At 33.1% G+C, this 72,089-nt stretch overlaps 1 pseudogene; it reads left to right on the forward strand.

Annotated features, from left to right (window-relative positions):
• The first annotated feature begins 4,223 nt into the window (after window positions 1–4,223).
• Window positions 4,224–18,936, forward strand: LOC149545685 (disease resistance protein Roq1-like; annotated as a pseudogene).
• The last annotated feature ends 53,153 nt before the right edge of the window (window positions 18,937–72,089 follow it).

Genomic DNA, 72,089 nt, shown 5'->3' on the forward strand with positions numbered 1-72,089 from the left:
GGTGGTTCTGATGATCACAAATCATAGGCCATGAGTGGCAAAGTTGGAGCTTGAGAAACAGAAAGAGATCCTTGATCTCTTTCATTTATTTTAGTTAATACATTATAAACTATGTTGGTGTTTTGCAAGAAACATTTCAACTCCCTATGTGGATTTTCTTTTGGTTGGAATTCAAAAAGCTCGAAGTGGCTATATGTGTAATATTTTAATCAATCTTAAGGGTCGGCTCTCTAGATTTTTAGATAGAGTTCTTGGTTAAGTATAGTTAGCTACTTTTATGTTTTATGAACAACAAGTTAATGATAATAGATACTAATTGTTTGGTTATTTTGATGGTGTCTATCTAATAATTATGTGGTTATTTTATTGGTTTATGGAGTTCATGTGAGGTTCATGCCATATAGATGCTATTTCATTGATTTTGTTGTTATTATTTTTCCCTTTGGTTCATTCTAGTGAGCTTGATCAAATTTGTGATTCCAAACAGTGTGTCGTATGGCATATTTTTTATTACTATTTTCAGATCTGCAATGCTCTTTTATGGTTATAAAAGGATGTTTATATCTTTCCTTAAGTTCTTTCTTGTTAAAAGAATAACAATAATGATTCATTTGTATAAAGAGTTATATTACAAATCATTTTAGAAGGAATTTGTGACTTTGAAACATAGTCTTTTCAATTATAAAGACTCAGTTGTTGTAAATTTTTGTTTTTCTTGCAAATAAAGCATAAGTAACTGGGAGGAAATACCATTCACTAATAATGGGAATGGCTTCCATCTATTGAATTTGAGGGATTCAAAGATAGGGTATGTCCATCAACTTTTGTAGTGTGAAGGGGACTTGCCTTTGATATATTGTGTTACTTGTATGGTTGTCCCTGTGCATAGGCTAAGGGATGTTTGTGGAAACGTTGTTTCTAGTAAGGTTTATTTGAGAAAGTTCTATGCACAGTACTTGTAGGACTTTTTTTTTAGTGAAAATTCTTCATATGGTGAACTAGAAGATCAAAATTGTTTGCTGTGTTTTTTAGTGTTTGCATTTTTCAGTTTAAGGGATAGTGAATCATGCTTCATTCTTGAATGATTAAAATAATCATTCTTATATTGTGCTTGAGTGTTTGTTTTGATTTTGAAGCTTAGATTTGAAATAGTGCCTCAAAGAACTGAGATAAGGAAAATAGATAAGATGGCCACTATAATGCTAGGGGAGTAATATATTAGACAAAAAGGAAGAAGAAACCCTACCTTTTAAATTGGAAGAAACAATATTATATTCAACAATTCTCGTACTGGAAAAGGCAAAGTGGTGCGATGGACAAATCATGCACCAATATTTTGTCAATTTGATGCTCATTCATGTTCTTCTCAATGATATTTGCTTGATTTATTCTACACCACTAGGTGAAGGCTGAAAACATGTTCAAGTTTTGTAAAGAGAAAAGATAAGAATGAAGCTTTTGCAAGAGGATGTTTAGGGATAGTTTCACTCCAAGAAACCCTACACACACAAGAACATGCTAGTCAAAGTTAGGGAAACTTTCACAATAGTTATCTAACTATAGTTAGGACCAGTTAGGATGATGCAATTTAGACTCAGCATGCGATTGATAGTTGCTATGGGTAAGGACTAGGATGTCATAAAAGATGATATCAAGAAAAGCACGGGTGTCAAATTAGAGCATCTAACACCTTGTGACTATTGGTGTTGTGTTATGGGGACTTATGAATGGTATGTAACACTTAGGCATGGAGGATTTTGTTGGAGGACATCGAGAGGCATTTGGAGTTTGCATTAGTTTGAAAAAACAATAGTATAAGTCCATCCAAATTTGTACACATGGGACATGTATGATATGTTAGAGATATACATCATATCCATTATGTTTTGAGTAATTGGATGCATCCCTCTCTTCATCAAATTTGATTATCAGGTTAAATATATATTTTATCTCTTTAGAAATAGATACATTTAATATTGTTTTGAGCTATTTCATATCTATGTTGAAAATACTTCTAGTTGAAGTCTCTTATTATTAATCTATCCATCCTTTTGTTATATACCTCATTAAAGAGCTTCAATAGGTTGGTTTTACAATTCTTCCTCATTCCATAAATGTAAGGTGGTGATGAATTTTTTACCATGTCCAAATGTTTTAATTTATCTTGTAACATTTTTTATTTATATATAAGTATGGATTTCTTAAACATGAATTGTTTCCTATTAAAATAACTATTATATACTTACAATTTGTCATATAATTTTTTCTTAATTATTTTTGTTTGGAATCAAAGTGGTCATTTTTTAGAACCTTATACCAATAAATTTGTATTTAGGGCTCGTTTGCATGCAAACATAAGAATGGCTATTCCAATAACAAGTATTTTTTGGAATGGGTATAAGCTCATTTTAGAGGCAAAATGAGAATATGTATTCCTATTCCCTATTCCAATTGATGAACCAAATGGAAAATAGAAAACATATTTGAAATTTTATATTCCTATTCAAGCAACCAAATGGGCCCAATATTGATTTATAAGAGAAAGTTTAACAATTGAACCTAAACAATAACAAATAGGTTTTTACCTTTATTGGTATTCATCAATTTTGTGTCTTTTAATTTAATTTAATTATGTTTACATAAAAAAATTTCTATATTTTTAAAGTTAAGACATAAGACATAAATACACCAACATCTAGTTGATTCAATTTGTACTTGATTCTCTAAATACCAATGCCAACTTTCTTAAAACATTGCTTTTTTAAAATAAAGGATTTGGGTTTTTTCTATCAATATAAACAAACAATGACTCATTGGATACAAACACAAATTTCATCAACCAATGGAAATCATTTTACAAGTGGTGTGCAATGGTTTAAATTTTAGTATCAATAAAAAAATGTAGATGGACTTTGAACTTCCACAAAATAAAGATTTCATTGCATAGTTAGATACTTTATTTAAGAAGATTTATAACTTTAATATTGCTAAATATATTTGAAAAAGAAAAATAGACCAACAGGCTTAAGTTTCTTATTGTTGCATTGTCCTTTGGAAAATAACCAGCAATAGACAAAAGAATGGTTTGATTATTCTTAAGGAAGAAAAGGATGCAAAAGATGCAAAAAAAGTTGTCATGATAACTTTAACAACTTAGCAATGTTGCATTGACAACATTTTGCATGACTATGCATTTTTGTGCCTAATCAAATAATGGGAACACATGGTCAATTAAAAAAATAGTATGGGCATATTAAAGACCTTTCAAATCATTGTGTAAAGGGTGGAAGGCATTTTAATCTTTTGGCACTATAATTTGAGTGAATTTTCTCGTGAATCCTGCATAGTCACCTTGCAACATAACTAACTCACATGTTATTGATTGAATACAGTAGACCTTTTACTTTCTCTATGCGCTTTGGTGCTAGATTTTGTAAAAAATTTCTTTGTCAAATAAAATCAAAACCTTATACTATTTTTCACTACCAATCCTAGGGTTTTGAGAGAAAGAATGCCTCCAATTTGAAACTTTCGGGACTTTCATGGTCATTGAAGGTTTTTTTGTTGAGGCAACATACATTCTTTTCCATTTGGTTTTAGGCCAGGAAACTCAACCATTGAATATTAAGACCATGTCGTAGATTAGCTCTGTGGCAGCCCAACTAGGAATTTAGTTAGTATTAATAGAAAAGTAATATTTTTTATGCAAGAACTTCAAAAATGTGTATTTAAACACTTTTAAAAATAATATAATAATATATCTTAAAAACAAAAAAGTAACATTAAAATATATATACCATAGTAATTTTAAAATAACAAGTAGATTATTTACATTACTTTATTAAACAATAAAATAATTTTTAATATTAATATGTCGATACAATTACTTAAAAGAATTCATAAATTGTAAAAGTGAGTTAATTTATTTTTTTCATTATTTATACATTTTTATTTCTAAAAAGCGAGTCTTCTTTCTTCCTCCTTTGGAAGAAAGACTGGCTTAAATCTCTCTTGCTTTGTGGAAAAATAATTTGTATCTACTTGTATCCATTCTAGGAAAATATAGGCAGCGGCATTCATCACTTTCCTTGAAAAAGGGTTTAGGGGCATCTATTTACACGGAGGCCCTGATTACCCCCATTCATTCCATTCTTCCTCATAACGTATCCATCGCTTCCCAGATTTGCTTAGATTTTCCTGTTTCATCCCATCCTTAGACAGTTATGGCTTCTACAAGCTCATCTCATAAACAAAATGCTTCCTTTGGATTTGAACCTCCTCTCAAAAAAAGGAGAAAAGTAGAAGAATCTTACAGAGTGTATGATGTATTCATCAACCACAAATGCCCTGATGTCAAACAAAGTCTGGCTACTGATCTCTACAACTCTCTTAAGGAACAGGACATAAGGGCATTTCTCAATTCTAAGGAGAGAGAACTTGGAACATCCTTTCCTTCTACTATTAAGACTACCATCCGCTCTGCTAAGGTGCACATTGCCACCTTTTCTAAAGGATATGCAGAGTCACCTTGGTGTTTGGCTGAGTTGCATCTCATGTTACAAAGTAAGGCTAAGATTATTCCTATTTTTTATCAAGTGGAACCATGGGCAGTGAAGCCCAGTGACCTCCGCCATATTCAAATAGGGGTATATAAAGATGCATTTCTTAAATACGAAATGAAGGGAAGATATACGAAGAAGATCAAAGAGTGGAAGGAGGCCCTTAAATCAATTTCATTTACGGTCGGCTACGAATTTTCAGCGTAAATTTTCTGCCTATCTATAATTTACATGGAAAATCTATTTGAATAGTTTTTATCTTGCAAAACTGGTTGACTAAAAAAATTCTCATAAAATTCCCTCTTCTCTTACAGTTCCAGTGACTACAAAGAAATAGTGTTCGTTGTGGAAAAGGAAGTAGAACGTAGAATACATTTATTTTTCCCCAAACATCCAATGGGAATTCATAAGCTTGTAAAAGATTTTTAGAGGAAGTGTCTTGTTGATCTTTTTGAAGATTTTGATAACCAATGCTGAATGAACAGAGCAGGAAAAGAATAGGCTAATACATGTTCAGTATGGGTGGGGTTCGAAAGACAACTCTCACCAAAGAGTTGTTTAACCAAAAGGGATTGCAATACTCAAAAGCAAGTTTTCTGTTTAATGTTCGTGAAGTCCCTAATAGGTCTGAACTACTTGATCTGCAAAGCAAACTCCTCCATGATCTCTTCGATGAAAAGGAACAAAAATTTCAAAGTGTGCAGGAAGGGACAAGCTGTCTGAGGAATCATTTGGAAAGGAGCAGCTCTCTGAGTTCTCTAATTATTTTAGATGACATTGATCATGTAGAATAGTTAGATGCTCTGTTACCGATGGATATGTTAAATGGGGATGGTAATAATATGGTAATTGTTACAACCCGTACTGTAGGGGTCCTTGTAACTGTAGGAATCAAGATTGCTTATCATCTGAAAGGATTAGATAGAGAAGATGGGAAAGAGTTATTTTTTTGGTATGCTTTTGGCCAACCTGATCCATGTAGCAGATTTGAAGATTTGGTCAAGGAATTTGTAAAAGCGTGTGGAGGCCTACCCTTGTCTCTTCAAGTTGTAGGCCAGCATGTTAGTAAAAGAGATCTGCAATATTGGAGAGAAGAATTGGAAAAAGCCTGAAAGACACTACCTGAAGATATAAAGAAGAGACTAAAGATAAGCATTGATTCATTAGACAATGAAGAGAAATAGGTTTTCATGGATGTGGCTTGCTTTTTCATTGGTAGGAGAAAGACTATGGCCGTGACTGTATGGGAAGGGTCTGGATGGGGGTCTTGTTGTCACTTAGGTTTGCACCCTTGTCCAAAGCCTATGCGTGAGGACAACCTAGTGAAACATGGAAACAACCTCCAAGCTGTGGGACTTGAACTATGAGGTTGAGTCTGTAGAGAAGGTTGGCTTCCTCTTACTATTAGGATGCACCTAACTACTCTTAGAGGGGAAAAGGGAGAAGGAGAGCATGAAAGAAAATCTACCTAATCTAATCTAAAGAGGTGATACACCACAATAGTGTGTTCAGACCAAACTCTACCCATATATGCACTATTGAACTAGAATGAAACTAAGGATATTACACATTTAGACTTATTTCAATTAGATAATTACATGCAGATCAGAAGACCAAGATGAATAACACAAGGAAAGGGATATTCACTTATATTATCATTCATGGATCCAAGGAGATACAATCATGCAGATTACTGGTTTCTACAAAACATCAGTGAGAGGCAAGGATTCTTCCACTTTCACACAAATGGCTAAAGGAGATAAGGTGGAATTCATGTAGTTTAGAGGCAAGGGGAATTTCACACTAGAGTTATAGAACAATAGCAGAGAACAACAGAGAATGTTCTGACCGTAACAAAATCTACAAAATTTTCCTTTATAGTGCAGGCATAACTAAGATTTTCCCTCCAAAACTATCCTGCAACCACCGCCATCAAATCCTATAGAGAACAATCATGGGGATCCCAAGAAAATATGTTCTTTGTTTGCTAAAAATTTCCTTGAGGGGATAAAAATGATGCCATAATTGTGCTTTGATCAAGTAGATGGATTAGATTAGGGTAGTAGAGTGTTCCTCCGCATTTAGAATTCACTTCTGGTGGTTGGAAACAATCGCAGAGATCAAATCGCATGACAAAACCTAATCTCCTTCGGTTTCTAGTTTGTGAATCAGCATGATTAGTAGGTCAAAATAACCCTAGCACCAGGATGATCCATGTGGACCAACCAGCTTATTTATTTTTGCCAACTCGCAAGTCTTCACGCGGTTGACCATGCCCATTCTTTACTAACCACGCCAACCTCTTAACCCCTGACCATGATGGTCACATTAACTGCCAGCTGCTAACTATTACTACCTTAACTGTCAATACTACCCGAGTTGTCGAGACATGTGTCCTCAAATTTCTACCTCGCTGTGTATATCTCCTAAGCATCTTTCTATAGTGACATAATGATGGTCATTGATCTACCATCATCTAACAGCCAGAAGATACACCCAAAATCTATCAACCAGCTCGCAAGGAAACAGGGCCCACAATCCAAAAGTCGCTAGGTTATTAACTCACTATACCTAAACCACATGCATCTTCCCATGGCGAGTTAACAAGGACCATAGATCCATGCTGATCTGACAACAAAGGAAGATGTACTGAAGGGACTGGCCCACCTTTTGCACTGTCATCACCCCAGCCAATGAGAAATCAACCAACTGCCAACGTGTCATTAATCTCTACACTCATTCTTGATGCATCATTAGTTCTGGCCCCACAAGACACGTGGCAACGAATCATTATCTCACTTACCTATCTTTCAAGCAACTTTCGATAGCGAGCTAACGAGAGCCATAGATTTGAGGTCAATCCAAGGGTGAAGAAACTGCAACAAGCATTCTAAAGATTGGTGGATCACATACTAGCTAAGTCGCTATGCATAAACAACTTACAACTTTCCATAGTGAGTCAGTAAGGATCATTGATTTTTCTTTGATCCAGAGGTCAGAACCCCTCCTGTGCACTGTTACCCTTCCACGTCACATGAGGTCCCACCAACACTTATTTCATTATGCCTTTCTATGTCACTAACAGCGAGATGCTTGAGTTTTCTAATAGCAAGGTAGCGAGCGTCGGTGACCTTATCCAAACTTGACACCAGAGAATCAAATCACCTCTACCAAACTGGGCCCACTGAGACATGTGGAAAACACTTGCTAAGTCACTATGCATATCCATCGAATAGTTTTCCTTGGCGACATAGCGAGGTTTGTAGATTCTGAGGAGATCCAACAACGAGGAACTTGCAGGGCGGTGGAAAACGAAACAAGAAATATCATAAGGTTTTTATCACTTTACTTTTTTGATATTTCTAGGGTATTAAAATAATATAAGGTCGAGGAGTGACCATTGGTGGGCGAACATTTAAAATTTGAATATTGGCGGGGTGCAAAAAATGGTAACATTTTTGGCGACTCACAGGGGATGCGAGCCTGCTACACATAAGACTAGTGGCCTAAAGCATCCATTGGGCTACAAAGTTGTAAAATACGTAGATTCTAAGCACTGTCAAACCCTAACCTTACCTTTGAGATAACAAAACATTGAAAAAAGACTTGTCTCTACAACTGGAACTAGAGACCAAAACCTTCATCTACAACCTTCAAAATTTCAAAACATGTTGTGTTACAGAGACAACCATGCCCGTGCACTTCTTGGAAAAGTAGAGAAAAAATAGGAAAACAAAAGAAAACTAACTATATACATGGAATCTCAAACCTTGTCGGAAACATGGCTTAAGATAAATCCCATTGACTGGGATGGGCAGAATTTCACCACCAAGCTTGCTTAACTAGAAGCCATTTGCCTGTTTCCAACTTTCAATCAGGTATGGACCACTCCACGGTGTGTCAAATTTCAAGTGTCTTACTAGTTTTTCCCCATCTGCATCCCATTTCAGAACCAAATCTCCCTCCCTGAAGATTTTGACCCTAGCCTTTTTGTCAAAACTCCTTTTGACCTATTGCTGGTGTGTATCTAGGGTCTGCATAGCTTTATTTCTCTTCTCTTCTAGCTCCATCAATTCTGCCATTCTCACTATCATGGCATCATCTTCAATCAATTCCAACTGATGAGCTAACTCTAGGGCTAGGAACTCCAATGAAATTGGAAGCCTTTCTTCTCTACCATATACCAGCACAAATGGTGAATTCCCTATTGATCTTTTAGGCATTATTCTGTCAGCCCATAGTGTAGTCTTTAACCTTTTATGCCAACACCTCTAGTTATCCTCTATTTTCCTTTTAATAATTTTGATTAGGTTCTTGTTAGATGATTTAGCCAAGCCATTACCTTGAGGATAGTAATTTGAGGATGTGCTCAAATAGATATTATGATCTACTGCCCATGCACAAATTCGAGCTCCAACAAAGGATTTTGCATTATTTGAAATAATCGTTGAAGGGGCACCAAACTTGGTCAAAATTCCATCAAGGAACTCAACAACTAAATATTTAGTGGCATCCTTCAATGCAACTACCTCTGTCCATTTGGTGAAGTAGTATGTAGCAGCTAAAATCCACTTCTGACCAAAACTAGAAGGAGGGTTGATAGGACCTATGAAATCCAATCCCCATTGAGGTTGATCCACCTAGATAGGATGAAGGGGAAGAGTTGCAAGTCTTTGTTTGCTAGAGAAGAAGGCACATTTTTCACATTTCCTTACATACTTGTGACAATCATGGAACAAGGATGGCGAAAAGTAACCAGCCCTCATGATCTTCATTGCAGTTGTCCTTGCTGAGAAATGACCGCCATTAAGTTATTTGATCATTCTTTTAGCCTAGTCTATATCAAGGCATCTTAATAGGGTTCTATTAAAATCTTTTCTAAAGAGGACACCATCAACTATGACATAAGGAATTGACTGCAATCTATACTGTCTCCTTTCAGTTCTATCTAATCCTTGAGGGTATCCATTGCCTAGCAAGAAACTCTTCATGTCATCCATCCAACTCATTGGGTCACTGTTTCTCACCTCTTGTTGCTCTATTAATACCATGGCAACCTCCTCATTAGGTTCCTAAGATGATAGCATATATTTACGCAACCCCCTCCCTCTTACCAGCTTGGTAATCTAAATTTCAACATCATATTCCATTACCTTAGTAATCCAGCCATCTCTTTTCTTACTAATATCTATGTTCAAAAGGAAATCCTTCACACTGGCAATGGGGTACTAACAAATGAATCTTGTTATGGGACAGGAGGTGACTGAATTTCTTCAAAGCTCTAATGACTGCAAGGGCTTGCTTCTCAACATAACTATACTTATCTTCATATTCTTTAAGCCCTTCACTAAAGAAAGCTATGGGTTGTTTGGCATTCTTGTCATTTGTTTGAGTCAAGACAGTAGAGACACTTGACTCACTACCTAAGGTATAAAGAATGAAATCCTTCTCAAAATTTGGATTCGTGAGAGTAGGGGCTGAGGCTATGGCTGCCTTGATCTCTTCAAAACTTTCCTTCCCTTCCTTGGTCCATGCAAAGACTATACCTTTCTTGAGCATAGTTGTAAGAGGTTTCACCATGGTAGCAAGATTAGGGATAAATCTTCTCACAAAATTTATCCTACCAAGAAAAATTTGTAGCCCCTTCTTGTGTTTAGGAAGAGGGAGGGAAAGTATTGCTTTTTTTCTCTCTGGATCAATGGTTAAGCCATTCTTAGATACAACGTGTCCTAATAATTTTCCTTGGTTAGTAGTAAAGTCACACTTGCTTGTTTAAGAGACACCCCAAACTCTCTACATCTTAAGAATACCCATCTTAGATGATCAAAATGATCTTCTACATCCTTTGAATACATAGTAATATCATCAAGGTAAACTAAGACAAACTTGTCAATCAATCTTTTGAAAGCCATCTCCATTGCCTTTTGAAATGTAGCACCTGCATTGGTTAGCCCAAATGGAATCTTACAATAAGAATAGGCACCCCATTTAGTGGTAAATGCAATCTTGTATCTATCAGACTCCTTAACCAGCACTTGATTGTAGCCAAAAAATCCATCAAGAAATGAAAATCTCTTTGAACCGCTAACCTTGGACAAAGTCTACTCCATATAAGGGAGAGGATGGTGATCTTTAAGGGAAGCTTGGTTAAGGTCCCTAAAGTCCACACACAATCTAATTTCTCTGTTCTTCTTCCTAATAGGGACAAGGTTTGCTACCCATGATGAGTGCTTGATAGGGAAAATTATGTGGGCCTCAATCAATTTGGATAGCTCCTTTCTCATTAAGGGTTCAATCTTGGGATTCACTGGCCTCTATTTTTGTCTTACTGGTTTTACATTATCAACTAGATCTATGGTATGCTGAAATAACCTTGGATCAAAAGCCTTTAAATCATCATATTTCCAAGAAAATATATCATTAAATTCTTGACATAGATGAATAAAATTTTCTTGTTCAATTTCATAACATACCTTACCCATGTTCAGGGATTTTCCATCAGCAACCATGACTGGGGTATGATCATCTTCATCATTAGCTAGATTCATGGCCCTGCCTCTTGCTTGGTCATTAGGATTGAAAATACTTTCTAAGGTAATGAGACCTTTAGGCAACTTATTAGAACTGAGATGGATGATTTGGTCACCATACTAATCCTGCAGTCTTGACTGATTTCTCTCTAAAAAATCTGCCTCATTCTGCAAGAAGCTCACAATTTTCTCATCAAACTCAAACACTTGCCAATGGGTGTTATTATCAGGGATAGTAAGCCTTACTACCACTCTGATTTGTTGCTTCTTCTCTTCCTCAAGATTTCCTGGCACATTATAAGATGCACCTATTGTTGCAAGTCTATCAACATGTCTGTTTTCTTTTCTAGGGATGCTTTGAATATTAAATGCATTAAAACCTTCAAGCAAATCCCACACTCTATGTTTATAAGACTTGAGAAAACCATTCTTGGTGATATTCTAATTTCTCACTTGATTAACCACCAACTCACTATCTCCATATGCCCTTAAGGCTTCGATTCCTCTTTTTTGAGCAAGTAGGAGGCCTTGAATCAAGGATTCATACTCGGCTACATTACTAGTGCAACTGAATTGGAGCCTAAATGAGAAGTAATACCTTACTTGTGCAGGAGAAATCAACATCACACCGTCTCCTGATCCATTCTTATTTCTTGAGCCATCAAAGTACATACTCCATATCCCACTCATATCTTCTTTAGTTTCCACAAGATTGGGAACTAGAGCATCTTTTTCCACTATACAATATGTATTGAGGCCTATCTCAAAGGTTTTCGGCATAGGGTCAAATTGATATACATCAGCCCATTCGTCCAAGAAAAAATCAGGTATCTCTACTAGGAAAGTAGTGGGCTCACTCACTATGTCGTTACCATCCATCTCTAGGATAGGAGAATTCATGTTGATGGAATTAGGGGTGTAGGATTCACTATGATGGAGGGCTTGAGGTTCTACTCTAATTGAAGCATTTGCTCCATATCTCGTTTTAAAAGACATATATGACCAATCAAAAGATATGAAACCACCTATTTGGGTAGTAAAGTATCTTGACAAACAAATGGCAAAATATGGCTTGACCTTAGCAACAATGATATCTTGGATTACAATACAACCAGGGCATGCATGTAAGGCCATCTCCACATTCCTAAGGATCCCTACAGTCTTGATAGTACTACCATCCAACTATAATACATCCTGAACAATGGGCTTATATTTCATTCCTAAAGCATCAGCAACACACCTAGGCATCACTAAACTGCTAGCCCCTAAATCAATCATGCAATTATGGACTAGTTTGCCCCCTATAATTAAAGAAACATAGAATGGAGGAGGTCTAAAATTTTTGCTTCTTTCTACCCCCTTTGATGGTTGTACTAGACTTGTGGCACTTTCCATGCTGAGTATTTGGTCCTTTGGTTCAATTCTTTCCAATTCTCGCTGCAGTAGCCTCTTTTCCATGTGTATAGTAGCAACAACATCCCACATAGAGATATTCACATTTGTCTTCTTCATTTGCTCTACCACACAGAATGACATAGAAGGTGCTTTGGTAGAAACTTTGGTAGCTAAAATTGTATGAGGTTGAGGTGGGATCACCTGGGGATCACTTGTATCTTTTTTGCCATGATTTTGCCTTTGCTGCTGAAAGGTACTTGATTAGTTATTTGTTGCTTGCTCATGAGGTATTCCACTTGAAGTTGAGGCCTGATTAGGGGGAGGAGGGACAAAATCTTCCATAGCTCTTCTTTTACTTCTAGTGTTATGAGCAATGGAATCCTAGTTTACATTACAATGCTCCTCCATTTGATGATTCATAAAAGAGTAATCACCTTGTCTTTGCATATCTAAGGAATTTTTAAATTGGTCCTCTTTGGATGACTATTTTGCTACAGGTTCTTGGACTGTGAAGGCCATAGAAGATTCAACCTTCTGACACATGCAATAGGCATAGAAGTAGTTGCAAGATGGACAAACATCCTGATCTTGAGCCATATTGTTTTGAGGGACTATGGCCCTACTTTGGTTTACATTTGAGGTTGAAGCATAACTGCCCTACCTACTCTGATCAAAAGAATTTTTCCAATGATTAAGATTTGGAGGCCTACCACCGCTTGGAGTCTGATATTGCAATTCATGAGGTTTACTACCTTGAGCTTGCTATCTTTCTAAAGTCACCACCTTGTTGCTCACTTTTTGCATCATAGAGAAATTATCCTCCAACCTCTTTCCTTGATCTTTTAACTCCTTCCCATGATATTGCAATTTTTTCTCTAGGTTCTTTTCTTTTTTATCCATGTTCTGCATCAGAGATTGCATCATCTCTTTGATTTCATCTATCCCATTTGGGGATGTGGAAGCTTGAGGGACTAGGACAAGGGATTGAGATGTAGAAGTTGTGGGAAGGGGAGCCACTACTGGTTGATGATTTGGAACATCAGGAAAGAAGGGCATAGGAGGCTTTGGAGCTAACTGACCTCCTTGTATTAGGATGTTCTCTAATTTTATCGCTATTTCATAAGCATTAGGTAAGGTATCTCCTCCCATAGTTTGGATTGTAGTGGCAATATCACTATTAAAAGCTCTAAGGTAATCCAAGAAGGCATTACCAGGGGTAGGCTTCCCTGAAGTAGGTATTCTATCCCATGTCTTTTGAAATATATAATTAAAATTAGTCATACATTCATGAGGGGCTCTTTTTATAGTAGTCAACTGCTCTAAAAGTGACAAGTAGTCACTTTTATCTTCAAAATGTTTGCACAATCCTGCTCCTAATCCATCCCAATATATTATAGAACCATGAGCTAAGCCTCTATACCATTGTAGTTCTTTTCCTTTCAAGGATGAGGCTAGGAGCCTAACTGCAACATCATCCTCTGTAATACCATGGATATTACAAACATTTGCAACTTCTTGAATATGTTATGAGGGAGATATAGAAGTTTCACTAGTAAACTCTGGTAGACCTTTGAGGGTAGCTACTGGTATGTCATGTCTTTGGGCTAATAAGAGAGGGCTCCCACCATTAAAGGTGGCAATAGTATGAGCTCTAGGGAACGCCATATAGATAAGTGATCTATTGTATATATTGATGGCAGTTTAGGCTGAGATCTAATAGCAGGAGGAGTAGAGATAGATCTTGTAGGGGTATTTGTTACTGCTACACTCCTAAATAGTGATAAAGATATCTAGTCTTTTTTCTTCTAGGGTTTGAAAGAAAAAGCTCTTGATAATGAAATTTACCTCTAGAAGATGCCCTTGTTTCACCTTTGGGAATGAATCATTGCAACTTTGGCCTAGAACAAAATATGTATTGAAGCTTAGAGTTGCCAAGTACTTTGAAGAATGAGCCTCTTGAAGGCTTGAACACTAAAGCCAGTACTATCTCCTCGGTATTGGTCTTCAAATCCTGCCTTTTGAGACCAGTAGGCTTAAAATTTTAAGATTTGTTATTCCACCGGACGTGCCAAAAATTATTGGTGTGACCGATGGAGGTTCTGAAATTGATTTGAATCTTTGATTTTTTGTCCCACCGAGCATGCCAAAAATTGTTGTCACTTAGGTTTGCACCCTTGTCCAAAGCCTATGCATGAGGACAACATAGTGAAACATGGAAATAACCTCCAAGCTATGGGACTTGAACTGTGAGGTTGAGTCTCTGGAGAAGGCCGGCTTCCTCTTACTATCAAGATGCATCTAACTACTCTTAGAGGGGAAAAGGGAGAAGGAGAGTATGAAAGCAAATCTACCTAATCTAATCTAAAGAGGTGATGCACCAAAATAGCATGTTCAGACCAAGCTCTACCCATATATGCACTACTGAACCAGAATGAAACTAAGGATATTACACATTCAGACTTATTTCAATCAGATAATTACATGCAGATCAGAAGACCAAGATGAATAACACAAGGAAAGGGATATTCACTTATATTATCATTCATGGATCCAAGGAGATACAGTCATGTAGATTACTGATTTCCACAAAACATCAGTGAGAGGCAAGGATTCTTGCACTTTCATACCAATGGTTGAAGGACATAAGGCAGAATTCATGCAGTTCAAAGGCAAGGGGAATTTTACATTGGAGTTGCAGAACAACAGCAGAGAATAATAGAGAATGTTTCGACCGTAACAAAATTTACAAAATTTTCCTTTATAGTGCAAGCATAACTGAGATTTTCCCTCAAAAACTATCCTGCAACCACCACCATCAAGTCCTGTAGGGAACATTCATGGGGATCCCAAGAAAATATGATCTTTGTTTGCAAAAAGGTGCCTTGAGGGGATCAAAATGATGCCATAATTGTGCTCTGATCAGGTAGATGGATTAGATCGGGGTAGTAGAGTGTTCCTCCACATTCAACATTCACTTCTAGTGGTTGGAAACGATCGCAGAGATCAAATCGCACAGCAAAACCTAATCTCCTCTTGTTTCTAGTTCATGAATCAACATGATCAGTAGGTCAAAATAACCCTGGCACCAGGATGAGCCATGTGGACCAACCAGCTTATTTATTTTTGCCAACTTACAAGCCTTCACGCGGTTGACCATGCCCATTCTTTACTAACCGCGCCAACCTCTTAACCCCTGACCATGATGGTCACATTAACTGCCAACTACTAACTATTACTACCTTAACTGTTGATGCTACCCGAGTTATCGGGACACGTGTCCTCAAATTTCTACCTTGCCATGTATATCTCTTGAGCATCTTTCTATAGTGACATAACGAGGGTCGTTGATCTACCATCATCTGATGGCCAGAAGATACACCCAAAATCTGTCAAGCAGCTTGCACGAAAACAGGGCCCACAATCCACATGTCGCCAAGTCATTAACTTGCTATACCTAAACCACGTGCATCTTCCCATGGCGAGTTAACGAGGACCATAGATCCATGCTGATCTGATGATAGAGGAAGATGTACTAAAGGGACTGGCCCACCTTTTGCACTATCATCACCCTAGCCAATGAGAAATCAACCAACTGCCAACGTGTCATTAATCTGTACACTCATTCTTGAAGCATAATTAGTTATAGCCCCACAAGACACGCAGAAACGAATCGTTATCTCGCTATACATATCTTTCAAGCAACTTCCCATAGTGAGCTAACAAGAGCCATAGATCTGAGGTCAATCCAAGGGTGAAGAAACTGCAATAGGCATTCTAAAGATTGGTGGGTCCCATACTCGCTAAGTCACTATGCATAAATAACTTACAACTTTCCATAGCAAGTCAACGAGGATCGTTGATTTTTCTTTGATTCGACAGTCAAAATCCCTCCTGTGCACTGTTACCCTTCCATGTCATATGAGGTCCCACCAACACTTATTTCACAATGCCTTGCTATGTCGCTAACGGCGAGATGCTTGAGTTTTTCGATAGCAAGGTAGCGAGTGCCAGTGACCTTATCAAAACTCAGTGTCAGAGAATCAAATCACCTCTGCAAAACTGGGCCCGCTGAGACACATGGAAAACACTCGCTAAGTCACTATGCATAACCATTGAGCAGCTTTTCTTGGCGATGTAGCGAGGGTCATAGATCTTGAGGGATCCAACGATGAGGAACTTGCAAGCCGGTGGAAAACAAAACAAGAAATATCATAAGGTTTTTATCACTTTATTTTTTCAATATTTCTAAGGCATTAAAATAATATAAGGCCGGGGAGTGACTATTGGTGGGCAGGCATTTGAAATTTGAATATTGGTGGGGCGCAAAAAATGGTAACATCTCACCATGCCCTGGAAACACTTAAAGGTAAATGTCTTTTGGAGGAAGCTGAACTATGGCAATGGCCTTCAGAGGAAGTTGAAATATGGAATCGATCTTTGAAGGAAGTTCCAATATTGGAAAGAGCTGCGTGGAACAGACCTTTACTAAGAATGCATGACCACCTTAGGGACTTGGGAAGAGAAATGGCAAATGAGTTGAGCCATCCTCGCCGTCTGTGGCATCCCCAACATCTTAAATCTCTGGTATTCTCGCCCTCCTCCAATTCTCTTAATGATATCTAAATTTCAAAATTTTTGCCGCCACACAAATGTAAGTTAAATTCTATGAATGCAAGAATTAAAGGGATTCCAAACAATCCTATTTGAAACTAGAGATACTAGGTGTCTCCATGCAATTCGAGATGAATCCATGAGTTGTGAAATTACATACTTTATAGGGGAGCTGAAAGATTTCACTGATACTTCTTTGCTATGGCTTCAGCTTGACTACCAGGAACGGTCCACACTTGACTTAAATTTAGATGTAAACTGAAGCATTCCTTCATGGATTCCTATTCAAAACTTGCAGTGTTTAAGAATCATCAGTGGGTGTTTCCAAAGGTTGTGGCAGAGAAATATGCAGGTAATTTTTTTCAATAATTAATTTTGTATTAAGGGAATACTTAGATGTGCATTAGGTTATTATTATTTGTTGGCTATTGTGTAAGACGAAATTTAAAAATAAATTTATTTTTATCACCAGGCACTCTCCCGTCTGAAAGAGCTCTACATTCGTGAAACCTTTCTGGAAGAGTTTCCAGATTTCTTAGGGAAGTCAAATGATATGAAAGAGATAGTTTTATATGCAAAGGAATTCCAGATGAACCATTTCTCCTTATTAGGATCTCTACGAATCAATCTCAGATATTTAGATGTGGATGACTCAAAATTAACCGGGGACCTCGCTTCTTATGATACTGCATATTGGAAGATTTTTAAGCCCTTAGTTATCTATGATTTTAAACTACCTGGGGAGGGGGAACTGGCTTTTAATAATGAGGGACCGTCTAGAACAATAATGAGGGGCCTCGAAAATTCAAAGATTGAAGGCCGTAATCTTGTAAAAAAAAATTTAATTACTGGCCATTGTTGTCAAAGCCTTCAATCTCTCAAAATTTGGCAAATGGAAAATCTTGTTGAAATAGATTTGGCAAGGAAAATCTTGATGTACTTAACTATCTTGTTGAAAAGATTTGGCAAGGATAAAGACACTGAATTTCGTTGAGATCATTGACTGCAAAAAATTGAAAAGAATGTTCTTTAGTATCTGATCTTTTGAAGCTTGTAGAGTTGAACATTGATAAGTGTCCTAAACTTCAGGAGTTACCTTTTGTCCATTTGAGTTCCCTGGAAAGAATTTCAATTAAGAGTTGTAAAAAATTGAAAAGATTGTCACTAGCATCTGATCTTGTAGAGTCGAAGATTGATGAGTGTCTTGAACTTCAGGAGTTACCTTTTGTCCATTTGAGTTCTCTGGAAAGAATTTCAATTAAGAGTTGTAAAAAAATTTAAAACATCTCAGAAATATGTAATGTTACAAAGCTTCTAGAGTTCAACATAAGTGAAATAGATGAGCCTCAGGAGCTCTGTTTTGTGGCTCTAAGCTGTCTTAAAAGGATTAAAATTGAGAAATGCTCAAATTTGAAGAGATTGTCAGGGATCCTAGATCATATAAACCTGACAAAATTGAACCTAGATCATATAGAGATTCTCGAGCTTGAGAAGTTGTCGAGTTTTAGCAGACCGAGCAGCTTGGAGAAAATTAAGATTGTCTCTTGTGCTAAGCTGCAGAATATTATACCTCCAACAACACTCATCTCTCTATCTATACAAAGGTGCAGAGATTTGGAGAGAGTTGCAGCAGCTAGTGATGTTACAGAGCTTATAGAGTTGAATATTGAAGAGTGCCCTGAGCTGGTGGATTTGCCAAGTCTTTGCAGAGCAATTAGCTGCTTGAAAAATCTTGAGATCTACTCTTGTGACAAGTTGAAGAACATTAGCCTACCTATAACACTCAAAAATTTGTCTATACGGACCTGTAGGGATTTGAAGAGAGTTGCTGCAGCTGGTGATCTTACAGAGCTTATATCATGGTTGAATATTGATGAGTGCCCTGAGCTTGAGAATAGTGCCTTGAGCTTGGAAACTTGTCTAATTAATGGGTGTGAGAAGCTGCAAAGTATAGCAGGTATCGAAGAGTTGCATGCATCACACTATATGCAACTTTGTTATTGCAGCAATGCATTAACAAAGAATTTGATCTATAAGTTGAAGGTAAAGATTTCAACCCTTCTTTCAAATATCATTTCTATTATCAATCTCTAAATGTAGTACGAAATTATTATTTCAGTCTTTTATCTTCAATAATTAACTACTATTCTACATATAAATTTTTGATTTATAACTCTATTTTTTTATTACGAAACTCTGTCTCGTCATTAATTTTTCAATTTATATTTGCAGACTGATTTAAGACTTCTACTATTACCTATATTATACTAAGATGTTTTGAACATGTCTGTGAAAGAAGAAAAATGTAAGATGGATAAACTTAGAACTACGAATGTTTTGTTTTTTTATTTCAGGGTGAGCTAAGTACAGTGGTTATGACTGGAAGAGCAATGGATGGAGCAGAATCAATTTTAAACCAAAATATGTTTATAGAGGCTAATATTGGCATCGATAGAGTCACTAAAATTGGCAATGTCTACATTAATCTCAGAGGGTCAGAAGATTTGAGCACAGTTATTAAATGCTTTCTAGTAGCTGGTGACAGCTTTGATCCCGCAGAGGATATAATTGAATCATTTGTTTCGTCTTCCTGTGACTATGTCTCTGGCCATTTCTCTGAAATGTGTCAAGGAGAACAGATAATTACAACACTCAAACCAGAATGGATGGAAGAAGAAGAAAGAAAGTTGATGGAAGAAGAAATGTCGCCGAAAATATTAATGTATGATAGAAGATCGAAGAAGGGATTTTGGATAGAGATAAATATGGGCGAAAAGGGCAGAATTATTGATGTGCTACGCACAATTGTTGATAGGTTGCATCATTCCTAAATTGTTTCTATGTGAAAATTTAATGAATTTTTATTGATTATTGTATATTTTTCAAGTTGTTTTATAGGCCTTAGAATTTTAATTATTAGTTCCTGCTGAGGCAGGACAATTAATGGATTTTTTTAGAGTCTTATTAATAGTTGATTCAACCAATCAGGCTTGAAAATTTTTTACATCTCTTTTTATTGTTTAGAAATATTTTCATATTTTGAAAATCTAGAAATAGTTAATTTAGTGTATATTTATTGGTTGTTAATTAAAAAGATAAAAAGAATATTTGAATTTATTAGAAAAAAATGAAAAATTATAATGAAAATCATATAGCAAGTAGCTTTTACTCTTAACATTTTAGAAATCTTTTTCAATAGTGCTTTTGGCTTTGCCCATTCCTTTCCTCAAATCTCCCATTTTCATGTTTTCAACAAAATTTGGGGCTTTTACAAAAGGATTTTAGTTTGTCAAACATCAGTATAGATGTGCTCAACAACTTTTAGATATCAGGGATACCATGGGCTGCTCTTTACTAGGAGAACTATAGGTTAGCATTAATATTTTTTTGAAAATTTCTTTAAGATTTTATGTTCTAATTTTAGTTGAAGGGCTTCTTATGCTCTAATTTTATGATAATGATTGCCTCAAATTTGAAAATGTGTAGTGTTTCTTTCTCTTAGAAGTTCCTATATTTTGAAACCTCATTTGGGATCTCGGTTTTATTTTAAGATTACTTGTAGAAATCTTTCTACGTTAAAGTCTACTTTTGATATATTTGGTAGTTACCCATGGCTTTACCACCATACATGTTGGAACCCAAACAACTACAACAAAAATAAAGACAATAAACCAATACCAATAGACATCCAAAAGGATCAAAACTCTGATGAAATGTTGTTTCAAATCAAAGTGCTTGGTCATGCTATGATGAACTAGATTCTTGGCCAATTTAATGGCACTAATGTTGTCACAAAAAATCATACTAGGTTGAATTTGTACATCTCCTATTTTTTCAAGAAGCTTTCTGAACCATAAAGCTTGTATGTGTGCTGAAGTAATTGCAACATATTTCGCTTCTATCGAAGAAAGAGCAAGCATGCTTTTCTTTTTTCAACTCCATGTGATTAAACCAGAATCCAAGGAAAAATAATTACCAAATGTAGATTTATGGACATCCAGACTACCTCCCCAATCTAAATCATTGAAGCCAACAAGCTCAAACTTATTAGAAGAATAGTGCATATTAATATCTAGAGTGCTTTTCACATACGTCAAAATTCTCTTAGTTTCTTTCATATGTTCCTCTAATGGATTTGACATGTACCTTGAAACCAATGAAACTGAATAGCCAATATCAAGTCTTGTGTGAGTTAAAAACATCAAATTCCCAACAATGCTTCTATATGATGTCCCATCAATAATATCAATACCATCATCTCTACATAGTACAATTGTTTGAGCTATTGGAGTGGAAAGAGGTTTACAATCAACCATTTCAAAAAAATTCAACATATTCTTTGCATACTTGGTTTGACAAATATTAAATCTCATCTTTACCTTGATAAACCTCCATACTAAGAAAATACTTCATGACCTAAAACTTTCATCTCAAACTCATTCATCATAGAAAACTTAAATTCATCTTTCATTTTAGCACAACTACCCATACATGGGTAAGTGCACCAAGTTGTGGTGCCAAAAGGGGGGTATAAGTGGACATTTTTCTCTGAAGTCAGCAATTTCTGAACTTCAACAAGAATTAGAAGATAGTTATGCTCAAAATTTTAAGCTATGACAAAATTAAAAGTAGCAGTCCTTTGAATCTAGTTTCTAAACTACTAATTTTTTTTGCAAAATTGTTTAATTTTAGGTCCTCAAAAAAGGAAGCCATAGAAAGTGGTACTGTTTATTCAAAAAAAAAAACATAGTAAAAAGTGAGGTCCCCCAAAAATTTTAGCCTTTTTTTTTTCGAAATTCTATAATCGCTCTAGTCAAAAGTTACCTAACACTATGTAGTTTATCCTAAATTTTTTCGGTAATTTTATAATATGTATATTTTTTTTAATGAATTTTTTAATTGGACACATCCGAAAAATATGAAATATCTACGTGATCTCCCTAGAAATGATTGAAAACTAATCTAAAATCAAAACTTCTTTTTTACAAAGTGTGTAGAATGGAGTCTAGTTTCTAAAAAACTAAGTTGCTGTGAAATTTGATAAACGAGCTAAAATCTATAGCACAATTAGTACATATTGGTTTTTGACAAAAAAATGGACATACATTCAAAATAAATTATAGTTGAAAGGCTTGAAATAGTTCAAATAAAAAATAAATTATATGGTTATATAACTAACATAGAGATCTACAATGTCATGTAACCTGATTTTATCGATGCTCAACCATGAGAAAACTTGAAGGAGAACACACAAGAAAAATCAATTATTTTTTTTATGTTTGCAATGAAACACATCTCAGACTAGTTTAGAGACTCCAAACCTTTGGGTTGGATCCCCAAGGAAAAACTAAGCCTTAGGCTTGGTAGAATGCAAAGCTTTGAAAAGTGTGTGCATGCTATTTAAAGATTTTTTAAATTTGGGTCTCAATAGTGCATACGCGCTTTAGTGTGCATGCACTATTAGGACTTAAATTTTAATAGGGAGGGAAGGAGAGAGGCAGAGAGGATAGAAAATGAGACAGATTAGAAGAAGGGAAGAGAGTAGGAAGTAGTATAGGGAGAGAGGGAGGAAGGGAGAAATAGAGAGAGAGTAGGGGATCAGAGAAGGTGGGATAGGGAGAGAGAGAGAGAGAGAGAGAGAGAGAGAGAGAGAGAGAGAGAGAGAGAGAGAGAGAAGGGGATGGGAGAGAAAGAGAGAGTAAGGAGATATAGAGAGAGGGGGATGAGAGAGAGTGTGTGTGTGTGTGAGAGAGAGAGAGAGAGAGAGAGAGAGAGAGAGAGAAGGGGATGGGAGAGAAAGAGAGAGTAAGGAGATATAGAGAGAGGGGGATGAGAGAGAGAGAGTGCGTGTGTGTGTGTGAGAGAGAGAGAGAGATATAGAGAGTAGGGGGCAGCAGAGAGAGTAGGATGAGAGAGTGTGTGAGAGAGAGAGAGAGTAGGGGGCGGCAGAGAGAGTAGGGGATGGAAAAAAGAGAGTAGGGGGTGACAGAGAGAGTAGGGGATGGGAGAGAGAGGGAGGGAGGGAGGGAGACAGAGAGAGAGAGAGAGAGAGAGAGTAGGGGATGGGGGGGAGAGAGAGAGATAGAGATAGAGAGATTAGGAGAGAGAGAGAGTGATAGAGAAAAAGTAGGGGATGTGAGAGAGAGTAGGTAGTAGCAGAGGGAGAATGAGAGAGAGGGTATGGGAGAGAGAGTGAGAGTGAGAGAGAGTAGGGGTGGGGGGGGGGGAGAGAGAGAGAGAGAGAGAGTAGGGAGTGGGAGAATGTGAGAGAGAGAGTAGGGGATGGGAGATAGAATAAGAGAGAGAGAGTAGGCAGTGGGAGAGGGAGAGCAAGAGAGAGTAGGGGATTAGAGAGAGATAGAGAGAGTAGGTAGTGGGAGTGGGAGAGAGAGAGAGAGAGAGAGAGAGAGAGTAGGGGATGGGAGAGACAAAGGAGGTGGTGGGAGAGAAAGATAGATAGAGAAAGTAGCCCGAGAGAGAGAGAGAGAGAGAGAGTAGGGAATGAGAGAGGAGAGAGAGCGAAAGAGTAGGGGATGGGAGAGGAGAGAGAGTGAGAGAGAGTAGGGAGAGAGAGAGTAGGGGATGGGAAATGGTGGGATAGGGAGAGATTATTTTTCACATAGTGCATACACACTATATGAAAACATCAAAAAATGGTTATAACAAAAGTTTGGGTCCCTACTAGTCCATATTCTACTTGTTGTCTATTGTATATTCTATTGTTCTAACAAAAAACATAGGTTTCATGCTGTTGGATGTTAGCAAACACTATTTGAAGTCTTTTTGAACATTCTTTCATTGTATTTGAAGCTAGTGAATACTAAATTCAATGATTGGATACACTATTTGAAGGCTTTTTGAATATTTATTCTATAGAAAAGGTTAGTGTAGTCCTTTTTAAATATTATTTCTTATTCTATAGAGACAAATTTGATTATAGTTTGACATGTTGTTTACTATATAGTGAATTTATTGCAATTTGTATGTTTGAATGAATTCTTATTTGAAAATGGTTCAAAATTTGACAAGTTGTTTAATATATATTGTGTATTCATTGAAATAATTATAATTTGTATATGTATTTGAATTATATTTAATTTAAAAATTGTAAATAATTCAAATGTTTGAATAATTTGACACATAGAAATCATCATCATGCCAAGGAAGAAACCAAAAACATAAATAACAGAGGAGAGGGAGAGAGATTTGGCAATTAAAAGAGATAAAATGAAACTACTACATAAATAAAGAAAATTGCAAAGCAATAATAAAGAATTATCTTTCAAAGAGGAACAAGAACTATAGATACAAAGAAACAAAGACGAAGAATTGAAAAGACAAAGAGAACGAATGAGACTATTACGCTCAAGAAGACAATTGAATTGTAAAGCTACACCATCTTTCAATGTTTGAGTCATATCATCATCTTATGTTGTAGAAACACTAATTTGTAGATTCAATGATGTACACACTCCATCATGTCATGTTGAAGGCACAACATCAAAATATCAAGTAGGTGCTATTCCATTTTTGCATCTCATTGCCAAGGCACATTATCTTCAATTCAAGGTACACAAAGCACTCAACCTTATGTTGATGTTCAAAATGTTGAGGGAATGGAAGAGATTATAACACCTTCTAAAATTCATTTTAGAAGACCAAAATATTTGATTGATATTGATACTAACATTTTGAAATCAATGCCTGACAAGATTAGCAAGATACCTGTCAAAGAAAAGTTAATTGTATATGGAGATTATTCTTTGAAGAATTAAATATTAGAGGTCAATGCCAATTATTTGTTGAAATGATAAGGAATTTTAAATTTAGACCTATCATGAAGATTCTTGGGCTAAGAATGATAGACGATTCAAATGAAAAAAATATTGTAAAGAATCTAATGAGTGCTTATGACAAAGTGGGTTCTAAATCACACACCAAAGATAGTAATATCACAAGATGAGTACTTACATCGACAATAGAAATTACCCAAATGAAGAAATATCAACTCATGAGAATGACAAGAAAAATATTAAAAATCAGCAGAGATACTCTAAGAAGAGCCATGCTAAGGCATGAGAGACTAGAAGATTCAATAAAAAATGAGTTATGGACATTTGGCAGTAGACTACTACAAAAGGATAAAGAGATTAGTGAAGCTTTGAAATCATTGATTGAAGATTTTTGAACAAATAACACACTTGTTTCCCTTAATCAAAGAGATGTTGTAAGAAGGAGGATTGGTAGCCAAAATCTCAACCCACATGTGAAACATTTTTTTGACTCAACTCAAACACAATGTTTTACAAAAATTATTGGTATGTATCCTCAAATTTGAATAAGTCAAAGATTTTTTGAGATGGGGTAAACTTTTTAAGTGAAGATAAATCACCCATGCACAACTTGTTGTTGTACGATACATATTGAATTTTTAAACCATTTTGACATTTTTGGGCATATATTTGTGTTTTTGCATTCTAAGTTTCTTTTGCAAGATTGTGACATAAATGAGCTACCTACATTTTATGTGAAAAAGGGGATGGCCAAAAATTTTACAAGAAATCATGCTTGAATGGTACATGCTTATTGTGTAATTCTTTGATACTTTTATCAACTTGTGAACATATGGATAGTACACATGCAATTCAAAATAAAATAGTAGATTACGAAAAATATAAGATAGTAATATATGCTCTAAGAGATGGGAAATAGGGTAAAAGAAGTGATTTAGTCATTGAAAAAATTTCAATGTATGAGTTCATGAATATTTTTCATGAAAAGATTATTTACGAGTATGCAAGGCATACACATAGAGTTTAAAGGTTGGATTTGCAATTCAAGTTGTGCAAGTATAAATTTCCACTAGTTACCATTATTTTGGTTGTAGACTTTGCAGAAAACTATACACTACAACTACAAAATGAGGTGCAAGCAAATTATTATACTTCTCAATAGGTTTCCATATTTTTTCACATAACATTCATGCATTTACCTACAAGTACAGAGGATAATAGAAAGATTTTGAGGGAGTATCATTTTAACATCAGCAATGATCGATCACATTCTATAGAGTTTTTCCATGGTTTTTTTCAACTATTTTATGGAGATTTGGCTAAAATAGGCATACCATATCGTCAACACATTATTTGGTCAAATAATTGCACATCTCAATTCAAGAATGCACAGATCTTCTATTGGTTGAACATAATGCATAGGTAATCTAGAATTCAATATACACAGAATTTCATAGAGGCTGGTCATGGAAAGGGAGAGCATGATAGTGTAGGTGCATGCATCAAAAAAGCCTTAGTTCGTGAAGAACTAAAGTACAAAGATGGAGCAATATTGAGAGATGCAAAATCCATCATCCAATGGTGTAATGTTACAATGGTTTAGGTAAGGAAGGAAAGTCTATAGTTCATAGATATTTTTGGATGATAGATAATACTAACATTGCACCATATGAGGATTGTTGCATAGTAATAAGATCAAGTGAGTTGCACTCTTTTAGAAGTTCTAATGTAGGTTCATAGAGTATCCACACATAAAAAATAACATGCTATTATCCATCATGTGTAGAGAAAAATTGAGTTGAGTGTGAGTCAATTGAATGAATGGACAAATGGGATATATGGGTTTTGGACCCAATTAACACCTATCATTCCCTACAAGCACTAGAAATAGTTGAGATATATTCATCCATTAACTTTAACTACTTGTCTAATCTAGTGCAACCTGGTTATATATATATATATATATATATATATATATATATATATATGTATGTATGTATGTATGTATGTATGTATGTATGTATGTATGTATGTATGTATGTATGTAAAAATTATAGAGTAACTCTATAATTTTTACATACATACATACATACATACATACATACATATACATATATAACCAGGTGTGTGTGTGTATCTTTGTAATTTTAATATGTAACTCTATAATTTTTACATAAGTATTTTTTGAATTAATGACCAAATTCTGTACATTTATCACTATAGGCCATGTTTTTTCTATTATTGCACCTAAAGACAATAAAGAAGGGACATATTATTATTTATGTCATTATGTCCAAGCCAAACAAAAATTGGATTACTCGATTATAGATGGTGAAGCTTTAGAGTACCATATTGGTGTAGTGGTTGTAATCAAACATGACTTAGATGATATTCTATGAAGAACCTGAACTTGTGGTTATTTGAGGATTGGCAAAGAGAGAGGAAGATTCTTCATTATTTGAACCTTGTTGTTGCATCAAATTTTCACTTGATAAAATATAGTGAAAAACCATTTTCACATAACCCATAATAGATCTAAAATAAACATTCAAATAAAAAATTCACATTCAAGAGAATAGACAACATACCCACAAAACTGTGACACAAGATATACCCTGGAAAACCCTCATTTAGGAAAAAACCCAGTCTCCAAAAGTATCCATCACCATGTATTATTCAGCAAAAACTACCATTGCAATACAACCATGGAGGCCTTCAAAGCAATAGCCACAACCAGGAAATCCATGTGAACAAGCATGAATATACACATCCCATGTCATGCTTCAAACCTTTACAAATGCTCTCTTAGCTAACATGTCAAGCCTTGTCCCGCTCGACTCTTTCTTTTTTTCCTTCTTCTTTTCACAACAACTACCCTTGCGGCTACTTATATAATAGCAAGTCTCACAAAACCACCAAGTGGTATTACATAAACCATGTGCTAGAACCATGTGCCACCTAACCTACTGACCCCACATTTAATATTGGGCATTTAATTATTTTTCCTAATATTAAATAATTATATAAAATGTTATTACAATGTTACAGTACAATTCATCAAGTATATCCCATGGAAATTTTTACATGTTGCACGTCGATCTAGGTGCTCCTAGATACAACATTACATAATAAAATAAAATAATAAAGTTTAAGCAATGTTATGCAATGTGTGGAACACCCATTATCTTAACAATCTCCCACTTGTTGTACACATTGCATAGAGTCAACCTTTAGCCACGTAAATGAACAAGGGAAAAATACATTTGAGCACATCCACCATCATGGATCAAAGTATGCCAAGTGCTCCATTCTGGTACCCACAACAAAATCAAAATATCCAACATCTTAAACATGAATGATCTCATCTCCTATTATGCCACTACCACTGGACACATAGAAGCCAGCCAAAGAGAAAGTCACCCAACTTGTCACATTAGAAGATCCTAAAATCTTGTACCAATTGAAATGTCAAGCACAAAAAACCTGATCCAAAGGTAATCACATGTATCCATAGTTGTCAAAATATATCCATAGCTGAAATAGCACCCAAAACAAGTTCTAAAATCCATCCAACTATCCATACCCAAAAGGTATAACAAGTGAATCTTACATCATCAACATATCCAATCTGTAACTTGCAATCACAAGCCTCAAGAGCAATACCTACCACATATATCCCAAGAAGCTCCCACTGCAAAAGATAATGCCAAATCTATAACCAATCCACTCACAACATCTCAAAGAAGTGAATCCATGTAGTCTCAAGGACATCCACAATACATAAACCAATAACCTATATCATGTCCTTCTATACACATCTCTAGATGTAAACTGTGTAAGTATGATCTGCTTCATAAAACCCTAACAAAAAGCCACAACAACACTCAAATAATACCATATAACATATCATGGATGTAAGCCTCTCACAAGAAGATCAAACTCATAAAGCATTCCTAAACCAAGGAATATGCCCAATATAAAACCATCTCCTAAACTTAACCAACATAACAACATATGCAAATGGAGATAGCCAATGCTTAACCATCTCTCAAATGAACCCTCTAGAACTAACTCATGTACCATAGCTCAAGATCTTTATCCATGAAAGACAAGCATAAATATAATGCACCTAAGAGAAATAATGGGCTATACCTCTCAAGTAGTAAACTGTCGAGTAGACAAAGAGTGGGAATGAGAATTCCAATCAAGATATCCAAGTCTCCAACCAAGACTCATCTAAGAAAAATCTCCTCTCAATTTCATATTAGGTGTCTACCCCTCGGGCTTCCTACTAAAATCATCAACTATCCCAACAAATACTTCTGTAATCCAAGAGAAATCAGCATCACCACTATCTCTAAGTATCATGAGCACCTGTAACCAATCAATCCATGCCAACTCCAAATGCAACATAGCAATATAATGAAGTATCTAGCTTATGACCAGTGTACTCAATACCAAGAAACTAAACCAAGATCAATGTCAAAGTTCCAACCATGGCCTTAGGAAAATAAACATGAAAACATGATCTAACCATAACATGTCACAACTCTAAAGGTGTATCAAGAGTATACTATGACATAGAAATGAAACCATCCTTACACAAAGGATAAAAGCATAAAACACACCTTTACCAAGAACCCTATGAGTCCTCAAGATGCAACTATCACCACACACCATGAAGAAAATAAAGTGCACCATGCAAATGTCAAAGGCACTTCTACAGTGACAAGATTTAAGACAAACCTCCAACATCTACAAACACTTAATAAATATATCAATACCGATAAATTCCACTCAACCATTGTACCAAGTCACTTATGGCATCATAAAATCCATCTCCTACATGAAGATTCTCTAGGTATACACTTACACAACCAAAATGTCAACACCAAGTGAAACCAAGATCTCCAAACCAAATTAGGAACTAATCCTGCACTGTCACCCCATCACTATCACAAGCTCTCACTAAACCATGTATCCAAGCTATCCATGACATCATAATTAAAATACCATCCTCTAACCATGATAATCAACTAAGGCATCAAATAACTCAAAGTGCACTTCTTGAGCTCCTCAAAAGAAATCAAATAACTATGATCCTCAACCAAAAAGATATACCACCATAACCAAATCAGAAATCTAAACTAATGAACATCAAGGATGTACCTATATATCCAATCATGTCATACCAAAATCTATGATACCATGATCATGTCACTGAACCAAGCATCTGACTCTCAATACGTCCAATCTATTAGCATAAAATAGTCAACCACAATCCTCCACCATGACTATACCTAGTAACAACATCTCATCCCTTCTACATGAAGAAAAAATCAGCAAATTATGTGACTTAGGGCATAAACAACCCAAATCCAAGCCACCAATCTAAATATGCATCAATATTGAAAGATAAATGGACAAAGACAATCCATATCCAAGCCATAAATGCGACCTATAAGTATAGATTTCTTACAATACTACATGACTTGAAGACTCAACAAGTCATCATACATATCCAAACTAAGCACTTATAACCATATCATCATGAGACCAATCTAAAAAATGAATTGAGTATATAATGACATCAAAATTTAAATCTCCAATGCCATAAACTTACAATGTTACCATAGTCAAAATATATCATAAACTATTCAGATTAATATATTACTAAATAAATCATGCTAGACTTGCATCAAATCTAAACCAATGTGTAGAGTTTTCCAAGAGCTTTTCATTGACTACTTGAAGTCCAAAATCTGACTTTGTATGCCCAAGTTATGCCCTAACTTGTGCTCAAAATAAACAACATTAGAATTTATGGCTCTTAAAACCTAACAAAATGTCAAAATCACAGAATCAAACCTACACCAAGTTGTAGTACTCTGAATTAGCTTTCCAACACCTGTAAGAAGTTTGAAATCCAATACAATAAGAAAAAATTGTGGCCATTTTACTAAGATAGTCTTTTTTATTATTTTCACTATTATTTTTTTTGTGATGAAAACTTTTATGGGAATAAATTTGACGGCCATTACAAGCTAAAACTAAAAAACTCTTTCATTTCCTCTAAATATGGCCAAACTAGGGCATATTATATATCAAAATTTATGAAAACATCAACTTAGATCTAATGGTGAGGTTTGTTTTTACCTAAGAGGACATTTTTGCAAGCTCCCTCTAAAACCTTCATTTGAAATCTTTTAACATCCCATCATAATAGCAAACCTAAGACCCTCAAATCTGCAATAAAACTCATATATAGATTACCTTTTCTTTGGACATCTCATGCATTCCCATGGATTTAATCTAGGGTTATTACAACACAACTATAGCTCTAGTACCAATTGTAAGGAAACTTGCAACTCAAAATATAATTGTTTCCACATAACCCATAATAGATCCAAAATAAACATTCAATTAAAAAATCCACATGTAAGAGAATAGACAACATACTCACAAAATTATTACACAAGATATATTCTAGGAAACCCTCATTGAGGGAAAAACCCAGCCTCCAAAAATATCCATCACCATGTGTTATTCAGCAAAAAACATCATTGCAATACAACCATGGAGGCCTTCAAAGCCACAGCCACCACCGAGTAATCCATGTGAACAAGCATGAATCCACACATCCCATGCCATGCTTCTAACCTTCACAAATTCTCCCTTGGCTAACTTGTCAAGCCTTTTCTTGCTTGACTCTTGCCTTTTTTGTCTTTCCTTGTCACAACAACTACCCTTGTGGCTATTTATATAGTGGCAAGTCCCATAATAGCACTAAGTGGTATTACATAAACCATGTGCTACCTAATCCACTGACCCCACATTTAATGTTGGGCATTTAATTATTTTCCCTAGTATTAGATAATTACATAAAATATTATCACAATGTCACAATATAACTCACCAAGTATACCCCATGAGAATCTTTACATGTTGCATGTCCATCGACGTGCTCCTAGATACAACATTACATAATAAAATAAAATAATAAAATAAAATAATAAAATTTAAGCAATATTATGCAATGTATGCAACAACTATTATCTCAAGAATATTGAGTATTATATACAACAAATATTTTTCCAAACCAAAGGCAATAAGTCATTCATAATAGTCAGACAATTAAGAACTGTATATATATATATATATATATATATATATATATATATATATATATATAAACTTGATTATTCTTACATATGTATACAATATTATTGACCAAATCAGAACTTGCAAAATGATATTGCACATAATCTTCATTATAATAGCTCATGGAAGCTTTTTGATTTTAATAGTTATATTATTTAGTCCCAAAAATGGACATTATAGATATTACTCACTAATCCTTCACAATAGAAAATGTTTACAAAAAATGGCATGTACTTGTATGAGGACATTATAAATTACAAAAATCCCACATCGAAGTAGCCAGCTAGCCACTCAAAAAATAGTAACTGAATGCAAGTAGGATCATAAAGATACCTTAATAAACTAGTATCCCCTTTACTTAAGCAACATCTTGGTCATCTACTTGACTGTGACATGTTTGGGAACTGACAATCTATATTTAAACTCAAGTCTCCATTTAAAGGTGGTAATGAGCTTTTTCTTGTTTTGTTAAGATCATTAATATATTTTGATAAATGCATAAGGATTTCATTGATTGGTTAGAAGCTTAAGGATATGTGTTTGGTTTGATTTTAACCACATTTGTGCTTTAGGAGGACCTACAATGGTCATTGGCAATGTATGAGAAAAAATTGCTCAAGCAACAAGAAGTTGCTAAAAAGTTGCTAGAAACTTTTTAAAAGTTACTGAGCAATTTTAAAAAAAAAAATTTGTTAATTTTGTTTTTCCATCTTTAATAAGAGGCTAAAAAGCCCTAACCAAACACAAATACCAATGGGAAGAATATAAAGGTGATGAGAAACCCTAAACCAAGAGTTGGTGAAAATCATTGTATAATTAATATTCAGAACAACGGATTGTATGCAACAACCTTTGAGGAACAATCATTTTCATGAATGATTTCTTATGAATGGAGTGTATTTTTGTGTAAATTTTCAATGCATTATTGTTTAGATTCTTATTGTTTTGGTAATGTTTTATAAAATTCTTTTCAAAATGTATAGTGTGCTGCCAATTTTGGCATACCATGTAAATTAGAGGCTATATCTTTGGTTTCCACTGTGGGAAAACCATGGAACCTTGGAATCTTGAAGTGCAGACCCTATTTTTTTTGTACAAAAGTGTAGGGCCATCAGATGGGCATGCAAATTTTTTTTGAGCTTTCCCTAGGCGAATACAATAGTATCTGGCTAGGAGTAGACAACAACAAATTGGCTCTAGAATGTAGAGGATTGGGTTTTAAGCTAAGCCCTTTGGAGGGATTCAAGAGGAATATTAGAAGGTGTTATATTGACCCTCAAAACCCTCAAAAATCCTTAATTTTTAAAAAGAGGCTTATGATGGTACACTTTTAGCATAATTGTAAGGTCAATAGGCTTAATAAATGACTTTGTACTCATACGCTTGATCCTTTGGAGGTAACTATAGGATACTTTAAAAATTAGCTTATTACTCCATGCTTAACCCTAGACTGTAAGATTGTATACATGTTAGAAATTTTGGAATTAAGCTTATGACTTCCCACCTATCAAAAGGAATTAGGTCAATTTAACCATTAACTATATCATATGAAATTTTCTTAGTGAAGCACAAGGTACATGATTTTAAATTCATATCATATCCCTTGGGCTTAGCTACATTTTGAAAAAATTCACAAGGGACAAATTTAGCAACTTAGGGTTTCCCTTTGAAAAAAGACAATAAAATGTATGAAAACCCTAACTGCGAAACATTATTTTCTTAAATTCCAAAAAAAATTGCATTGTGAAATTACAAGCTACTGGTGGCTCTACCTAGAGAAAATGGATAGCTAACATCCAAGTAAGAAATAACCATTTATGGGAGAAGAGGCCACATACTTGATGAGTTGACAATTTTTTTAGAGAGCAATGCTTAACAAAAATAAGAGGCACAACATATGTACAGGGATTTGCAAAGTTTACAAATATATAGATTGAGACCTAAAACTACTACTCATGGAAAAAAGTACCTTTAAGAAAAGTACTTCTTCAGGAATTGTCCATGAACTAGTAATTCTAGAATATCATTTGATAATCCTTTGGTATGATAAGAATCTTCTCTCTATTTCTCATGAATTAGATATGGGCCTCACCAAATAGGGTCCAATTTCCCATGTTTACCCTTGTCTTCCATGCTGGCATTCCACGGTAATATTAAATCTTCTAATTAAAAATTTCTTGCAAGTGCTTTTTTGTCATACAAGTGTTTTATCTATAATTACAATTTAGCATTTTAAGAAGGTTCTTATCTCTTGGTTTCACCTAACTACAAAATATCTTCTATCCTAACTTGCATTTCATCAATTATTTCATCATCATAGTGCTAGATGAACTTGTAAATTCCACTCAAGTTATTTTTGGGCATTTTAGCTCGTATCCCATAAATTAAGTCAAAAGGTGCACAAGCTATTGCTTTCTTGACTATAACTATATCAATCCACAATGCTAAGGCAAACTTTGAGTCTGAAGCCATCTTTTTTGCTTTCAATATCCTCTTTACAATCTTTAATAGGCTTTTATTGCTAGATTATGCCTATCCATTCCCTTGGGGATGATATTGGGATGATGTATATCTAATGTACCATGTTTTTCACAAAAGACCTTGCATTCTTTAGATCTAAAACTCATAGCATCGTCTATAACAATCTTATTAGGAAATCCAAAACTAATAATAATGTTATTTAGAATGAAATCCATTACCACTTTAATTGTTGACCCCTTATTAGGAATTTCCTCAACCCATTTTATAAAATAAACAGTTATTACTAGGATCCATGAATGTCCCCCACTTGATTTGATTGTAATTTCTCCTATAAATTCAATTCCCCATTGATGGAATGGTTCTTGCACCTCAACTGGTCTTAATGGTGAATTACTAGGAAATTTCAATTTACAAATAAATCATTGATAGGCATCACACTTCTTTATAAGTTCTTGTGCATCTTTAAACAATGTAGGCCACCAAAATCTAGCTTTGATTACCTTATGAGTTTTTGTTTTAGCCATATAATGGCCTCCACATGCTCTACTATGAATTTCATCCATGATTTTTGATGAATATTTCTCATTAACACATTTCAATAATATACCTTCCATATTTCTCCACCATAATTCCCCATTGATAATCACATATTCTATGCCTTGTAACTTCAATCTCATTTTTTTGGTTTATCACTCATTTATAGTGGAAACTTCATGTATTGCAAGTAATACACTCCATCTTTTCACCATTCAAAGTAATCCATATTACACAAGTAACTTCTGCAATCATCATCAAGTTGATTTATCTAATTTGCTTCCAAATTAGTCTCTGCCATTAGTTTTGCAAGTTCTTATCCCCTAATCAACTTAGTACTTTTGGATGTCTATATTAAACTCTTGGATCCTATTGATGCATCTACATCTTCTTCTTGAGACTTCTTGCTGAAAGAATATATATTTTACTACAAAACTTGGAACAAATGCAACTACAGTATCACCCATTAGATAGCATCTGAATGCCTTTACAACTTTAACTAATGCATATTCTTGTTTTTCATTTATTTCATATTTCAACTCTATAGCTTGCAGAGATTTTTTGAAGAATGATATGGGTTTCTCAAACCCCTCTTCATTTTTTTTGTAATAGGACCATGACAATAGTGTGGAAAGAAGGAAATGAGAAAATATGCATGAGCTTGGCATAATCAGGGGCTCTCAAAATAGGGGCATCTTTAAGTACTTATTTTAGTTTCAAAAAGGCACTTGTTGGCTCACCTTCCCATTTTAATCTCAAAACCCTTCTTGAGCATCTTAGAAATAGGTCTACTTACTTTTGCAAAATTAGTAATAACCCTCCTCAAAAAAGAAAAAAATCTTCCCAAAGAATCACTGGACCCCCTTTACATTTTTAGGATTTTGAATCTTATTAATAACATCTACTCTCTTAGGGTCTATTCTTACTTCTCGTCCAACCAAATATCCTAAAATTTTACCCTTAACAACTTGAAAATAACATTTTCTTGGGTTTAATGATATGCCATATTTCAAGGTTCTAATAAATACCTTTTCCAAATGAATGTAAAAATCTTCTCTCTTATTCAAATATATTTTTAGATCATCTTGATATACAATTAAAAACTTTGTCTATGATGTCTACAAAGGCCACATCCATACCTCTTTGAAAAGTAGCACCGATAATAGTCAAGCCAAATGGCATCCTACTATAAACATATGTCCCCTAAGGTGTTGTAAAGGCAATTTTGTACTATTTAGATTATTTTAAAACCACTTGGTTACATCCTAAGAATCCATCCATCATTGAAATTAACTTTGATCTAGTGACTCTTTGCAACATAGCCTCCATATTTGGCAAACCATAATTATCTTTTAATGCAAAAAAATCAAATTTCTTAAATCAACACATCATCATTATGTCTCCATTCTTGTTTCTAACAGGAGCTAAGTTAGGCACCCAATAGGAATGTATTATTGTATTAATGATTCTAGCATCCCTTAATTTCATCAATTCTTCCTATATTTTTGGTGCCAAAGTAGGATCGATTGGTCTCTTTTTTTGTCTAAAAGGATTAGCTCCTTCCTTTAATGGGACTTTGTGTTCGAGCAACACTTCTATATAAGATTTAAAGGTGCCTATATTTTATTAGCAAATAAATTAAATATTTTCTTATCTTAGGGGACAATTTCCCACCAATATATAACTTCTTAGGTGCATCCTCAATCCCAAGATTTACTTCTTTAAAATATTTTACATCTTGATCTTTAGTGTTCTATTTATTGGAATTATAGAGTAATTGAGAGGGAGTGTGAATCAGTTACTACAAAAAAAACTCACAGATCCCTTAGATGTCTTTAATACTTATTTACTGTTGATACTCAGTAAACACTATAATAATGTTGCAACTTGGTAGATTAACTAGTTACTAATCATCTAGCATTCATAATTATTAGTATGCATGCAAAAGTTAAATAAAATGAAAACAAGAGACACCAAATTTAACATGGAAATCCAATATGGGAAAAACCACCAAGTAACTAGCTACTAATTTTTCACTCTTTTGAAGTCAGCCCTGTTAGGAGCCAATCCTGTTAAAGGTTACAATACACACTGTTAGGTGTGACCTTGTTAGATGATTTAATCACCATATTAGGAGTGGCCTTGCTAGAGGTCTTTTAGAATAATTCAACTAAACTGTCACCTTGTTAGAGGATTTACAAAATGGTTGTTAAACCAACTCTGTTAAGAGATTTGAAATCACTGCTACAATTGTTAGAAAGTAACAATGAATTGACCTGAATTAAGATGCAACTAGTTTTTCTAATTAAAGGTCTCTTTTCATCATCATTAGATCTTCCTTGATCAAGTATAGCTTTACCATTCCTCAATGATCTTTGATCATTATTCAAAATTCCCTTCCATAAACACACACCTAGAATTCACAACTTGACTTCTTATTTATACCATTCAGATTATCAAGTCAGCTCATTCACATGTTACATTTACCATACATCAATCGGCTACAAATATTACTTTATACAAATATATGTTATTTCAAAAATTAATGAAATCATTCACTGGCAGACCCTGCTTGGTAGATATTGCTTCCAACAATTTCCTGAGTTAACCATCTTGACTCAGTTAACATTACAACTTCTGCAAAATCCTTTGGTTACCGAGTTGACTAAATAGGAACTAAATTCTTTCTTTTTTTGTGAGAGCTTGGTAAGAACTATTTGTTCCATATTTCCCTTTCATGATTGAGTGAGCTCGATAACAACTGTCTACTTTCTTTACTAACCTTCTAATCTCGGTAGACTCTGTCCTTTGCCTTGCTAACCAACTAAGCTAAGTAGACTCTATCCTTTGCCTTGCTAACCAACTGAGCTTGGTAGACTCTATCCTTTTCCTTGCTAACCAACTAAGCTCGGTAGACTTTGTCTGATGACTGATATGATATTTGTGTGACATCTAAGACAACACACAATTGAACAGTTGTATCCAACAATCTCCCTCTTTGGAATTGATGGCAACACAACATGTCATAGAAAAATGAAATTTGAAAACAAGTCTTTACTGACAAAATACTTCACTTTCTTCTTCAAACACAACAAACTCCCACTTTCATAATAATCTTTCCATCTTACACAAACTCTTATTATATTGCAAATTTTAGAAAGATGTGACATTATATTCTCCCTATTTGACTACACATGCCAAAGACAACATAAATCAACTGAATAACATTGTACCTTATGTACTAATTCATATGCAATGTCTTCATTACTTAGCTGCATCAACTGATAGATCTTCAATTCTATTTCTATTTCTATGTTCCTATGTTGTAGCACCTCATAAGGGTGTGTGAGTGCAGGTTGATGCTCATCAAGAGAAGACCATAGACCTCTTGACATGAGAATCCTAGTCATTTATGCCTTCTAGGTGTGATAGTTGTGTAGAGTAAGACAGGTCATAGATGGATCTGCCATTGAGAGAAAGAAGAAGATGAAAGTAGAAGGGTCTTAACTAAAGTAAATTAAAAAAAATAAAGACACCCCCCCACAAACATACAAGTATATCCCTCAAATACTACAAAAAAAAAAAAAAAAAACTATGGAAAGAAAAAACTAGAAAAGAACCTAGATTTGTTGATGCATAATAGGAGGAAACACAAGCCTCTAATTTGATACAAAAAATGGGAACTCAAACAAACTTAGAATCTAATTAAACAAGCACCATTGTCTCCATCTCTGAGTCATCTTTCCAATGCTTGTTTCAGACTAGAAATAGACCTTCGTATGCTCAAGTTATGGCCAAAAAACTGACTACTACTCCAAAAATGCACCTTGTTGGAAAATTATAGAGATTGTCTTAAATTTGACGACCATATGGATGTCACAAGGATGTCTCCTTAAAAAATTTGGTCACCAAATTTTTGACGTCAGTAGTCGAATTGATGATGTCACCTCACCAAAAAATGACATCAGCATGGTGTCTAGAAGTGATGATGCCACTCATCAAAAAGATGACATAATCTATTGTGAAGATGATGTCAATGACATAAAAAATCCAGGAAATGACGTAAGCCTGTCTATAAGTGATGTTAGTTGAGTAGAGTGGCCACAAAGTGACAGAGCAGAGAAAGCCATCGGCGGCAGTGGCACTTGGGAGGAGAACTCGGTGGCACTGCTGGTGGTTGGTGGCTCCTTGGTGGAGCTCCAATGGAGCACAACTACGGAGGAGCCAGGTGAGGGAGCTGTCGGTCGAGTAGTGGACTAGAGGTGGGTGGGAGGCTAGTGGGTGGCCATTGGGTGGCCATTGGGTGGTGCTTCAGCGCTGCTATGACAGTGTTATTTTAAAAAAAAAAATTCACTTTTCCTATCTGTATAGTCCGTACGGCAATGACCAGGAAGCCTAAATTTTTTCCAAAATGCCTTGTGTCCAAAAATGAAAAGTTTTATATGAATCTTGGTTGTAAATGGCCTTCCAGATCTTCTTGTAGTGCTCTTATATTTATTTCTATTTGTCTTCACTATAGAGCTCCAACCCTTCTAAACATTTTCAATAATATCACTTTGCATAGTAGATTCTCATTTTTGATGTTGTGTGTATACCTAGAAAATTTAATCCCTCTTTCAAGTTATTTTCTAAAAGAACACAAGTAAATACTTTATCGTTTTTAAGTGTTTCCAAACATAAAATTTACTTGTTATTTCTTTTACTATCTTATTCAAAGCTCTTTTTTGGAAAGACTTAATGATTTAATATCAATTTTTAATTTCAATTTAGCCACATCCATTGCAAGTAAATAATCTAAATTTCTATGAGTGATATTTTTCTTTACACTTGTGGCTAGCCTTATGCCTTCATACATAACAATTTGAGCAACTAATTCTGACCCTTCTCCAACTTCCATTGCTTCATGTCTTGAATTATCATGTTCTAAATTGAATTATGTCGTGAATTCTCATGACTCAAATCTTCTCCAACATGTATTTTCTCATCTTGTGATTGTTTTTTAAGAGATACATGCATATAAATGAATAAAATTATAAAATTGAAAATATACGTGCATATAAATTTACACATGTACATACCTTATCTTTTTTTAATGATAATTTACTAGAGTTTTCTTATAATTTTTGTGTTCTACACCACGTGATCTATTTCTTGTAGACTTACTTTATCTTCCTTTCTATCGCCCCATCTCTAGTCTTCAAAAAAAAAAGTATTAAAATATTTTAAACGGTCTTTGGTCTTCTTCCATTTACTTCAAAACCAACGAATTCCTTGTAAGGTTGTTTTGGATTGATTTGATAAATGAAGGAAAAATACTTTTTATATTTAAAAAAAAATTCAAAAAAATCAATATTGGCTGACAGGCTTCATTCGAATGCCCCTTGGATGACACATAAAACAAATTTAACTAGCAAGAGGAAATAGAAGGCTTTGTTCAAAGCCCCATGGAAGCCCCTTGAGAAAATAGGGGGTTTCATAAGCCCGATGAGAGCCCCTTAGGCAAATAAGGGGCTTCATTCAAAGCCCCATGGAAGCCCATTATGAAGACATGGAGCTTAGAATGAAATCCCTTAGAAGACTCTGGAAGACAAGGGGCTTTAAACCAAGCCCCTTGTGTAAACCTCAATGATATTCCACACTATTAGGAAACAACTCCTAGGGGCTTCGAGCAAAGCCTTTGTCAAATGATAGAAAACCACCTTGGGGGCTTTCAACAAAGCCCCCAAAATGGGCTTCAGATGAACATGACTTTAGGTGAAGCATCTAAAAATCAAAATTTCAAAAAACTTTCATAATATTTGTCAATTTTTTCACTTTAGAGGGCTTAAACAAGGGCCAAATAGGTTCAAATTCTAAAACTAAATATTGAAAATTGTTGTTCTCTCTATAAGCTTTCCAATGAATCTATTTTAAGCATATATTGTGTTTATCATGATTTTAATTTTAGTTTTAGTAAATATGGGTTTTTTTAACCATTTTAGAAATATTTGTTTGAAGTTTCGAGAAAAATAAAAAATGAGAAAATAAAGTTTTTTATAAGAATGATCATTAAAGCTATGCATGTTTGGTTTCTACAAAATCAAGAAAAAGTTAATTTCGATAAATACAAATCAAATTCTATTGATCAAAAGAAACCTAAGTCTAAATTATCATTAGAGTCACTTTTCCACAAAATAAAATTTATAATTTTTTATTATATTGAATGAAACCGAAAAGAATTGCTAGATATCGATGTTACTATTCTAACCTTACAACAATTTTGTAATAATCATATTTTTTTAAAAAGTTATGTTGATAAAAATGCACATCACTCTTTGAAAATGTTGATTTTCATATACACCACTTCTCAAAGGAGAGGGGAGAAAACACTTCAAATGAAAGTTTCAAAATAATTAAAACCTATTGTTAGAAACTAGATAGAAAATGTTAAAAACCACTAGTTTACATCCTTGTCAAATTCTTCACAATTTTTTAGTAATATGCATTTAAAGATGCATTTTTAAAAAAAAATTGTTTTAGTGTCAAACTTGGTCAAAAATATCTATTTTAGTCACACACAGAGAGAGAGAGAGAGAGAGAGAGAGAGAGAGAGAGAGAGAGAGAGAGAGAGAGAGCGAGAGAGCGAGCTCTATTATTCTGCAAAAAGGTTATCATAAGAAGCCTTACAATTATATTAGGTGTCTTCAAATAAATATATCAATAATGGCTTAGGCCCTTTGCTTGTATATATCATAATCTCTTAAGGATATTTTTGTGCTTTAGCAACTTTAGCATTTGTGTTAAAGTTTCAGCTTAGAAAAATATGTCTTAGGATTTTTCGTTTGAATGTACAATCCTATTTTTTGTCTATGTCATATTCTTGGATAGTTACTTGAAGGTCTCTGATTATTCCTGCATCCCCATCTAGAAGATGTATAATTTGTTAATTTATTTTATGAAGTAACATGTGCACTTTAAGGTATTCCAAAGCTAGTAAGTTTGCATTATTATTTTGAGTAATATTACTTCTCTTTATAGCCCCTACCAAATGAAGAGTGGCTTTTGAAATTCTAAAAGTCCTTCAACTGAACGCGTAGGGTCCCACTCCCACTAAAATTCCCACAAAGGTTGCGTCCAAGGGCCATTTCAATTGTGAACACAAACAATTCATGCTAGTGAATTTCTTTATATGTGCAAATGTAAAAAGGTAAATTTCAAAATGTTAGTATATACTTGCTTGTAGATGTCTTAATAATTGTACACTACAACCACCTCACAAAAATGCTAATACTTGAGAAAAGTCGAAGTAGTTATGAGTGATCTTGCTATCAATAAAGATGCACAAGTATCTTTATAACCATTTAAAATTCTAAACATTAGGGTACAAGTGAGTAACTATTGGCCCATGTGAGATTTACTAATGAGGTTTTAGTTATCAGTTTTTTGCTTTCTTTAAAGTTAGTAATTGGGTGTTAGGTCATAAAGGAATAAATACTAATTGGAACATGAGTAGTTGTTGGTGCACTTTTTCTTGTTGGAATGGACCTTGTGATTATTTGCAAAAAAAACTCATTGAAGTTGAATATATTAGTATATTCTTATATTTCATTAATAATTGTCATGTCGTGTCACTAGTTTTCAATTTTAACAATCATTGGCCATTTTTTGAACTTAAACTATTGTATTCCTTGTCATTAGTATCTTCTCTCTCTTCTACAAAAAAAAAAAATTAAATTGAGAAGGAGTAATCATTATAAACAACAATTTTTATTTTGATGGAATTTTCTTTAATTGTAGGAAAGTGCCCAGAATTCTAAAAGACAATCTAATAGTAAGCCACTTAAGCCTGAGGACTAGTTATGTTTTTTTCAAATGTATTTAAGTATCCAATGACATTATGACCTTGCTTTCTACGTGACTACCAATTTGGAGTGTTACCGAAAAATAATCACGGTAGATTCCAATGTGAACATTGATGATGGGTAAGTAGATAATTTGGATCTGTACATCGATGGATAAGATGCATCGGAACGATTCAATTTCGTATAAAAAAGTAGGTTCCGAGAACTCTCATCCATCTTCCACTCCAAGTGAACTACAATGTGAACGGTTCTCGGGGATGATTGCATAAAAGTCATAAGATATTTTGAACTCATCTGACTAACTAGTGGAGAAGAAACGTGGAAGCTCTCGAAATACGTTTTCTTTCGGTTCTTACACGCAATCTTTTGGCGGTATACATTTTTTTCCACAAAGGACAACTACTTTTTTTTTCCACAGGCGGGGAAGAAATGCAGAAGGCAACTACATTTCACTTTACGTACATTTTGGCCTTTTTCGCATTCAATTCCATGTAATTTCAATGGAGGAGACGCCTCGCATTTTCAAATGAATGTTTGTTTCAAGTGCAACGCGGGTTTGCGTTCAACGCATAACACGACCGGTCGGTTTGGACTTTGACTATAATTCTAATTTATTAATCAAATAGTTAATAAAAACTTATTTTTGAAGAAAGTTATCGATATAAAATATTTTTAAATCTAAAATAACATTGAATTTCAAAAAAGGAATCTTAGATACAATATTTGGAAATGAATTTAATACATCTTTTCAGAAACTATACTATTTTAAAAATTAACATGCACTAAAAAAAGATTGAACAATTAAATAAATCCTTATAAAATATTATATATAATTTAACATTAAAAAAATTGAACAATTATCCTAGAAAAGGAGATTATAAATTAAATTTCAAAGCTAGTTTCAAATGCTGAATTCATAACAAATAAGAAAGGATTTCACTAAAGGAAATTATATTCATGTATTTTCAATTATTTTATTTTAAAACCTACATTGTTTGTTTGTTTGTTTTACATATAGAAAAATTAAACTAAACTAAACCAAAGGATTGAAGGGACATTAATCTATATGGACCGATGCTTGAAAACTCAAATTATACTTGTTAAATCTAAAAGACAATTTTATTGAGTCAATATATAATGTGCAAGCAAATTTAAGTTAGTGCACATTTAGAAGAAAACAAAGGAAATGACCTTAATACTCTTTCTAGTGATGTCTGAAATATCTCGGTTAAATCTCTATAAGTTGTATTGGATTGGATAGCTTTACCGATACAATGTGTTGATCTCTTATAGCATAGACAGAGGTTTGGTATTGATGGTCCAATGTGTTTTGATTAGTTCTAAAATGTATAGGCGAGTTTAAGACAATAATTACATTCTATAATTTTGATTGTAGTGGAATGAAAATTTATGACATAAAAGAAAAAGTGTTAATGAATAGAAAACAATTTCAATTGATAAAGTAAATCTTTTCTATTGGAAAACACAACTAAAAAGTTTGAACTTTTTGTTAAAAATAATAAAAAGATAGAGCTTTACCAGTTCACATTTAGAAGAAAACAAAGGAAATGACCTTAATACTCTTTCTAGTGATGTCTGAAATATCTCGGTTAAATCTCTATAATTTGAATTGGATTGGATAGCTTTACCGATACAATGTGTTGATCTCTTATAGCATAGAGAGAGGTTTGGTATTGATGGTCCAATGTGTTTTGATTAGTTCTAAAATGTATGGGCGAGTTTAAGACAATAATTATTCTATAATTTTGATTGTAGTGCAATGAAAATTTATGACATAAAAGGAAAAGTGTTAATGAATAGAAAACAATTTCAATCGATAAAGTAAATCTTTTCTATTGGAAAACACAACTAAAAAGTTTGAACTTTTTGTTAAAAAATAATAAAAAGATAGAGCTTTGTTTTCTAATGGACATGAAAAATAATTTTATATAAATGTAAAACTCTTCATACAATTGAGTAAATTTGAAAAAAAACTCCAAAAAAAAGTTAAAGATTCTATTTAAAAGGAAAAATATAAAAAAATTATTTTTAAAACTAAAATTTTGGATAGAAATAATTATTAAAACTTGAAAAAAAGTTAAAGATTCTATTTAAAAGGGAAAAAAATGAAAATTTTATTTTTAAAACTAAAATTTTGGATAGAAATAATTAGTAAAAATGAAATGATGTTCCATTGCAGATAGGATAGGATAGATGATCATATTTAAATGAAAGTTAATTTGAGATAGGATAGATGAATCTAACTAGTGCAGAGCACCAAGCTATTTTCATCTTTATCTCCTTTAGTAGGCCTTGAAGAATAAAAATTCCCAATTACTTATCCCCAAGATAAATTGAGACTCAAAAAAGTAGTCCACACCGAGAAATTAGCCCTACCCTAGCCTATTTCTATTCAAACTAAGATAAAAAATGTACTCAAAGTTATATTCATTTATTAGGGTGAAATCTATTCTCCCTCAACTTATTGATAACCAAAACAACCATTTAATGACACCACAGCCCAAGTCCATCTCTTTGGCATACAACAAAACTTTCCGTAAGAAAGGCTATAAGTAATTCTACCAGCAATTTGGTTTAATTCACTCCTAGGAGCCTAGAAAACCCCATTTATAAGTTCAACATGGTCTTTTCAACTTGTGTCGAATAAATTCCAAAGGTAGGAACTTGACCAATCCCCAGACAGTACCATTCACCCAATTGACCTAGTAGAAAATAAGCCTAATTAAGGCTCTTTTACAAAAATTGTAACCTTCAGACTTCCCCTCAATTACTTCCAATACTTGGAACATGTCAAGAATCATGAGACAATATTAAATCTCCAATTTCATTTTCATATTCCACCCCCAACTCAACTTATTTCTTCAATTACATAAAACTGGATAATCACATAGAGATGCCTGCCCTAGGGTTTTGCTGATAACTCTAGTAGCCAACATTGATTTAAATTGAAAGCAAGAAATTATTAAAGTATACTTTGATATCTTACAAGTCACAAAGAATTAGAATTTTCCCATGGTTATTTTTCAAGATACGAGCAAAACAAGATGAAACCCTATGCATGGGCCTATTTTAGAGTAGTTAGGACAAAAATACTTCTAACTTTCTTATTCTTCTAGTTTAAGGCTTCAAACTAGATTCAATAGAAAGATATCTTGACCCTATATCCAATCATGTGAGTCTGCAACTTATGCCATGAATAGAGACCATAAATATTATGTACAAAGCATAGAAACAACAAATTTCATAGGAAAATTTTTTGTTCTTACTTCAATGCTTCCTTCATACCATCTATCATTTAATTTTTCATCATACATGTTTCCATCCACCTTTTACCATATACTAACTATTCTTCCAACCAAAAAGTCTTTTGGAACATTTTGACACAAAATAATTAATTTTCAAAAAATTTCTCATTAGCAACTTTGACAACTTTTGACCACATTTAGAAAGAAGTTGTCAACCAACAAGTTGTCATTATTGTGGACATTCTAAATGACTTAAAAGATGTTAAAAAGATGTACTAAGACATTCTAACACCTAGTCCTCCTAGGTTTAACATAAACTATCTCTTGTCCCAAGTTAGATCAAAATATTTATAACAACATCTTGTGTCCCTTGGGCTTACATCTATGACTTATTAGATAGACTAGTTGGAAGATCTTTAAATCATTTGTTACCTTATGAAGATGAATTTGAGTGTGCCCCTACACCATATTCTCAGTGTTGATTAATCTCATGTTCATTTGACATGAGTTCTAGTAGACTTGTAACATGCCTCTTCATGTATGTTTCATCCATCAAAACAACCTCCTCTTTAGGATAATCTGCCCAATTCACCAGATACTTTTTGTAAGTATTCTTCCTAGTCCTCTTCATGACCTTACTATCTAAGATCATCTTAGGTTCCTCTTTGTATGGGAAGGTAATGATACAATATCTTGTTCAAACTCCATCATTTGCACTTCAATGTCTTCATCTACAACAGCTTTGTAAGGTATGACATCAAAGATGTTGAAGATTGGTGGGATGCCCAGGTGTGATGGAAGTTCAACTTCATAAGAATTGGCTCCAAATTTTCTCAACACCTTACATGGACCAACCTTTTTCATTAGTAGTTTGGTATGATTTCCTTTTGGCAATATCCCCTTTTGCAAATAGACCCAAACCAAGTTTCCTACCTTTGTCCTTGGATTCTTTATACTTTATTGCACTCTTTTCCATTGCCATCTTCACTTGATCATGGAAATCCTTATATTCACTGAAAATTGTTCACCATGTGCACCAATAGGAACATTAAATTGAATGTCTCTTAGCTCTAAGATACCCTTTTGATTGTACCCATAGACAACTTGAAAGGAACTCTTCCCCATACTCCTATTCACTGAATAATTAAAGGCAAACTCAACCCGAAGTAAAATAGGATTGTACTTTTTACCATATTATTTGGTAAGGCATCCAAACAAGTTTCCTACTAATCTATTAACTACCTTAGTTTGCCCATCCATTTGTGGATGATACGAAGAACTAAAACTCAAATTTGTGCCTAATCTTCTACATAATGTCCTCAAAAAATGCCCAAAAAACTTCACATTCCTATCTAAAATGATGGACTAAGGCAAACCATCAGATCTCACTATCTCCTTGAAGAAAAAATTAGAAATATAAATAGAATCACTAGTACATTTTCATGGAATAAAATGAGACATCTTACTAAATATGTCAACTACCACATATATACTTTCAAAACCATTTTGTGTTCTTGGTAATCCTATAACAAAATTCATGCTGCAACTAATCCATGGTCTAGTTGTTGGAACAATTGATTAATTGTGTATTGTCTTTGATGTTACACAAAATGTTATATCATTGCCATTCATGGTATATTGAGCTCACTCAGGCATTGAAGATAATTTTTTGTGTCTACCGAGCATTTTAGATTTTGCCTAGCTTAGAAGATAGTGTCTATCGAAGTTGAGTGTTAGTTGAGCTCACTTAGTTAATGAAGGAAATGTTGGATAGAACCATTGTTAATAGAGCTCACTCAATTATGAAAGGAACTTTGCAAATATGTGGTGTTGACTGAGTTCACTTGGTTAACACAGAAAATTTGTTTATAAGTTAGTGTCTATTGAACAAGGTCGGTTAACAAAGAATTTTCTTGTTTTGACATATTGAGTTCAAATGAATTATTTTTTGGTTCTAGCTGACTCGGGAGATGAATGTTAAGTATTCTAAGTTATATTCAAGCTAACTTGACAATGTGTAAGATATAAATATAAGGTCAAGTTATGGAATGAATGTGTGTGAAAAGAATGAAAATTAGAAGATGCCAAGAGGAAGCAAATTAGAAAGATAAACAGAATATCCTTGTTGTGATGCAAACACACATTCGATCAAGAAGGATCAAGTACACAAGCCAGAATTGAGATCTATAATTAGCAATTTAGTTGCATCAGGAATTAGGTCATCTCGTTGTTACTCTCTAACCATTGTAGTAGTGATCTAAATCTCTTAACAGAGTTACCTTAACAACTATTTGTAAATATTGTAGCAAGGTGGCATTTCGATTGAATTGTATAAGTTTTCAACTCTTAACATGAGGAATGATCATATGTATAAGTTTTTAAATATATCATATTTATAAATAAATATTTCAAAATAAAATATATAATTCAATATAAAATTGAAATTTAAGATGAGAATAGTCTAACATTTTGATTACAATAAGATAAAAATGCAATATAAGAGAAAGAAATATGTTAAAATAGTTGACAATTTGATAATTGTGGGATAACATATTCTATAAGAGTAATTAAAAATTCTAATTTTATAGTGTTTCCCATAAATTCCATATAAGAGACAAAATGTTTTAGCCAATAAAATAATAATAAATCAATTTTTCTATTTAATAACTTAAAGAAATTACATCTATACTATGCAAAGCATTAATTGATAAAATTAAAAAATAGTTAATTATTGATATCTAAAGAATTATAATCACTAGTTAAAATGAAAAAAGTAATATTACTTATATATCTTGAACTATAATTCTAATTTATTAATCAAATAGATAATAAAAACTTATTTTGAAGAAAGTTACCGATATAAAATATTCTTTAATCTAAAATAACATTGAATTTCAAAAAAGGAATCTTAGAACAATATTTCAAAACTAATTTCATACATCTTTTTAGAAACTATAATATATTAAAAATCAACATGCACTCAAAAAAATTGAACAATTAAATAAATCCTTATAGAATATTTTTTATAATTTAACATAAAAAAATTTGGACAATTATCATAGAAAATGAGATTGTAAATAAAATTTCAAAGCTAGTTTTAGATGTTGAATTCATAACAAATAAGAAAGGATTTCACTAGAGGAAATTATATTCATGTATTTTCAATTATTTTATTTTAAAACCTACATTATTTGTTTGTTTTACATATAGAAAAATTAAACTAAACCAAACTAAAGGATTGAAGGGACATGAATCTATATGGACCGATGCTTGAAAACTCAAATTATACTTGTTAAATCTAATAGATAATTTTATTGAGTCAATATATAATGTGCAGGTAAATTTAAGTTATTCACATTTAGAAGAAAATAAGGGCCTATTTGGTGGTTGGAATACAATAATAATAGGAATAGAAAATTAGAATTTATTTTTAATTCTTTGTTTGGTGTGCATAATTGGAATTGGGAATAGGAATATGTATTCCCATTTTGCCCCAAAATGAGCATTTGTCCATTCTCCAAAATATTTGTAATTGGAATTGCTATTCCCATTCTCATTTTAAATTTTTCTTATTTGAAAATGTTTTTAGATCCACTTCATTATATCTTCTTGTTGGAGCTCCCCAAAATGAAAAATCATGGCCATTTTCAAACTGATGATATTGAAAATACATATATATTCCTCAGATTGAAATGTCAAATCTATTGTACAACACCCAGAATGAAAATTTTATAAGAAAAACTAATTAATGAAGGGGTATCTTTTGGGTAGAATTCACCGCACTCCATCTTTCTTGTATTCCACCCATTCTTGCTCTACTATTCAAAAATCAAACACTCTGAATGCTATAATATTTGATTGCTACAACTACTAGATCTCAAAAATAGGGGTCCTGTCTATTTAGCAAGAAAAATGTATTTAGATGGAGTTGATTTTAGAAGGCAATGTAGTAGATTTTTAATCTCTATCAAGCTGCGATATTTTTAATCTCTACAATAAATGTCACTGCCAACTAGTTAACTAATGAAAACCAACAAAATTCAATAGTAGTGATGACATGAATGGTGGTCGATGTTATTTCTGGCAATCTACACTGTTGATGCTAAAATTTATATTATGTTTTTTTCTTTTTCATTCATAAAATTTGATGAGGTTCGAATCTTCAATTTTTAATTCAAGTTTGTGCAACCAAACAAGAGATAAATGGAATTGGATTGTAATTTCCTATTCTCATTCCCCATTTCCATTCCCATTCAAATTTTCTCTTCTAATTCCGCATTCCTATGCCTACGACCAAATGGGCTAAAGGAAATGGCCTTAATACTATTTCTAGTGATGTCTGAAATATCTTGGTTAAATCTCTATAATTTGTATTGGATTGGATAGCTTTACCAATACAATGTGTTGATCTCTTATAGTATAGAGAGCGGTTTGATAAGGATGGTCCAATGTGTTTTGATTAGTTCTAAAATGTATGGGTGAGTTTAAGACAATGATTACATACTATAATTTTGATTGTAGTGGAATGTCAATTTATGACACAAGAGGAAAAAGGTTAATGAATAGAAAACAAATTCAATTGATAAAGTAAATCTTTTGTATTGAAAAGGACAACTAAAAATTTAGAACTTTTTGTTAAAAATAATAAAATGCTAGAGCTTTGTTTTCTCATGGACATGAAAAATAATTTTATAAAAATGTAAAACTATTCATACAATTGAGTAAATTTGAAAAAAAGTCAGGGGAAAAAAAAGAAGAAGTTTATTTTTAAAACTAAAATTTTGGATAGAAATATTTAGTAAAAATGAAATGATGTAGACATTCATAAATTAATAGCGTACAAGTCATTAAAATAGCATTATGACACGTGCTAAAATTTCTTGTATATAGTAACATTCATTCACCAATAATTAAACTAGTATCTTATTGTAGTTTTTTCGATCATTAGAGAGACATAAAAAAAAATGTTACCTTTGTAAGGAAAAATAATTGTCCATTTAGTTCTTGTTATTATAAAATATGAACATATATAATATAAGCAACCCAAATTTTAATGAAATGAAGGGAGTAATTAAAATTGAAGTAGTTGTACAAGTAAGTTCACATTGTCATCACCTAAAAATGGTCATCTAGATTATGAGCCCCCTTTCTATAATTTTTGCATGATTTATCCATCGCTTATTCTTGATTAAATCCTTAAAAAAACCATTCTATTTGATTATAACATATGGTTTGACCACTTTATCTTAAGTTACCTATTTCATTAAAATAACATGGTGTTGGTATCTCTATCTATTGTTGTCTATTAGTGTCAAACACTTAGTCATATACTAGGCAAAGTCAGACAATCATCATTGTAATCAAGCTACTCTATATAGGCTGAGTCATGAGATAAAATTGTAAATAGAACATGTACATTCAAAGCTCTATAGGATTTAAGCAATTTTTTGGTCATTGACTATTTTGGTTTAAGCTGAACCTAATGATTTCCAAGTAGTTCAAACACATAAAAGTCCAATTACATAGAAGGTGTCGAGCATAGTAGGAAATGGGAAACACTAGCATGCACAATGAATGTTGAGTATTAATAATAGTAAGTTCAAAACAACATAGAATTGACATTCAAGTTAGAAATGATGCAAACTTAAGGTAAACCGTTTGAGGCCAAGATGGAAAAGTTATTTAATATTTTTAGAGTTTTTTTTAAAACATATTTTTTAATGTATTTTATGACATGGCATATAGAACCCTATGATCAAATTTCAACAAATTAGATGAAGCAATGAAGAAGAGAAGTGTCTGGAAAACTTCTTAATAAATATTTAAATAGAGTAGTCCAAGCCCTATTCGAGGTATGATGAGGATACGATGTGGTAAGCTATTCATGTGATCACAGAGTAGATCAAGTGTGATAGTGCAAGCATTGTAGAAGAGGCAAAAGAGTTATTGTAGAATAGAGGAAGCAAACTTATCAAGCAATGAAGGATAGTAAAGTTATATCATATCATATTGAATAGAGAAGATTCAAAACCCACTTTTCAGAAAAGATCGTTGGTCAGGTATTAAATCAATTTTGATAGATTAAGTCAGGGATAATCTTGTAATGGATTGTTCTTAACAAATCCTTTTAAATCTCTTAACCAAGTCCTTACTTTTTCGTAACTATAAAATCCTCTCATAGGGTAAGATCTAATTGTCTTAACTACCTTTAATAGGTCATACCCCTCACAGGGTAGACCATCAGACTTGGTCAAGCATTGTATCCCTAAAAGGTTAACTTTATTACTACAGTAGTGAATATTTGTTGGTTTTATCCCCACACTAGGTTTACCTTTACCTTGGACAGTTAATGAGTAACCAAATCTTTGTGTTATGTGCTTACATTTCATGCATGTGATTGACAGATTATATTTAAATACTACAGTATGATTTTCCAAGTAATATTATGCATGCATTAGACATTACATATGAAATGCTAAATGTGGTGAATGCACTAAAGTATTATTAAAAGAAAAATATGTCATAGATCCTAATTCACCCTCTCCCCCCTCCTTGTATCTTAGTTTCCCAATTAACACTTTCAATAGTTGGTATCAGAGTGAAGGTTCTCTTGGTAAAGTCTAACAGCTTGGGAGTTCAGATATAGGACATGGAGGCTTATAAATTGGGATAATTTATTGACAATGAAGTGATTGACATCCAACTTGTATTACAAAAACTAGAAATAGTAAGATAGGAACTAAGGAAATCCCCAAAAACAAGGAACGAGTTGTACATTCAAAAAAATGACTTAAATTATGAAGAAGTTGAAACTCAAGAACTATTTGGGACTGGAAATTCAAGTGACAGTGATTCAGAAGTTATAGATCGACTAGAGAAAAAAAGTATCCTAAATGAAGAAGCAAGAGGACTAAAAAGGGAACATGAGATCCAATCAATGAGGCTATTTGAAGTGATTGAACAAAAGAAGAGAGATGAAGATAAGGTTATTGCTGAATAATATAAAAGGGAAATGACAACTAAACTTGAAGAAAGGATATCTGATGTGCAAAATCTTACAAATACTCAACTAGACATGATGAATCAATTGATGCTTGCAAATTAGGAGCTAAATATGAAGGATATGTAGATAGAAAATCTAAAATCTTAGGACAACTTACTAAGGAATGAACTAAAGTTTGAGAAAGCACTTGTGGAAAAATTGAACAAGCCAAATGAAGCAATGAAATACATTGAAGAACTAATGAGATCATCTAGGAATACTTCTTAATTAGGTCATACAATGCAACATTCATCTACTAAGCAAGTAGAATCATCCAAGAATGGAGAACTAAGAAATGCAAAGACAAAAATCAACTCTACATGTTATCATTATGGAAAACTTTGTCATGCTACAACCATCTATAGAAGCAAAAATGGTATTAAAAACCTTAAACCTAAGTTTACTAGTTATTGTTTTTATTGCAAGAAGCAAGGACATCAAATATATGAATGTAGATCATGGATGAACAAAATACATGTGAGACTAGATTTGAAGGTGTTGGTGGAAATAAGTATTTACTATTTACACTTTACTTAATTTTCCCTAGATTAATGCTTTAACATATTAGTTGTCATGTAGCCACCTAGGAGTTTGCATATTCACATGCGTTATCATGTAGACAACAAAGTTGTTTGCACTCCAATTGAGCACAGGTTGTCTACTACATCTCTTTACAAGATACACCTTTGTATTCTTATCCTCTCATTGTTGCATAAACATTCATGCAAAATGGAGAATAATCCACTCTTGGTGGACATGTGCTTATTTATTATGATTATTTCTTTGCTAACTCTTAGTCATCCTAGTTGTTGTTATATACAAGCACTTCTATGATGTAATCATCTGATATCCATCATCATTTTAATCATTATTGAGAATCACATTTGATCACTATTTGTCTCTCTTGTGCTATCTATTGAGCTTGTTGATCTTGGCATTGAATTATTGTGTAAGAAAAATTCTTACATGGTATCAGAGCTATAGGAGCTTCATTGTATAGCCATTAGAGAGCTCCATTTTGCTTCATTTTGGAGGGCCATGATTCAGATTAGAGATATTGATAATTATTGGAGCATTTTGAGCAAGATCTGACCTCACAATAGCATTTGGATGGCCAATTCCACAAGGGTAAGTGCACCAAGTTGTGGTGCCAAAAAGATGATACCTTTTTTTTCTAAATTAAGAAAGCGTGTGCACACTATAGTGCACATGCACTATGTCTTTGGTTGCCCAAGCCATAGTGCATATGCACTTTCTAAAACAATAAAAATTATAAATGGGTTGCAAACTCATCGCCCATTTCATGTTAACTTCATTTTGCAAGATTTGCTCCTCACAGTGCATCTGCGAGTTGAAGGAATTCAAGATTTTTTCTACTCGCCTCCTCAAAATTCCTCCCTATCACCGAAGTTCAAGATTGAGATCATGCTATGTGTTTTCTACCCTTATTTTTCCATTGTTTTATATGTTTTTGCATTGTTTTGTAGGGTTTTTTCAATTTTTCTTTAAATTTATTTATTTATTTAGATTGCAATTGGTTTCTTATCAGGAAATGTAAATAATGAACTGGCAAATCCCCAACAAGATCAAAACCAAAAATCCCCTCAAGATCCAAATGAAACCCTCCACAAGATGAGAATCAAAACCCTCCTCAACAAGAAAAAAAAATTGCAACCTACACCGATTTGAAAAACTCCTCTTGGCACACAAGACAACATAATAAATGAAATAGAAATATGGAAAAATGAATTAGAAGCACTCATTGGTAGGTTGAAAACTTGTGGACAAACCAATCCAATGAGAGTACAATTAGCATCCTCCCTCGAGCCCATTATGACCCATGTATCTTCTATTAGTGTTCAGTTGGTTATTTGGCCTATTAAGAGGGAGGAACAAAAAAGATATTATGCAAAAAAATTATCATATCAAGATTTTAAAAAAAAGATATACCAAAAGGTAGCATTTATGCATTGTTTAGAAAGCTTGGTGAACAAAATACTGTTAGAGAGACAAATAAATAGTTCCCTATCCATTGGTGCATACACGATGGTATTAGAAATAATTTTTGGGATAGATGGTGGATGGTCTTTGATGCCCCTCCCTTCAATAATCACAAGGTCCCAATGCATTTCTTAAGAAAATTGTATTGTAAATTTTTCCTTGGGGAGATCCATAATTATTTTGATATATTAGAATCTTAGGGTAGAGGTGGGGGGGTCATCATTTGAGATTTTGAGGGCACGTCGTGACCCTAATGTAGTTAGGACACCTGTTGTCAAGCCACAGGGTGAGCATGTGAATATTCCTTCAGTTGTGAAGGAACATGTAGAGACCAGCATTCTAGGGACTATTAATTCTTTAACATAGACCCTCATTCATTTCATGAGTCCATTTTTTGAGGAGGATCCTTTTGTGCATTGTGGTCACATGTGCACATCATCCAAATCCTTATACACATTTGGTAGTCATGTTGGAGATAGTATGGATGATGGGCTAGACATTGACCAGTTCCTAAATGAAAGATTTGACATTGACACACAGGTAAATTACAATTATAATAAACTAATTTGATCACATTTCATATGTATAGTGAATGACTAATTAATTAGCATGTATTGAAATTTTTCAAAATTTAGGGTCAGAGTGTTGGTGGCCTTAGTAGAGATCCACTAGGCCTATTTTTCATCCCATCGATGAGTCCAAAGGTATGTATCAATTTAATCATTTAAATTAATACATATATTTATTAAGTAATCATATGAAGGATTGGCAAAAAAATTATGCATGTACATCAGTTCTCTACTAGACCATTGACATTCACTAGGGACTCCAAGCCTAGGCCTGATACAAGCTTTGTAGAGGTACATTTTTTTCATGTTAATTTAATTTATTTCATTATATTTTTTTCATGTTTCATCTTACATGTAACGTGTATTGTATAACATGCAGCTCTTGACATGTGAGACTCCTCATCTTCGGCAATCCATCGATCGTGGAGTTGTTGTAGTGATGGCTAGTTTAGAGCCATTGAGTGAGGTATTTAAAAGAATTTTCTTGTTTTTAGTTTTCATTTATAATAGTTAGTATCAAAATTTCTAATGTTATTTATAAGTGATTATATTGATTGAATTGTTGTAAGGCCTTGTTACACCCGATAATCCATGAGCCTTTGAGGTGGACTTGAAGAGTAACTATTTGATGTCGATAAGAAAATCATTAATTTTATGTGTACACATATTTGATTTTAATGTATAATAATTATTGATTCATTTATACTTTATTTGTATCAACTTGAATTAGAGAAGAGCCTAAACAAGAGGATGATCAAGCATGTGAGGAAGACCTCATCATTCCCATCATCTCCCTCCAAATGACAACTGAAGACCTCTAGAGATTTGTTTCCTTCCCCTCGTGGGAAGGAGAAGCTATAGTTGATAGACACACATGTATAGGCATCAGTGGACATATATGTTGGATTTTATGTCAGTGGACATATTTGATATACATTTGATATATATATAATATTTTATATTTGATGTATGACATATATTTGATGCATGACATTATTAAACTTATGACATTATTGGTTAATATATATGACACGTTTGTTCATGTACGACATAATTGGTTATCATAATATATTATGTGTTCGTTCATGTATGACATTATTGGTTATCATTTTATATTATATGTTTGTTCATGTATGACATTATTGGTTATCATAATATATTATATGTTCATTCATGTATGATATTATTGGTTATCATAATGTATTATATGTTTTTTCATGTATGACATTATTGGTTATCATATATTATGAGGTTGCATGGGTACTTGTATCCACATCCTTGGTACTCATACCCATGTACCCAGGTACCAATACACATATCCCAAGTATCGGGTACTCAATGGAGAGCATCATAGCTAAAGACCTTGATTGAGATTTCTAATTATTTTTTCAATTTTTTATTTTTGTATCAGCTCATTTTTTTTCAAGCTTAATTCAATACCTAATCAATTCAAAACTTAAATAGAATATTGATTAACCATAAAATTTATCACTGTTCATGTATAAGTTTATCATTTCCAATATGTCATCATCATATGATTTATGATCTTGTTCATGTTTAAAGTTTTCTTTCTTTGTTATTTTTTTATCAAGCTTAATTCAATACCTAATCAGTTTGAAACTTTGATACAATATTGATCAACAATAAAATTTATCAGTGTTAAAGCCAAAAATTTATCATTTGCAATATGCCATTGTCATATGATTTATGATCTTCTTGTTCATGTCTAAAGTTTTTCTTCTATGTTATGCATCTAAAAATTTATCATAAATTATTGTTAGAAACATATAACAAATCTAAAACAAAAAACAATACATTACATTTGCAAACTTTATCATTGTTCTTGATTTGAAAAATCATTTTCATGACTCATAAATTCAGGGTTTCTATAAATATAAAGGTATAATTAAAAATAAAGTTTGACATGCCTAGGTACCCCCGTCCCCTATTATAAAAAATTAGCTATACCGGTACCCATACCTATACCCTAAGAATCCAAAGTAACCCCATCTCCTTGCAACCTTGTATATTATATGTTTTTTCATGTATGACATTATTGGTTATCATATGTTAGTGAATAGATTATCTTCCAAATAAATAAACACAAATTAACTCTAAATGCCTAGATAGGAAGATTGAATCAACACTAACAGTTAGATAGGTTATCATTGAATTGTTAACCTTCCTCTAAATTTTAATAGGTACAACTCCCCATACATGATTTACAATGAATTAAATATGGATTCTTTTAGCTAGAAAGCACAAAAAGGTTTACAAACATCTACTCATAAAAGTTAAATTGATGCAGAAACTAAGTGACTAAAGGAAAGGAATAGGAAATAACATAAAGTCCATTTGACTGGATGCTGCATTACAAAACAAATGAAAATCCTGAGAAGGTGAAGAATCAAAACATTAAAGGTATCTTGAAATCAAATATATTCAAGAAATAGTGATACTAAATGTGTTTAGAGAAAATTGAATGTTACACCAAGATAACAGTCAATGGAAAGAAATCTGCCCAAACTCGAAGTTTTGGTATACAATTTTCTCCCAAATCTCCCTTCCCTAACATGTATAAGATTTCATAGACCTCAACACATATTGCATTAGAATCACTATCTAAAATAAAATAGAATCTCCCTTCATTACGCCTAAAATCAAATTTTTTTATTCTTACTAACACAAAGTTTAGAAAAGACAATAAAGATTGGCTCTCCTATAGTCCCAGAATCTATTGTCTCTCTTTCCTGCTATAGCACCCTAGTCTACCTTCGGGAAAGAAAAGTGGAACCCTCTACCTCTAGCTTTCTCCCCTTATATAAGTTTTCATCTTTTTGACGGGTCTTATTAGTTATAATAACTAATTCTTGGAAGAAAACCACCTCGCTCTATTCTCGTATACTTCTATATGTGCGTAATGCTTAATTCCTAATTAATCATTTTATTATGATTCACTTTCTGCATTGCATTGGCTTCTTTTGTATGGAATGGATAACATCTTTAGAGTTATATTTGGTTAGGAAATAAGTAATGATACCTATTTAAAGGAATCTCTGTACTTTGTATATTATCATCCACATGTCATTGTTTACCAACACCACATCTTCTTTTCATCATATTCTTCGGGTTCCCACAACTTCTGATTTGTGATAGTCATCTTTTGGTGAGGGTGCTCCATAAATCATGATTCCTTTGAATCTTTAATAACTTGACCTGTCACAAAAAACTCCTACCTTCTATCTAAATGCCACAACTTTGAGTCTTCATGTGTTGGCTTGGGACGATGTTAACCATCTTAGTAGCTCAATTATTTCCTTATCTACATCCTTCACCTCACTATTTTGTGTCATTTTCTTGTGACAGTAGGAATGAGTATTTTGAATAATTTGTGTTTTTCTTATCCATATTATTAAATTTTGATAATGAATTATGATATTCTTGTCCATGTGAAGGTTTTCAATATTCTTTCTAAAGATGGCTTCTGATTGTCAACCTTCTTTAAAGCCATGTCTATGCCTATTCTTAAACATTCCTCCTCCCAAATCTGTATTAATGACTAAACTATTTTCACCACTAGTCCAACATGAGACAAAGGAAAATACATTAGTTGATGCTACTTCAAAATTTCTTGTACACTTGTATCTCCCTCAAGATCACAAGTGCTATGTCACTTATATAGTGGCTATCTTCAATGGTTTGGAGAACCTTCCATGAAATCTAGCACATGTTCTTTTTACTTTGCCCATGGATTCTCTTAGGGTCAAATCATGTTGAACATGAGTGCATAGGTGTTTTAACCAACACTTGATGGATGCAGGTTAAAATTTAATTTGTCTATGCAAGGCTCAATCCAATCCCATTAATGGAGAATGTATGCTGCCAATATTTGAAAGAAGAGTTATCATAATGAGTTTGATCTAATGATCTTTTTCTGCACTTGGGTCACTAGTATTTTTTTAAACCTACGGCTGAACTAGTGTAGAGCAAGGAGGAACAATTTTGTGGTGAGATTTCTGAATTCTCCCTAGCAAATTTTGCCTCTTCATGGTAGAAGATGAGCATCGGTCTTATTTCTTTTATTGAAATCTAAGACTCCTCCTTACGAAGGCTTCATGTTAAGTCCAACTTCTCAACTTAGGATGCACCAACCAAATGGTGAATATGAATTTAAAATTCTTCACACTCTTTTTTCTACTTGTGAGTATTTGGAACATGGAGATGACAACATTGAATCTCACCTTTTAATGTTAAATTATAAACTGTGACTTTCATTTGGGTGTTAAAAACCACCAAACCAATTTGTGCCTCTTAGAGGGGATTGGAGGTCCCAATTAGTCATCATAGAATGGCTTTTCTTTCTATTATATCTTCCCATACTTGGTGGGGCAACTAACTTGCATCTTTCATGAAAGTGGCTTGGTGGAGATCGAGATGGTAATCACCATAGATTTATTTCATCCATGAGATAATGTGGTTGGGTCTCTTTATTCATTCTATTGAATCTCCACCAATATTAAAAAATAAACAAGTTATGATGAAGAAAGAGCGTATCTACATTTTGTATCTGGCCATGTTAATAAAAATGGGGAATAATCAATACATCCAGAATAATGAGTGTCTCTTTTTACAACCTGACATCATGATTCCTTGCATTTTTAGATTCATCTACTTTGTATTTAAAATTTCACTAGTTGTTGAGTGAATGTATAAATGTTTTTGGTGCCTCTCATGATATTAATGGTAGCCAATGCACTTTATTCTCTTCTTCCAAACTGTGATAGTTCTACATATTCTTTAAGTCCATTTTCCTAGAACACCTCATGAATTTTTTCTTCACAATTAGTACCATGAATCTTAAGAAAAGATCTTGAGTTTCTACTTTTAGTCTCTATAGGTTATCATATTTTGAACTATAATTCTAATTTATTAATCAAATAGATAATAAAAACTTATTTTGAAGAAAGTTACCAATATAAAATATTTTTTAATCTAAAATAACATTGAATTTCAAAAAAGGAACCTTAGATACAATATTTCAAAATGAACTTAATACATCTTTTTAGAAAATATAATATTTTAAATATTAACATGCACTCAAAAAAATTGAACAATTAAATAAATCCTTATAAAATATTATTTATAATTTGATATTAAAAAAATTGAACAATTATCATAGAAAATGAGATTATAAATTAAATTTCAAAGCTAGTTTCAGACATCAAATTCATAATAAATAAGAAAGGATTTCGCTAAAGGAAATTATATTAATGTATTTTCAATTATTTTATTTTAAAACCTACATTGTTTGTTTGTTTGTTTTACATATCGAAAAATTAAACTAAACCAAACTAAAGGATCGAAGGGAGATGAATCTATCTGGATCGATGCTTGAACACTAAAATTATAGTTGTTAAATCTAAAAGACAAATTTATTGAGTCAATATATAAAGTGCAAGTAAATTTAAGTTATTTCACATTTAGAAGAACATAAAGGAAATGACCTTAATACTCTTTCTAGTGATGTCTAAAATATCTCGGTTAAATCTCTATAATTTGTATTGGATTGGATAGCTTTACCGATACAATGTGTTGATATCATATAGCATAAAGAGAGGTTTGGTATTGATGGTCCAATGTGTTTTGATTAGTTCCAAAATGTATAGGCGTGTTTAAGACAATGATTACATTCTATAATTTTGATTGTAGTGGAATGTAAATTTATGACATAAAAGGAAAAATGTTAATGAATAGAAAACAATTTCAATCGATAAAGTAAATCTTTTCAATTGAAAAACACAACTAAAAAGTTTGAACTTTTTGTTCAAAATAATAAAAAGATAGAGCTTTGTTTTCTAATGGACATGAAAAATAATTTGATATAAATGTAAAGCTATTCATACAATTGAGTAAATTTTAAGAAAAAGTTGAAAAAAATTTAAAGATTCTATTTAAAAGGAAAAAAATGAAAAGTTTTTTTTTTAAACTAAAATTTTGGATAGAAATAATTATTAAAACTTGAAAAAAAGTTAAAGATTCTATTTAGAAGGAAAAAAATGGAAAGCTTATTTTTAAAACTAAAATTTTGGATAGAAATAATTTGTAAATATGAAATGATGTAGACATTCATAAATTAATAGAGCACAAGTCATTACAATAGCATAATGCCACATACTGAAAAGTCTTGTATATAGTAACATTCATTCACCAATAATTAAGCTAGTATCTTATTGTAGTATTTTGGATTGTCCTAATAAAATATACCATGGAAATGCATGGAGAGACATAGAAAAATGTTGCCTTTGTAAGGAAAAAACTTTTCTATATATTTTTCATGATTATAAAATATGAATGTATATAAAAGAAAATTCTATAATTGATAAGAAACCCAAAGTTTAATCAAACGAATGGAGTAATTAAAATTGAAGTAGTTGTACAAGTAAGTTCACATTATAATCACCTAAAAATGGTCATCTAGACTATGAGCCCCATTTCTATAATTTTTACACAATTTATCCATCACTTATTCTTGATTAAATCTTCAAAAACTATTTTATTCAATTATAAACTATGGTTTGACCACTTTATCGTAAGTTTCCTATTTGATTAAAAGATCATGGTGTCAGTATCTCTAACTATTGTTTTCTATTAGTGTCAAACACAGTCATATACTACGCAGAGTTAGATGATCATCATTGTAATCAAGAAACTCTATATAGGCCGAGTCATAAGATAAAATTGTAAATAAAAAATGTACATGACAAGCTCTATAGGAGTCAAGCAAGTCTTTGGTCACAAACTATTTCTATTTAAGCCAAGCCTAATAATTTATGAGTAGTTCGAAGACTTTTATTGTTTCATCATTGTGCAGAATAATATAATTCTCACTACCCTAAGGCCCATTACCTTCATTATCATATACAATTCTAGTTACATAGAAGGTGTCAAGCATAGTAGAGACCAAGAAACACTAGTGTTTATAGTGAATGTCGAGTATTAGAGATAGTAAGTGCCAAACAACACAAAATTGACATTCAAGTTAGAAATGATGCAAACTTTAAGGTAAACTATTTTAGGCCTACATGGACAAGTTATTTAATAGTTTTAGAGTTTTTTATATGTTTTATTACATATTTTATGACATGGCATATAGATCCCTATGATCAAATTTGAACGAATTAGATGAAGAGGTCAAAAAGAGAAGCGTCTAGAAAACTCCTTAATAAATATTTAAATAGAGTAGTCCAAGCCCTATTCAAGGTATGATGAGGATATCATGTGGTAAGATATTCTTGCGATCATAGAGTAGATCAAGTGTGATAGTGCAAACATTTCAAAAGAGGAAAAATAGTTATTGTGGAATAGAGGAAATGACCTTATCAATTAGTGAAGGACAGTAAAGCTATATCATATTAGATTGAATAGAGAAGATTCAAAGCCCACTTTTTAGAGAAAATTGAGGGTTAGGTATTAAACCAATTATGACAGATTGAGTCAAGGATAATCTTGTAATGGACTATTCTTAACAAATATTTTTAAATCTCTTAACCGAGTCCTTACTTTGTTGTAAGTGTAAAATCCTCTCATAGGGTTAGACCTAATAGTCTAAACTACCTTTAGACCTAATAGTCTAAACTACCTTTAGACCTAATAGTCTAAACTACCTTTAATAAGCTAGACCCCTTATAGGGTAGACCATCAGAGTTGGTCAAGCATTGTAACCCTAAAAGGTTAACTTTATTATTGCAGTAGTGAAGATTTGTTGGTGTCATCCCCACCTTAGTTTTACCTTCACCTTGGATGGTTTATGGGTAACCAAATCTTTGTGTTATGTGTTTATATTTCATGCATGTGATTGATAGATTAGATCTATGTACCACAATTTGATTTTACAAGTTATATTATGTATGCATTAGACATTAGATATGAGATGGTAAATGTGGTGAGTGCAATAAAGTGTTGTTAAAAGAAAAACATGTTACAGATCGTGATTCACACTCTCCCCATTCTTTGTATCTTATTTTTCCAATTGAGACTTTCAATAGTTGGAATTAGACTGAAGGTTCTCTTGGTATAAAGTCTAACAACTTGGGAGTTCAGATCTTGGACATGGAGGCTTATAAATTGGGATAAGTTATTGACAATCAAGTGATTGACATCCAACTAGAAATAAATATAGAGGAACTAAGAAAATCCCCAAATCGAACAAAGGAATTGTCCATTCAACAAAATGAGTTAAATTATGAAGTTGAAAATCAAGAACTATATAGAATTGGAAATTCAAGTGAGAGTGATGCAGTAGTTGTAGATCTTCTAGAGAAGAAAAGTATCTTGAATGAAGAAGCAACAGGACTAAAAAGGGAATATGAGATCCAGTCAATAAGGCTATGTGAAGTGATTGAACAAAAGAAGAAAGCTAAAGAAGATAAGGTTATTACTGAATAATACAAAAGTGAAATGTTAACTAGACTTAAGAAAGGACATCTAATGTGCAAAATCTAACAAATACTCAACTGGACATGATGAATCAATTGATGCTTGCAAATCAAGAGCTAAATATGAAGGAAATGGAGATAGAAAATCTAAAATCATAGCATGACTTACTAAGGAATGAACTGAAGACTGAGAAAGCACTTGTGGAAAAATTGAACAAGCCAAGTGAAGTAATGAAATACTTTGAAGAACTAATGAGATTATCTAGCAATACTTCTAAATCAAGTCATACAATGCAACACTTATCTACCGAGCAAAGAGAATCATCCAAGAATGGAGAACCAAGAACTACAAAGACAAAAGTCAACTCTACATGTTATCACTATGGAAGACTTGGTCATGCTATAAACATTTGCAGAAACAAAATTGGTATGAAAAACCCTAAACCTAACTTTACTAGTTATTGTTTTTATTGTAAGAAGCAAGGACATCAAATATGTGAATTTAGATCATGGACGAACAACATACATGTGAGACTAGATTTGAATGTGTTGGTGGAAATAAGTATTTACTATTCACACTTTACTTAATTTTACTTCGATTAATGCTTTAACATATTAGGTGTCATGTAGACACCTAGGAGTTTTCATATTCACATGAGTTATCATGTAGACAACAAAGTTGTTTGCACTCCAATTGAGCACATGTTGTCTACTACATTTTTTTACAAGATACACCTTTTTATTCTTATCCTCTCATTGTTGCACATATCTTTCTGTTCAATAGAAAATAATCCACTCTTGCTGGACATGTGCTTAGTCATTATGATTATCTCTTTGCTGACTCCTAGTCATCCTAGTTTCCTTTATATACAAGCACTTCTATGATGTAATCATCTGATATCCATCATAATTTTAATCATTATTGAGAATCTCATTTGATCAATATTTCTCTCTCTTGTTCTATCCACTGAGCTTCTTGATCTTGGCATTGAATTATTGCCTTACGAAAATTCTTACATGGTATCAGAGTTGTAGGAGCTTCATTGTATAGCCATTGAAGAGCTCCATTTTGCTTCATTTTGGAGGGCCACAATTTAGATATGAGATATCCATAATTAATGGGATAATTTTGAGCAAGATCTAACCTTAGGTGTTCGTTTCCACAAGTTTTGACTAGAAATTTTCTATATTGGGAAAAAGTCAAATCTGAGGCAATTTTTTTTTTCAAATTGGACTTGGAAGCTCAATTTCCCAATTTGATCATCTTTGCGGTAAGAAAGCTCACCACAGTACAACAACCCATCCAATATAGACAATAAATCTTTAATTTTATGTCTCATCTAATTCCAAGCAAAGAACTCAAGAAGCTTGGATTTTGTGAAAACTCACACATACATGGTAGATGTGGGAATAAAAATCTCACACCCATACCTCGAACTAATCTCAGCTCCAAGACCATGACAGAGTAAAAAAGTTAGCATCTCATCCTCACTACGGGCTCCTCCAATCCACTATGGTGAGGAGACTCATCCAAAGTAGAGTCTGGGAAAAATTCATTGAGATTCACATATTGAGCTCTCTTCAATTGAGTGACATCCAACTTTGGTCTTATTGAGTCTTGGTCCTTGCATGCCCATCAGGAGCCTTTGGTTCAACCACTGACATTCTCATTGCCCAATCATCATTGAAGAGATATTCCACATTGATCACTAGAAACTTTGCACCATTCACTAGCCCTAAGAGTGCATTGGGATGGTCATTGGTGATTTGTATGAGGACATCAACATTCGGGTTACAACTCATTGACACTAAAATGTAGACTCCCACTCAGTTCACAAATATTTGTCCTCAATCCATGATCCATGAATTGAGATACACTTGCAACCCCAACTACATTTGATTTGGGCATACACATTGATCTCAAAATTAGAGTTCAATTAATTTGGGTTCAATAAGGGCATTGTTGTAGATCCTTGTATAGCAATTTGGTCTAACACCTACTATTTCATTGTCATTCAGTAAACAAGAAACTTGTCGAGCTAACTTCTTATCCACCATGAGATCTTTGGCATTGGCATCACAACTTGAATACTCTATGATATTGGCTTGACATGGGTTTGTAATCTCTCACTCATAGTCATCATGAGCTCCACCCATTTATGTGTACTACTAGTTCATCCTCGGGAGTATTTGTATCTAATTTGGTCATCTATGGTGTCCTTACCAAGATAGATTTTTGCAATTGGTGATATTTTCATTAAAATTTTGGATTTTTTTGTATATACTAAGGCTATTTAATTTGGTACCAATTGGAGTGACAAGGTTCTTATTTTGATTTGCTTTGATAGGAGGTAGAATGTCAAATTTATGGTCATGTTTCACTGATGTTAGCAATCATTTGATTTTGGACCCCTCTTCATATGATTTTTTTAATTTCACACTCTAACTTCAAAGATCCATATCTTGGTCATTCTGACTCCAAATTGAACTCATTCTTTTTTTTGTTTTTGGCTAGAATTTCCTAAACTTTTCATTAGTGTAGCTAATTTTTGATTTTCGTGGAAATTTTTTGCTAAATTGAGAGATTTTGGTGATTGTTCCTAGGTGATACCATAATAATGGATTCCACTTTTTGACCAATTTTGACGTTGAAATCAATATTTTTGATACAAACCTTAGATTCCAGTAACTATATCTCTAAAATTATGAATAATTTCAAGATGATAAAAACTAGTGATTTCTAGTATTATGTTCCTACTTTCTAACCATATTTTTAATTTTAATTTTTTAAATATTTAAGTCAATTTTTTCTTCTCCTACGAAAAGTGGTACATATTAAAATTCAATATTTTTAAAGAGTGATAGTTCGCTTGACACAACTTTTTTTCTAAAAAATATAATGAGGTAATTCTTTCAATGTTGGATTTGTAACATCAATATCTAGAGGATGCATTTGGTTTGATTCATTTCGGTTAAATATTGTATAGCTTATGAAGTTTTGAAGTGACACCAATTGTAATTTAGATGTATGTTCATTTTTACACAGATAACTTGAACTCAATTTATCATAAATCAAAAAAAAAATTGAATAAAAAGCTATCTCAATAACCTATTTCCTAGACATTTTTCAAATTTTTTTGACCTAATTTACTAAGTTTCTTGAAGTGTCGAAGTTAGTTGATTTTCAATTGGTAATGAACCTATAATGAGTTAAACTCATATTTGAAAGTCTTAATGAATATAACATGTATTACAATTATACTCATTGGAAAGCTTTCTCTTAGTAGCACAAATTGGCATTTTTTATTTTACTCTAGGAGATACTTTGTTTTCAATTTTGGGTATCAAAAGAGCCAAAAAAAAAAATCATAAAAGAGTGTCAAAACTTTCTAAAATTGCATGTTTGTGTGAACACTATGTTTGTGCAAATATAGTAAAAGTATTCATGCAAATGTATGATCACACAAACACACATGGGGCTAAGTTTTTGGACAACTGCAAGTTTCATTTTACATGTTTTCAAAAGCATGTGAAATAATTGATGTTCATGCGAACATATTAAAGAAAAAACCATGTTGACATCACCTGTAGATAGGTCAATTTTGAAATAGTGAAGCCATACTATGACATTTTTATATAGTTACTGTGCAAAATTTATTAAGGCAAGGGTAAAATTTTTATTTATATGATTTGTTAATGTGAAAAAAGAAAGGAAGGAAAAAAAAATATGCAAGGAAGAGATCTAATGAAGTAGAACAAATAAATCTTCAAAAGATTGTGTAACGTTATCATCTAATTAAACAAGGTGTGTGTAATTATATATATATATATATATAATTATTTTTTTGGCTTGAATTTAATTATGTTTCAATCTTATTTTTTAATCTAATTTAATTTATTTATAAATTTGTTTCAGATAATCAACAGAAGTAGAAGAAGTGCAAATGGGAGAAAGGTTAGGAACACTCCCTATGGAATCTCAAACAATCAATGTTGAATAAGGTTCAAGATCACTCCCTATAGAGGTTCAAATAATAGAAGTCAGAGAAGGGTCAAAATCTTTCCTTGCAGAATCTCAAACAATGAATGTTGGAGAAGGCTCAAGATCACTCCTTGTAAGAATTCCAGTTATAGAATTTAGAGAAGGGTTGGGATTAGGTGTAGGAACTGTTATGGATGAACTCCTAAATATTACCCAATCTATAAAGAATGGTATTTCTCATAAAAATTTAGATCATTCACTTAAAATGGATGTGGATAAATTGAGAAGACTTGTAACTACTATTCAACCCTTAAGTTTGTCTAAGAAAAGGTCAATGAATAAGAAGATAAGAGAAATTATGACTAAATTTGATAACACTAAAACACTTGAACAAGCTCAATTGCTTTCACTTTTGCTTACACAAAAGAAGTTGCAAGAGGCATTGAAATTGTTAGGTATAGACACAACATCAAAGAAGAGAAGATTTTCTAACATACAAACTAATGTGATTGAAAATGTTAAACAAGGTTTGAGAAATATAGGAAAACACTCTTGAACTAAAAATAAGTCCATGAAAAGAAAAGTGATGTTGATGTCTATTGTAAATAAAAATATGAATCAAAATAGACAAATATCTTCAATTTTGTCTGAGATGGGTTTTAGTAGGAAAATAATGAGAGAATATGTTAAGAGAAGATTAATTTTGGATGTTAGTACTATGGAGGGAAATTGGGAAATCATGTGTAGAGAACCTCATTCTAATAGGATTGAAGAGGTATTAGGAAATTTAGTCATATCATTTTGGATTGATAACACTAATCCTTCATCAAATAGTAGAGATGTTATTAGGCATAGGATTGCATCTGCTCAATATGAACATCATACAAAACATTGGTTGGACACAACACAACATGATTTATATGTGTCATTTGTAGTGAACTATTTCAAGGACTCCATAGGAAAATAGAGTGGTTGAATGCATGAACAGGACTATAATGGAGTATGCAAGGAGCATGACATTGCATGATGGGCTGCCATTACACATGTGAGTCGAGGCTATCAATACCATTGTATATTTAATTAATAGAGGTGCCTCTACTCCTTTGGGTTATGCTATTCCAAAGGAAGCATGGATTAGTAAGAAGGTGAGTTATTCTTTTCTCAAAACCGTCGATTGTGAAGCATTTTTCCACATAGATTATGAAACTAGAACCAAGCTAGAAGCTAAGTCAAAGAAATGTGTATTTGTTGGATATGACAATAATGAATTTGGTTATAGACTTTGGGATTTTTAAATCATAAAATTGTCATATTCAATGAGAAAGTGTTGTACAAAGATCTATTGCAGCAACATGAGAAGAAAGAAGATGATTATGTAGTGTTGGATGATACTTCAAAATTTGATGTTCTAGCCATTCCTCATGATGTGCAACAAACATAACAAAAAATACCACACATATCAGTGAGTGTTAAACGATCACCAAGGAAAATTAGATCTCTAGAAAGATTTTATCCCTCTTTGTATTCAATTTTACTTACTGATGCTGGTGAACCTAAATGTTGTGATGAAGCTATGCAGGTGGATACTAAGACTCAGTGGGAGTTTGCAATGAAAGATGAAATGGAATCTTTGTTGAAAAATAAGACATGGAATTTATGAAAGTTTCCTATAGGTAAAAGAGCTTTACAAAATAAGTGGGTTTATAGGTTAAAAGAAGAGGATGGAGGCAAGAAAATACATAAAGCTAGGTTAGTTGTAAAAGGATTTGCATAGAAAAAGGGCATTGATTTTGATGAAATATTTTCTCCTATTGTTAAAATGACTTCTATCCATACTATTTTAAGTATTGTGGCTATTGAAGATTTGAATTTAGAGTAGCTTGATGTTAAAACAACCTTCCTTCATGGTAATATGGTTGAAGAGATATATATGGCTCAACCATAGTGATTTGAGGTCAAAGATAAGGAGAACTTAGTGTGCAAATTGAAGAAATTTGTATATGGCTCCAAGCAAGAACCTCAACAATGGTATCTAAAATTTGATAGTTTTATGCATGAGCATGGATACAAATAGGTGTCATTTAGATCATTGTGTTTATTTTAAGAGGTTGGATGATGATAGCTATATTATTTTATGTTTATATGTTGATGATATACTTGTAGCTAGGTCTAACATGGATCATATTATGGGATTGAAACACTAGTTAGCACATGCATTTTCTATGAAGGATTTGGGAGAAGTCAAAAAAATCTTTGGTATGAATATTTGTAGAGATAGGAAGAATAGAAAATTTATGCTATCTTAGACTAATTATGTTGAGAAGGTGTTGCAATGTTTCTCTATGGAGAATGCTGAAGATGTCAGTGCACCTTTACCTATTCATTTGAAGTTGACTAAGGAGATGTGTCCCAAGACACAAGAAGAGGAGGATAAGATGTCCAAGGTACCATATGCTTCAGCTGTAGGAAGCTTGATGAATTCTATGGTATGTATAAGGCCAAATATTACACATGTAATGGGAATCATTAGTAGGTATATGAGTCATCCAGAAATTGGGGGATGGAATATAGTCAAATATATTCTTGATATTTGAGAGGAACATCCAATAAGTGGTTACACTTTGGAGGCTCTACTACTGATTTATAGGGTTATGTTGACTCAGATTTGGCAAGGGATATTGATATTAAGTAGTGTACTACAAGTTATGTCTTTACTATTGGTGGGACGATCGTGAGCTAGGTTAGGTTATAGAAGGTTAATGATTTATCCACTATAGAAGCAGAGTATGTAGCTACTATAGAGGTAGCCAAGGTGTTGATATGGCTTTAGTTCTTCGTAGAAGAATTGGGACACCTTCAGATGGATAATTATTTTTTTACAAATAGTTAGAGTGCCATTCATCTTGCAAAGAATTTAGCTTTGCATTCAAGACCAAACACATATGGTTGCAGTACCATTTCATTTGGTCAATTTTGGAGGATGGACAGTTAAATCTAGACAAGATACATACAAATGACAATCCAGTAGATATGTTTACAAAAGTAGTAATAAGGGAGAAGTTGAACTCCTCTTCAACTTTAGTTGGTCTTCAAGACTGAACATGAATAAATGAACAACATAGTCTAGGATGGTTTGATAAACTAGGAGCCTCATGGAGTTGTGACATAGCTATAGGATCAATCTCCAAGTGGGAGATTGTTGTTTAGTGTGGAACCTGATCAGTCAGTAAGTGGAAGATTGGTAGATTGTGGTGACTGATCAAGAAAGTACTGTACATACTTCATAAATTATTTGGAGACTATTTTATCAAGATTTTGGGCTGATGTGTAATTATTAATTATAACCCTAAAGCGATAAAAATATTTATAGAAAAGAGCTTAGGGTTAGGGATTGTTTCATAGTTGTGATGCAAAAATTGGTTTTTGCGATAGTATTAAGCTATAAGGGATTACAAATTGTAATTGGGCCTTATTTTATCAATATTTTAGGCCAACATTTAATTATTAATTATAACCCTAAAGTAGTAAAAATATTTGTATGAAAGAGCTTAGGGTTAGGGATTGTTTCATATTTGTGATGAAAAAATTGGTTCTTGCATCAGTATTGAGATGTAAGAGATTATGGATTGTAATCAAGTTGTAATCACTAGATCGTAATAATATCAGACTTGTTGTTTATTGGACATAGCCTAGGGATTAGGTGAACCATGTTAAATCTTGGTGTCTTGTGTTCTTTTCTATGTGATCTATTATTTTTGTTATTGGTTATATTTGCATGTAATTGTTATTTCTATCTATGGCTTAATCCTAACAAAATATCACAATCAAAATTAATACCACAAGTCAACTCACATCAAAAACATAGAAAACCCATCCAAAATGCTGACAC

Source organism: Cupressus sempervirens, chromosome 7, assembly GCF_028749045.1.
Source record: "Cupressus sempervirens isolate cs-2001-9-10 chromosome 7, ASM2874904v1, whole genome shotgun sequence".
NCBI classification, from domain to species: domain Eukaryota; kingdom Viridiplantae; phylum Streptophyta; class Pinopsida; order Cupressales; family Cupressaceae; genus Cupressus; species Cupressus sempervirens.